We start from the raw sequence: 71,585 nt of genomic DNA on the forward strand, positions 1-71,585 counted from the left end.
CCCATGATAGAATCTAAAATAGAATTTGAATTTGTCAGAAAATTAGTAAACTAAATGTACTGTATATACAGAACATGCCTTCAAAAGCACAAACAAGGGTGTGCAAAGTAACACACCTTATCATGTAAAACTGTAAAAAATGTAAATGCTATTTCCATAGCTAAAACATTTTGAAACCTTTCTGAACAACTAAGGAAAAATAACGCAATCTGACAAACTTACTCTGGCTCTGTGCCTGGGAGCAGAGTGCCACAACAAGGACAGCAACAGCCACAACACAGCAGAGTTTCATCTTCAAGTCTTCAGATATCTTCAGGTGCAGAGCAGGTGTTCAGAAGCTCGTCAAAGGCTGACTGACTGTCAGTGGCCTTTGCTGTCAGATCTGACTATAGGAGGCTACTGCTTAGGACAGCCCACTTTCCACTGCGCAAAGACTGCGTTTTCCTGTCCATCAAAGAAGACATGACACCAATGTGTGGAGGAGGAGGGGTTTGTGGTGGGTTGGGGTTTGGAGGAGGGGGAGGGGGTGCTCAGGGGGCAAAATGTTGTGTGTGTGTGTGTGTGTTTGTGACCAAGCTTCCTGTGCTTCAAATTCATCTTCTGCCACATCCTTGCATTTTAACTTGCTTGTCATGCAATAATGTATCATGTTTAGTCCAAAGTGACTGAAAATGCCCATATCAGACCACTTATGTTGCCTTAATGACACAGCACAGCTCCCAGATAGGATCTGACACACTGAGACAGATCAGGTCATATCTATCCCACAGATGGCTGCTATCAGATTTAAGTACCAAATGAAGACTGCATTGGGATATGAATTTAACTCTTTGGTTATTATCAAATAGTGCTACAAAATGTTATATTATATATATATGTTGTACAGTATACATCATACATACCATTTATGGGTTTTATGTAAGTGTAAACTCATCTTTAAAGCGCAACAGGAAGTGGTTTGGTGACCTACATATGTCTTTCATAAAAACGTCCTTTCAGGGTTATTTTTCTGCTAACACTCACAGATGATTTTGAGTGTGGTATGACGAACTTGATAGTTTGTATTAGTACATACTACCAGGTAATAGTATGAGTTTTGAGCGTTGAGTGACTTTTGTCTGCAAAAGTCTTTACTTAATATGCTTTTGTAGTCCAGAAGAATGTGAGACTTGTATGTCATGAGTTACATTAAGGACATAATATTTCAGTCTGTTTCTGAGGATGCATTGCATTAAGTTCAAACTATTTAGCTTCTCATTGGAAATAAATTGCACCACAAATATATAAGAGATCAATGCAAAAACCTTCTACACCTGAACCACACATTATATTCATATCACAATATTAAAACTTACGCCAACTGTGAAATAGCTTACAGCAAGAAGACAAACAATAACTAAATTGATTTAAGTTATCAGTTAACTATTACTAAGTTGAAACAGAGCGGTGCTCACCAAGGACAATGGGTTAAATACCCATGCTAAATGGCGGAAAATGGGAGAAGCTTCCCGAAAATGGGAAAAACAAGCTGAAATAACTGCTCTGAACGAACCAAACTAAATTAAGTTAGGCAAACAATACAGTTGGAGGAATCCTTACAAAATGCTGCTCTTGTCTAACACGTTTGTGTGTTAATAAAGGTTGTGAGGAAACACAGTGTTGGTCATCTTGTATTTATTGAAAGAAATTGTGGTTACAAATGTTACAATAACATAAAGAAAGAAAGAAAGAAAGAAAGAAAGAATAATGAACAAAAGGCAAAAAATAATTCCACTTATGACTGGTCAAAAACCATAACGTACATTTCCTGAGTATATCCCCAGAAGAAGCTTAGTAACACTATTTGTTAGGCGGATGGATTGAGCTGATTTTATTTCAAGAGCTGAAAGCTTAGACGAGGTAGAATTTGCTAATCAGTTTGACGACCTCCGGCCTGCCTGGTTGGACACACAGGGATGCTCCTCGTTTCTTTGTTATGACCCTTGAATGAAACATTGTAAAAAGGAAACATTAACAATAAACCTGAAACCCAAAAGAGCTGAATGACTGGTGTTATGAATGCAGATGCCAGACGGATGAAGAAATGGTTAAATACTTACAGATAACCTGGGTTGATGCATTCTGGGGAAGTCCGCACAATTTTTCTAACACGGCCCACAGGTATAGGTTTGTTGTAGTAACGGAAACAACATTTTTTGGGAAAGTAACCATCTACAACGACAAAATAATAATGTAAAACACCACAAACCTTATACAGAAGAAGAGACATACATCCATAAAGCTAGCTTTAGCATGTAATGGTATAGATGAGGTTTAAGAGAACTATGAGTTAAAACAGATGTGCAGAATCATGGAATCGTAGCAAATGTTGTATGTTGTATGAAGTGGCTAGCAAATATCTTGCGGTTAATGTGACTTGATCAACAAGTGCGTAGATAAAATCAGTGGATACACTCACATTGACTCATCACCGCGGTGCAAAGTGTGAAGAGAAGGATGCAGGTGACGGTAAGCTTGTAGTTCTTCATGGCTGAGTCTCGGAGTGGACAGGCGAAATGAAGACTTTGAGAGTGACAATGTCCACCTTCACAGAATGTGCTATTTATATCTGTTACTTAGATCTGTGTCCTATAAAATATATCAGGAAATGACTTCAGATGCGTCCGCTTGTTGCTAACAGCCTTTGTCCGCTGACAAAAAAAGAAAAAAAAAACTATGGTCTGGGTTGTGGTCTCCCTTCTGTGACTTCCTGTACATCAACCCCTACCCAGCCTTGCATGTTACAAACTTTGCAGAGTTATTGACATGACTGTGTAGGCTGCAGAGTCTACTAGACTGTGTTTGACTGACTAGTTGTTATCTTTTTGTTTTATAGTTCTTATTTTTGTGCAAAAAAAGAGAGATCCTGGGCTATTCAGAGCTGTAGGCCCGGATGCCCAGGCCTAAAGACACTTTTACATGACAGGTGGACTAGGTACAAACTCTTGTTTTGTAAGTCTTAGGTCTAGAGGGACATGTTGATTTTCAATGACAAACTATCTGGTCTAATGTTCACAAAAAAGTTTGCTTCCAAAACAATTCTGGAATAGTGCAGGTGACATCCTCACATGCAGGGCATTCGCATATCATCTCTTTCTGAATTACATTTACCCTAAAAACCACATATGAACAGTTGAGGTGCTTTTTCCATGAGGTTCAATACTATGTGAACCCAATGGAGGACACCTTTTGGTTTGATGCCTTTTCAGAAAGCACACATTGCTCACACAAAGTCCACAACACGCACTCAACTATGGGAGAAAACAAAAGATCACGTGAGGCCAGAGCGCTGGCACAGGAAGGGCACAGGAAGGCGCCAGAGAACAGAATAGGAAACAAAGAAGGCCAGCCTAACCATTTCACTAAAACCATACGTCTTCCCCCCACTTTTTTTCTTTCTAAAATATTCTCCATCTTAAATGGTTTATTTCTATCAACATGTATTTTCTGTAATTCCGTTTCATAAAATGAGCCGTCTAATGTATCACCATCATAGTCTTTTAACACATAGACCGGGGGTGTTCGAGGTACGCGCTCTGCTATGGTGAAAAACTCATGAGTGTAGGTTTGTTCATACCCCTTGGTGAACACACCTCTCACTTTTGAGACCCTGACAACATCCCCTATTTTGTATTTAAACACAATTTTGTCATCTCTATCCTTTAGGCCGTACAATGTTTTAAACACCGTATTCCTCGTTCTCTCTGGACACCTCTGTAGGCCTCATCTTGATACTCCGATGATGACTGTTATTGTAAGAGGTGACCAGCTCTTGTATGGTATCAACATAGCGTTTAGAATTAACAGATGTTGAATATCTCCACATTCTAGTTTTAATAGTTCTATTGAAACGCTCAACCACACTAGCTTTTAATTCACCCCCTGTGGCGAAATGATGAATGTTGTGTTTACTCAACACCTTCTGAAAATCCTTGTTGAAAAATTCTTTACCACGATCTGTCTGTATTTTCTGAGGCACACGGCCCTCTTTTAAAATGGAATCAAAGGCCCTGGCCACTTCAGTTCCGGTCTTGGTTTTTAAAACACGTATCCATGCATATTTGCTAAAAACGTCTATACATGTTAACATGTATTTGACATTGTCATTTTCCTTCGAGTAGCTGGACATATCCACCAGATCTGCATGAAATTGTTTGTCTACCCCATATACGATGACCCTGTTTCTCTTGTAATTTACACGCGCTGTTTTGTGTAAGGTGTAAGATTCTTCACCAGCTAGCCATTCTGACACTTGTCGATCCGGCACCTTTACCCCTGTGGTATTAAAAACACCCTCTTTTAACCGTGTTTTCCCACCGAAAGATCCCTCGTTGGAGGGATCATAGTATGCAGCTTTTAGAAGATCTGACATGCTGAACGTCCAAGAAATAATGACACAACATCATATGGTATCACAGTTTTTTTATTAGATATTGAAGGGACCAGCATAGGTCATAAGAATATGCCATAGTCAATAAGTCAATGATATTATACCTAGTTCTAATTGTTACTTTTATTTGGACTTAACTAGCATGTAAACAGTTCCAGGGTGAATATACTTGATTTTGACCAGGGGAGTGAGGTGCGACATTGGTCTCACCTCCCCCCCCAGGTCGAGACAAAGAACCCTGCATGCATGGTCCATTTGAATAGACGGTAACACCCCTTAATGTCAGTGTATTTAACAGACTGTTCCCCAAGGAACAAGTCAGATATGCTGAGGTGAAGTTCTGTGAGGGAGGATGGATCTGAAAGTCTCTGTCTCACAAATGGTCGGCCGCCATTCTTCAAGAATAAACCTGAATCCTGACTGATCAAACCTAAGACTGAATCTTCAATATATGGTATAAAACTAATTACCATCAATATCCAGTGTTACAGACATGAATGTTCAAGCATCCAAATAGTTTAAAAATTGAACACATGTCTCAAATCTCCTTTCAACCAACACATCTACCAAAGTTTCTACTACTACACAGATATCCACACTTTTATTTCTACTGAGATTCATGTTACATGTATCAGACATATAGGCACATAAAACAATAAGATGCCCCAACTTAAAATAACCCGGCTGATGTTTCACTGTTTCCTCTACAATTAAATGTAACGTTACATGCCATGGTTTGTCTATATTATTAACCCTATACAAAATATTAGACCACTTTGGAGAGAAATTTGTTTTTGGAGAGAAATCAAACGTCGTTCAGATCCTGGGCAGGCTGTGGTGACACGACTTAAATCATTAACTATTGTATGACATAGCAATGTAGAAAGTTCATATTTCACAAGTTGCTTAACATGCTCAGCGGGGCTCTTGTTTCGACCTAAATAACTCCCCATCATATAGCACAACTCAAATGTGTTTTGTTATTAAATTTGTTGAAAAGACGTTTCGGCACAACTGCCTTTACCGACAGGTCTCAAGCGCTGCTGTAATGATCGCAGCAGTGTCAGTGTCAATGGATTTATATGGATCGTCCATCTGATCATCAGCCTCTTCATTCTCTTCTCGTTCCAACATGAACATATCCACGGACCCCATCATTCTGAAAGGGTTCGGTTTGATACCCTTGGCTTCACAGACATATTCCAGGACACGCAACAACCCCAGACAGTAAAGTCTCTTTTTTACAGCAGCTTTGTTACTCACATAGTAATCTGATGGTGATTCAAAAAGACAGGGGTGTTGCCGTTGACTAGGGTGGTTTATCATGCAACCATTGCAGTCCTCCCGCAACATCTTGTTGATGATATGACTCTGGATCTGCAATCATATTAGCCGGTAGCAGTGTGGTCATCTTGCTGGGGGTGTTTTCAGGCCTTATGCAGTCCGTGGTATCACTGTCGGATACGGCTTCGCCAGTCACATATACACACTCGGTGATGACTTGGGGTGGTGTCTCCATGGTTACAAGGCTATCTTTATGTACCCTGAAAGTCATCTTGATGGGGGTGGAATCAGGGCTTGTAGAGTCTGTGGTATCGTCGTCTGTTTCGTCTTCGGAAGTCACATATATACACTCTTTGCTGTTTTTGGGTATTAGCCAAGGTGTCTGCGTGGAACTCGCCTTGGTGGTGGTTGTGGGGCCCCCCACGATGATGGATTCCCTGGGATCACTGTCTGCTTCGGTATTGATATCCATAGTTGGCGCTGTGTGTTCATCTGTAAGAGGTTCGCCTCCCTTTTCAAGGTTTGAAAAGAGAAAAAAAAGGAAAAAAAAAGGGGTTGTGCCGTTGTTTCCATACATGCATTGACCAAGCCTATTAGTTTAAAATAGTCTTACTTTAATCGCATTGCAGCGGTCTTCAAGCTGGCCCATCTTGAATAATATTTCAATCTTCCTGACAACGTGCTCACCATCCTGTCTTGATACACCCAGGTCTTTCCAGAAGTTGTTCTTGGACATCATCCATTCTTCGGTATTGTATGAGATGTGTTGCATGGCATCTGTAAAACGTGTACCGGGGGTATCCAATGTGTATAGTTTCACACTTCGTTCATCTTCTTCTTTGTCGAAAATGTATCCACCTATACGACCATCAGCCAAAGGCCATTTATATCTTAGAGGCGGATTTATAGTGCTAAGACAACCTACCGCACCATCTCTTTTTGCTCTTTTGGGTGCATATGTCATTTCAGGGTCTACGGTAGCAACCCTAACTGGTGTGGTAGTGGTAGTATCCTTAGTTGTTGAAGCCATTCTGATGTTTTCAGCTGTGTTTCAAGTCTTAGTTTGTAGCTCTACACATAGGCTATCTACCCTCTTTATACTTGTGCAAGAAAGAGAAAGAACCGCCTATTGGTTGGTTTGACAGGCCATGTGCAACCTTGGACCAACTGGACCTATACACAAACCTACATATCAGACCATCCTCTGTCAAACTTTAACTGCACCTTTGAACCTCCTCACCCTAACAGCTTGGTTGTTAGATAAAAACCTAACCGTCAATCACTCACACTAACCAGAGACATCAATAAATCAAACTTTTGATGAGCTATCAATCATGTTCAATTAAATAATCACATTTTGACAGATAGTGCATTATAAGAACTACTCACATTGCTCACACAAAGTCCACCATCGAGAAAGGTACATGATTGCAAGCAGGAAGCATGACATTTGCCTGCAGTGGCTGTCGTGGGTATTATAGTTCACCTTTAGCTGGACCAAGTTTCATATTTACCTGTGCATATCTAATGTTACCCGTTACTTTATACGAACCACTATGTCTCTATTTCAGGTATGATCCCTTCTGCACCCATGGCACTCTCCCCTTTTTCCTTTTATCATGATCCCCCTATAACCGTAAAACAACCTACAGCTGTAATCTGGTGGACTGCAAAGTGACTTTGCTTAATGTATTCAACAACCTTAATACAAGCATGATTTTATTGAATTAAAAACTTTGCGATGTTGACATACATTACGCACCAGGTCATCAGCAATTTTTTCACGTGAGGTTTTTGTGTTTGAGTTGTGTTCAAAGTGTTCACAGCTAAAGGTGTTTTTATCAGATGTGGTGCACGATTGCACGTTTGCGGACAAACTGATGCTGGTGAGATGCAACGCTGACTTCCTGTTTGATATTTAGTTGACTGCTGTGGTTATCTGTAGGAGTTTTTTTTCACACAGTGACAGAAAAGTTTATACCTGATGACTATGGCAGTTATTTTCCTTTAAAGTCCCTCAGGTTTCTGATGAGAAACTTTTATTTATGATTTTATTTAGCTGTCAGGATAAATTGCATTATTTCACGTATTTCAAAGATTGTTTATTTTTAAACCTGTTGAATGAATGGATGAAAGCCCATTTATATTTCATATAATTAATCAATTTGTAGCATGCAACAATAATTTTTACATTAACATTTGAGTACTATGTTTGAAAGTCAAAAATGAGTGTACTTGAGAATTAAGTTAATGCATCACATTTGTTCAAAATACTTTCATAGCAACTCCGTGACCCCATACTGCAATAGCACATGTTATTTAACAAACCACAGGCATATCATATGCCCTTATTACCTACATTACACAAAAAGTGAATTATAGGAGTATAAGAGTTGCCACATGATGGCAGTATTATATGAACCTCATTTTTGAAATGACTATGCAAATACTACACAGTGTAAAACACTTTTTCATGTCTGAAGTGTATAAATGTAATCATAAATACAGTATGTTTTTGATACTTCAGATGTCAGTTACACACACTTTCCTGGGCATATTCCTAATTATCGAACTATTAGAGAGATTACCATTATGTACACTTGAAAAGGATGGACATCCTGTTTCACACATAGGCACTTAGCTGAGTGAAAAGATAGACTGAAATTCTAGTGAAATGTCGTCATCATCGCTAAGGGAAGGGGTTGCATTCTGAAACTGGCAAATGGAAAGTAACACCTAAATAAAGGCCTACAAAAGCTCGCTGGGTCAGGTGTACATATAGAAAAAGTGGTACACACGGATCTCTCAGAAGAAACCAAGATGTAGATGTAATAACAGTTTATTTGGAGAGCCAACGCCGAGGGGAACAGGGAAATAACTGGGTTTAAACAAAGGAAACCTTATACTAAAACAAAAAATCTAAGCACAAATGATAATGTACAAAACTGGTAAAGCACAGAAGATAATGTCCTCAAAACGGGAAGACGCACAGAAGTTATAGTTTTCAACTATGAAAGGAAACAAAAGATCACCTAAGGCCGGAGAGCTGCACGGAGTATAAGGGCACAGGAAAGCTTCAGAGAACAGAACAGAAAGCACAATAGCAAAACGACCTTGAAGTGACTTCAGATGCATCTGCGGGTGGCTCACGGCCTCTCCGCTGACAAAAAAAACCCCTACCCAATCTTGCATGTTACAAACTTTGCAGAGTTATTGACATGACTGTGTAGGCTGCAGAGTCTACAAGGCTGTGTTTGACGGTCATCTTTGTTTTATAGTTCTTATTTTTGTGCAAAAAAAGAGAGATCCTGGGCTATTCATAACATTCGGAGCTGTAGGCCCGGATGCCCAGGCCTAACGACACTTTTACATGACAGGTGGACTAGGTACAAACTCTTGTTTTGTAAGTCTTAGGTCTAGAGGGACATGTTGATTTTCAATGACAAACTATCTGGACTAATGTTCACAAAAAAGTTTGCTTCCAAAACAATTCTGGAATAGTGCAGGTGACATCCTCACATGCAGGGCATTCGCATATCATCTCTTTCTGAATTACATTTACCCTAAAAACCACATATGAACAGTTGAGGTGCATATGTACAGTAAGCTGAAGCCCTTTAATTCAGGCCTGATGAGCATATGTACAGTAAGCTGAAGCCCTTGCCGAAGAGCCAAGGTGGGTACACATAGAGAGGTAAATTAGATGGGCCAGGAATTCTGCATTTCGTGAGACAGAGCAGAGGTAGACCTGTGGGACATACACACACACACACACACACACACACACACACACACACACACACACACACACACACACACACACACACACACACACACACAGTGTGTGTCAGATTCTGTTTGATTGAACGGCATCTGCCCTGCAGGTTTATATCAGTGGAGAAACAGGCACTCACATACATTATTTTTTTGCCCAGTTCTGCTTCACTGCAAGGTTATGTGGAGGCACTGGTGCATGAGTGTATCCTAATGAGCACCATCAGTGCAAGCTTGTTCATGATTGGTCAGTCTTGTCTTAGGGGTGAGAGGTCAGTAAAGTGTCCGGTCAGCCGTGGATTATTAATCTGTTATTGACTCCTTCCAATGCTCCATGTGGAATCCCACCATCCTCCACAGGAATGAGTGGAGGATGGTGGAATGTCAGGTGGTGTGTGTGTGTGTGTGTGTGTGTGTGTGTGTGTGTGTGTGTGTGTGTGTGTGTGTGTGTGTTAGACTGTTGCAGGTCAGACAGGGTAAGAATTAGCCTTCCCACCTTAATTCAAAGCCCTGCATGGCCTGCATCCCTGCTTTCACCCAAACAACATGGCCTGACTCGTGCGTGCGTGCGTGCGTGAGCATAGTGTGTGTGTGTGCATAATTCTATGCTTGTGGCTCTTGCTGCATGTCTTAATCCGAAACAACACAGCCTAGTTCTTCCAAGTGCTAACAGCTCATTTGACAGTATGCTCCTTTTGCTGTAGGCCCATGCAACGGCGAAAAACAATAACATTTAATTCAGTTTTATTTATATAGCGCCAAAACAATTAAACTGTCTCAAGGCTATTTGCTGAGCCCAGGGCCTAAACCGCCTTAGAGTAAGCACAAATGCAACAGGGGCAAGGAAACACTCCCTGTTAACAGGAAGAAACCTTGAGCAGAACCTCGGCATGTGCCATGTGCTTTGCGTGTGTACTTAGACAGGACTAGGCTTTTAGGAGAAATGATCAATACGTCTAAACAGAGGCTGTCTCATTGGCTTGCAGAGGCAGGTAAATTGATGCATGCATTTACAATCACACAGATATATTTACTAGTGATACTACTACTATATTAACGCTAATATATGACAAAACAAAACCATGTGTTTTTGGGCTTAGCCTGCTTCAGGCAGCTGAAGAGGAACATTCATCATGATCACACACCATTGTTTTCATGACCTGAAAATGACTGACTAATTTGAGGATGAGCATGTCACAGTATCAAAATCATGGATTCAGTTCATAATGATATGTCTTTGCGGTATTCATAATCATATACAATTTAAATAAGAATAACTGCACTGCATGCTGTGCTCAGAGTGGTAACGTGCACCTCACCATTTGCAGTGATCCCTTTTTGCAGTGCCTGTGCCTAGGTGTGTTGTGTGTGTGTGTGTGTGTGTGTGTGTGTGGACGTGTGAGTACGCACCAGAATCAAGAGCATGGGTGGCGTGGCGGTCTCACTCCTTTTCCAGGACAGGTAACCTCCTGCAACAGCTGCTCCTTATAAACCCCTTCAGTGTCCCCTACCATTCTGGTGGCAGCCATTACCCTCCCTCTTGCCGTATTCCGTATTGTATTGTCATTTAGCCATTTAGTATTGTCATTTAGCCATGTATAAATAAATATTTATTTTTCTATTCAAATACCACGTCTGTTATTACTGGAGCGTATCTATGTGAGAGCCATCTTGTCTCTTAAATGTACATTTAAAACAATTCTGTATATCTTGGTGTGAAAGGCACCAGGTGGCGTAGTCGAGCATTTCAGAACCAAGACTTTACAACCAGTAGGTTACACATGACTAGAAAAAATTGTCTTTAAGGGCTTACTGAGTGAAAATATGCACACATAATTAATGACAGTGTGTTAAAGCATGTAAGGATTTTGTGACTTGTATGCGATGGAGGCCCATTTGAGATTTGCAAACCAAACAGTTAGCAATGATTGCTTTTTCAACTTCAGCACTGGAATTGCAAGAATTTCAGAGATACTGGTCCTCCTCTCTATTCTGACTTTCCACAGAAGGCCTCACTCTTTCACTCTTTCAGAATCCCACGGACTGTACAGTTTCTCCATAATGACCTGGATCTGCTGGACCTCTGGGTTGGCACACACCTTTTTGTCCTTCAAAAAATCATCAAGACGGGTGTGAGGGCAAATAGATTTGAACAAAATCAACAAAATTCAAAAGGTAACTTAAGTGGGAAGTGCTGTTTGCAAGATGAGAGAAACTCAAATCACCCCATTTGTGGTGCAGTTGGGGTTGGTGGTTTTATAGGATTTAATTTGATTCATATGGATTGGCTTCGTGTAATATCCATAACAGCATTCATCCGGTCCCATGATGTCTAAAATAGAATTTGAGTTTGTTAGAAAATTAGTAAACTAAATGTATATACAGTACATGCATACAAAAGCACAAACAAGGGTGTGCACAGTAACACACACACACACACACACACACACACACACATACGCACACACTCATCAAGCAACGGTGGGTCTACTACTTGGTGCAATTTGGATTATTTAGCTACTGCTTTCAGAAATCATGAATCACACCAGCACATTTCCATAATTCAAAAAATATATAACATATTGTGATGTAGACATAGTTTGACATGGGACACCTTAACATGTAAAACACTATTTTAGATGCTTTTTCCAAAGCTAAAACATTTTGAAACCATGCTGAACAACATGACTGAAAAATAACGCAACCAGACAAACTTACTCTGGCTCTGTGCATGGGAGCAGAGTGCCACAACAAAGACGAGTGACCTGCAAAATGCTCCTCTAACAGGAAATGTAGCTGAGCAGAAGTGACACCTAATGACTTTGCCAGTACAGACAAAGAGGTGACTGGTTCAAACTCTGATAACATGCAATGGAAAAATACATGACATAGTCTATTGCCATGTTTTTGATACTTATATGTTAGATATGTAACTAATATGACAGCAGGGGACACTGTGGTTATTGTTGAACTGTGTATTGTACAGAAAAACAAACAGCAAAAAATGATCAAGTTGCGCTGAAGCTTTAGTATTTCTTAACAACTGCTGTCTGCTATTGCTGACGTGTACTCCTACTTGATTCCACTATTTTCAGGAACTTACAAGTGGAAACAGGTTCCTTTCAGTGCCCTAACATCTACAGTATGTGCTACATCACCTTTGACCCCTAAGTGTGCATCGCCACCGGTGGGAAATAGACCGTTAAGGGTTAAATACATATGCTCAAGGTCAAGCTGAATATGGCATGCTAATGTACAGAACATTGGGTTTCATGAGGTCATAGAGGTTAATTTTGTTCGTCTTCCATTTAATTTTGAATATTCTTAGGCCTTAGTTCAAATGTCAAAATGTTTCAATGAAAACTTGAAGAGCACAGGAAGTGGAATTAGTGTTTGGCTGTCGCTCACCCCTGTTGTCCACTTGCTACACACACAGTCTGAATGGGTTCAGCAACTGGACACATACAGTAACTCAGCCCTATTCATTGTGGTGAAGCTTGAAAATGGAATCAAGAAGAACTAGAGAAAAATTCAACATAAACCTTGAGTTGGAGGAGGGCTTTGTGGTTGGTTGGGGTGTGGAGGGGGGAATCTCAGAGAGCAAAATGTGGTGTGTGTGTGTGTGTGTGTGTGTGTGTGTGACCCAGCTTCCTGTTTCTACCCCCTCCTCACCTTTTATGCATCACAGGAAGGAACCCAGTTGCGCTCGAAAGTCATCATCATCATTTTTAACTTGTTTGTCACGTATCGTGGCTGATTTGTACGCTTTTGATTAAGTAAAACTCTTTTTTTTCAGATCTGGATAAAAATCTTTGTTCTTGGCTTTCAAGAAAAATCTTCAAAAACTTCAGAAGTCCGGCAGAGTGTGGAGCAAAAAAAGGTTTATTTTGCCAGTACAATACCAATAGCATAAACCTGAGCAAGACCAATATATCATTCAGAATATGGTCATAGCAAGCCTTTCAATACTATCATGTAACAGATCTTGTACCAAACATGACGGCTTCTGGTTCCTTGCACGTGGGGCTAGTCCCTGCAGCATAGAAGTGGTCTACTTGGCTGTCTACTCTATCAGTCAACATTCATCTTGAGGAAATAACATTACACTGTGAACACACTGGATACTTTTAGTAATATGATGTGAATACATATCATGATTACAATCAAACTCTCGTGAGGTTTCATTCAATATATTGATTATGCAAATAAGTGCACTACCCCCTTTTACACACCCATGCAGATACGAACAGACACACACGTCTTGTTTGCACGTGCCTGTCCATGCATACCCACACATCTATGTTATCAACTCACCTAATTTGTTCTGTTTTCATGTAGAAAAAAATATCAATTTTGTGACTTATTTTTTTGTATATTGACCCATCAATGAGCAGGGTGAGAGATCATGCAAGAGAGGAGAGAGGAGACGCTGGGGCATATATTAAACTGAAGGATATCAATCACCTCTGAAATACTGCTTGGTCATTATTCCTTCTTTTCAAGTGGATTTGAACATTCTGTCAAGCTAGGCAGGCAGAGGCAGGTAAATTGATGCACTCATTCACATTCATACAGATATATTTACTAGCATATTTACGTGATATATGACAAAACAAAACCATGTGTTTTTGGGCTTAGGCAGCTGAAGAGGAACATTCATCATGATCACACACCATTTGAGGATGAGTTTGTCACAGTATCAAAATCATGCATTCAGTTCTTGACAATGGTATTCATTGTTCCTCATTCAACAACATCAACACATGATACGTCTTTGCAGTATTCATAATCATATACATAAACAAATATGGACCTGATTTTTGAACAAATAGCTTTATTTTTTACAAAGCAAGTTAATTCAAACAAAAGTGATCTGTATGAGAATAAGCTATATATTTCTGAAGGGCATGTGTGCTAATACAACACAATCACAACAAGCTAATGCTAAAAGAATAACAGACAGTTCACAGCGATATGCAGATGATTGAGAGAGAAAGTTAGGCTACATCCCTGGGAAGGTTTAAACACCTAAAGTAACAGAACACTCCTCTCCCACCTCTCACTGTCATCATTGTAGTCCAGGGTTCCAGGAGGAAGTGAGTGTAGAAATATTACTACCCTGTGAATTGGCAGAGCGACTGGTTGAAAGCTGCTAACAACACCAAGATCATGGGGTTGATTCTCAGGGAGCACACACAGGCTACTAAGGAGACTGCATTGACTGTAAATGGTAATAGTAACTCACTTTGGATGAGAGCATCTGCTAAAGGAACAGAGGCAAATGTAGAAGCCCCACGTAACACATGGTCATATACATGTGTGCAGTAAAGTATGTGGCAATGCACCAGTGGGTGAAAATGCAGGCAAGGGACTGACTGTGTATGTCATTTACACCGTAGGGTTTGTAAAGGCAGTGTGGGATTTCAGTTGGTCAATTGCAGGCTGGTGATGTGTGTGTGTGATTTTGTAAAAACCTACACGCCTTTACAACCTGGAAAGAAGACAGAAGTCATTGGGATGGAGTTCGAGAGAGAGAGTGAGTACATCATGTGTCAACCCCCGAGCCTAATGACTTCCTGCTAAGACGTAACCTTCCTTCAAAACCCCCTTGCCAGGATGCTGTTTTGGACAAAGTAGCTATATGAGGACATTTCTGTTGGGTATGTCATGCTGCAGTAGAAGAAGTTGTGTTTTAGGGGATCTTTGAGAGTTTTTTCCCCCACATTCTGCATATATTTGTTGTTCAAATGTCAAACTTTTGCAACACAAAATTGAGTTGGCGAACTGTAACGAGTCTTGTTGAAATAATCCACTTCCTCCATCACAGTCTGAATGTGTTCAGCATCTGGGTTTGCACACAACTCAGTCCCATTTGTAGTGGTGAAGCTTGAAAATAGAAACAATGAGAACCCAAGTGTTACTAGATCATTTAGCACAGAGTAAATTTCAACACAAAATGTTTAGGTACGTGACAAAGGTGCTTACATAATACTCTTTTGGGAGCACTCAGTGCTGGTTCTTCTATAGCTTTCAATCTGGTTCGAAAAGATTGCATCATTCTGGTACTGAAAACAGCAGTGATCCGGGCTATCACCATAATTAGTGGAATCTGTCACAAAGATGAATTTAACACTGACATAGGATTCAAAGCTTAATAAAAATGTAAGGGGTGATTAAGCAACAAAAACAAAATACAAGTATTTGGTCACGCACTGATCTCAAGCTTCAAGTCCACTTCCCCCATTAGGTTTTGGATCTTCCATATATCTGGATTTGTACAACGCCTAGTTCCATTTACTGTAGTGAACCTTCAAAGCAGAATGGAAAGAAGACAGTAACAGTGTTAAAACCAAGAGTTAGGAAAAAAATCAAGTGAAAAAAGTAAGACAATCAAATAATTTACAGATATGATTTTCTCCTTCACTCATCATTTCTACCCAAACTAAGCAATAGTTGCTTATACTGCTTATGTTTGCATATACAATAAGTACTCTACCACTATGCTTGTGAATAACACTAACCCACCAAAAACTTTGAACATGGCTATCATGTTTGCTTTGTAAGATTAAGTCAAGTAAGAAAGAGATACTCACACAACACCTTTCTTGGGGCAGATGGTATCGGTCAGAACATACGTCTCAATTTGGTCTATAAGAGGAATCTTGCTGTAATAAGCAAAACAGCACTCAACTGGTGCAATGGGACCTGCATTGGCAATTGCTGTGGGAAGGTCAAATATGCAGTATATGTTAAAGAAAAAACACATAATCAGCAAAAATAGGCACCCTAAATGTTTTTTTGACTTAACATGAACAAATGGATAACTGTGGGAGCATTTATTGACCATTGTTTTTTAATGTAAAATACAAAAATAGACTCATTTGTAAGTCAGACGTAGTCGTGCTGGGGAACCTTCTTTGAATGCATAGCTTTGAAAGTTACCAGTTACTTACCACTAGAAGTCAGGTTGAACTACAGCAATGCTACTCTAAGGAGAAATGTAGTTTAATTAACTAAAGCTACTTAAAAAAACTACTTTAAAAAAAAAAAGATAAAATTGACCATGTACATGTAAAATTGTAAATTGACAATTAATGCTCAACAATGAAAGCAATCGCTGCTTGAACCTTCGTATGACTTTTGAATAGACACTGGCACAGAATATTTGTTTATGATGTCAAGGACATTTCTACCCACAATGTGAAACACTTCTTTTAAAAGGCGAGAGGATATGCACTCTGTATAAGGAAAAAGGTCCGTTACACTTGGTGTCCCATTGTTCCATGACTAAAAGTCCATGACTAAAAGTCTATAAGGGCTTACTGAGTGAAAATATGCACACATAATTAATGACTAATTAATGTGTTAAAGCCTGACAGGATTGTGTGACTTGTATGCCATGGAGGCCCATTTGAGATCTGCAAACCAAACAGTTAGCAATAATGTTTTTTTCAACTTCAGCAATTGTAAGAATTGCAGACATACTCGTCTCATTTGTGGCTTCCGGATCCCACAGACTGTCCAGCTTCTCCATAATGACCTGGATCTGCTGGACCTCTGGGTTGGCACACACCTTTTTGTCCTTCAAAGTGATGAAGCTTTAAAAAAATCATCAAGACGGGTGTGAGGGCAAATAGATTTGAACAAAATCAACAAAATTCAAAAGGTAACTAGTGGGAAGTGCTGTTAGCAAGATGAGGAAAACTCACATCACCCCCTTTTTAGGGCAGTTGGGGTTGGTGGTTCTATAGGATTTAATTTTCTTAATAGGGATCAGCTTCGTGTAATATCTATAACAGCATTCATCCGGTCCCATGATGTCTAAAATAGAATTCGTGTTTGTCAGAAAATTAGTATAAGGTATATACAGTACATGCCTTCAAAAGCACAAACAAGGGTGTGCACAGTAACACATCTTACCATGTAAAACTGTAAAATATTTAAATACTATTTCCATAGCTAAAACATTTTGAAACCATAATGAACAACCGAGGAAAAATAACGCAGTCTGACAAACATACTCTGGCTCTGTGCCTGGGAGCAGAGTGTCAAGCAGAATATGGCATGCTAATGTACAGAACATTGGGTTTCATGAGGTCGTAGAGGTTCGTTTCATCTTACTTTAATTAGCTAGCTGTTTTTTAATTTTTAATTTATTTAGCCAGCTGGTAGACAACCCCATAAAGTTACAAATAGCTTACTGTAGGGGCTAGTAGGCCAGCTAGCTAATGTTAGCAGTAGTAGGCTACTGTACATGACAAGGACCTCATGTTGACTCATGTGACAAGTACAGAAACACCTTTCCCCACCTTGCTCTTTTGATGCCTCTGCATGTCTGTCTTGTTTTAGCCATGTGCTCCCTTGTAATCCTTTTTTCCCCCTATTTTCTTTTTGCTTAAGAGCGTCAGATCGGTGAGTTGACATTTTGACGGCTTGATTTTGACAAATAAGTGGTGTGGACAAATTAATATGTTTAGGCTACATATTGTGGCATGAAGATAAATGAATCAACGGCAAGCATGTAGGCCTATTCAAAACACTTCACTATAACACTATTCAAAAATCAATGGCCAACATTTATGAGTGAGGATCGCTCTCTCTCCCGACCACTCCTGACTCCTGCTGCACAACTAATATCACTATTACTAAAACCAACTCTGTAAATAGTTGCATGGGCGATTTCAATGGGCCAAAAGCTGGGTAATTTAAGTGACATCCCACAAACCAGCAATTTAATAGAGATCCTCACGGATAACATCGCAGTCATTTAATTCATCCTTAATGTTGCTAAAATTACACTGTTTAGAGAAATTGCACTGTTTTTTATGTGTGTGTTTTAATGTTTCAGAAAAACAAACGAGTGGATGGCAATCATACTGTTTGGAGAGGTATAACCACTAGATGGTGACCAAGCTTTGCAGATGTTGGGGATTGGGAATCTTTGCAAGTTGGATTTAATACCATTAAATCACCAAACTGAATTAAACACATCATTTGAATTGAGGATGTTTTTTGTCAGTAAACAAAAACAATAAAAACAAAAAAAGAAAGAAAGCATAACGTAAACCCTATTTCCCCTGCTGTCTGTGTTGGCAGGTGTAATCAATGCCCTCAGTGCTGATGGACGTTGTTTGACATGTATAGCAAGAGTAATCTCATCATTCTCTCTCTCTGCTCTCATACTGAAGACCTCTCTCAGCTCTCATACTGAAGATCTCTCTCAGCTCTCATACTGAAGATCTCAGCTGTCGACTAAAATGGTGTGATTGTGTGACATCAGGGCTGCAGTGATGCTTTCAAGAGAATTTTTAGAGATGATTGTGTAACTTGCCAAGGATTCTGTTCCCCTGTGCTCTAAACTAAGCCCTAACCCTAAAACAAACAAATAAAAACACCCACACATTCTTACAAGGTCTGTAAGAAACAGAACAGCTGACTCTGTAAGACAGGATGTTTGGGCTGGGCTGGATCTGGCCCACATCCGGCTCAAGTCCATTCAAAGGTAACACTCTTTACTTGAAGGGTACCTACATAAGGATGTTATAACACATTCATAAGCTCCGAATAACATGTTTATAAGCACATGTGTGTTTATAAAGAGCATCTGTAATATTCTCCAGAAGACGTAGCATCTTTTGTAAGATAAATAACATTGCATGGGTAAACGGTGTGAGATTCTGTGTTCTGTGTTTGATGATATACCCATAACATGAAAAGTTCATACACTCACATACATTCAGTTAATATCAATGTCAGTGTGATGTATTCCATTGTACAGCTTGTGTGTTTGATTTTGCGAGTTTATGAACACCGTACTTAAGAATCTATGTGCATGTTAATGAGCGCCTTATATCAGTAGCTTCTTAAATCATGTTATTCATTGCTTATCAAGGTGTTATAAAATCAGTATGTAGATACCCTTCAACTACAACAACTCTTCAAGTGTTACCCATGTCAAGACTGTGGTGACATCTGCCATTAGATAACAGATGCATTTCTTAGGGTGGGTTGAAGGGAAAGAAGACCCTACTTAGCTTTTTAGTAGGGCTGCTAACTTACTAGCGTCCCTCATCATTGTGTTGTTCTTTCTGAGTTGGGAAAAGTAATTTGAGTGTGGGTAGACCTCTTCAGATGACTTCATGAACTTCCCACAGGCAAATGTATTGAAATGTTTTGCAGATCTTAACAAAAATGAAGTCAAGGTACAAGACATTGCCATGGATGGGCCATGGTAATATCACAATATAAGAAAATCAGAAGAGGTGATTTTATATCTTAATAATGAATAGGTTATGATGACTTACTGTATAAAGTGGATAATGCCTTTCTGACAAGAGCACATGGTGTTTCCATGTCCAACAGCACTAGAATTATTAACATCCCAAACTACAAAAAAATGACAGTAAAATTTTCACTTCATATTTCTTAGTCATCATGCCTTTACTGGGGTTCTGTCATGGCAGTTGGCATATGTTTGTGCCATAGAGATTGGTAGAGGTGACTCTTAGTCTTATATTCTGCTGCACAGCTTGTGTTGACCTCCCGAATCCCCCCCAACCACCACCACCACCCTCCTCCTCCTCATTCCAGCCCTCAAGTTCTGGGGCGGAACCCATCAGCTGTCTGATGCAGACACAAAGCTATGGGGGACGCATCCATTACGTAAATGAAAAACAGGCAGGGGGTTGACTGATGTTGATTCATGCGTGTGTTTGTTTGTGTGTGTGTGTGTGTGTGTGTGTGTGTGTGTGTGTGTGTGTGTGTGTGTGTGTGTGTGTTTGTGTGTGTTTGTGTTTGTTTGAAGATGTCTGAATCGGGTTGGCAACTCTCCCACCAACCCCCAACCCAGATGAACAGAATCAGAAGTCATCACCGTCAGCGATGACATTGCCACCATCAATATCAATATCTTTCCCCTACTTCTCCCTTTCCTCCTCCTCTTCCTCCTCCCTGTCTTCAACCTCATTCTCTGTGCGCACACGCTGCATTCAATATAGATGCCTGGAGGCAATACTGCCGAGATTGAATTTCTCAAGTGGCCGCATCTAAGGACTTGCGCGCACGTCTCATATCAAGTTCATGTCGCTCTACCACTCCTCCCAGACACTCTTTAGTGTGGGGTGTCCTTAATCCTTTGCATCCAAAAAACAAAACAAACAAAGGAACCAAAAACAAACATGAGAGTGACGTAACAGCGTACGCAGCTGCAATACTAGTTCACTGAGATGCAGGCATAAAAATGCCTGCTGTCTTCCTTTGATGTGTTTCTGGTCAATTATTCAGGGATCCAGCTGTAAGCTAAAATGTCATAAGCCAGAGAGGGAGAAAGAGTTATACACAGGAAAAGATGTGAAATTCTTTGTGTCATTGGTTGGGTACTTCCCACTGCAGCCAAACCTCTCACTGTCCCATGCAAGTACTCCAACAAACTAACCTCAGTATTTTTAACACAACAGGGTGCACTAAAACCATCATACTGATACTTACCAATACTTAACAACAACAACAACAGCCTTAAAGACTTGTCAAGTGGCTACTTTCCTTCGTCTTTGTTTTGTTGAATTAGGTCCACGACTACTCCAGAAGGCTCAACAGTGGTGTCTGGCATCCCAGACCAAGCCCCTCCATACTCACGATGGGTTAGGACACATGTCGTTACCACAGACAAACACACCTCAAGATACCCTCAAGCATGACTGAGAGACTTCCCCACAACAACCATGCCCGAATGCCAGTCCATCCAGGTTCTTCATCTATACTTAGGTCCATTTTCTAGTTGCTCTAAGTAGGCCATCTTCAGCCATACCTACGCCCTGTAGATTAAGGTGACTTTAAGTAGAGACCTGTGTTCACTTGCGAGCAGTGCCCTGCAGGTAACATGAATGCTGTTACCTTTTTTTCAGAGAGTAAATGCTCATGCCCAATTAAACCCAAATAATGCTCTTAGATAGCAGAATGTGTCACTGCCAGGGCCCTGACAATAGACCACTGTGGTTTCTGTTTTGCGTCTGTGTTTTTGCCTGATGATGGCTTTCAGTTTAATAGGATCTCTCTTAAAGTGGTTGCAAACTACACCCCTGCTCTTGTGTAAACGATTTCACTCGGCTTTGAAGGTTCCTGGAAACTGCAACAGCAATGACAACAGATCCAGGAGGAATTGAGTGTTGTCTGAGCAAAAAATACAGAAGATGAAGTGACCGAGCCGTAACCCGCTTTCAAGCTCAGAAAGAGAGAGAGAGAGAGAGAGAGAGAGAGAGAGAAAGAGAGAGAGAGAGAGAGAGAGATGAGCAGCGCAAGCGCGAGGGTGATGTGGATGTGTGTTCTGTTCAGAAGCTCATGGTGGTGTCCCAGCGGGTCTCGGCGAGACATGCGGAGTGTGAATGGGGCACGTGGCTCGGCCCATTAAGAAGTCGCCAAGTGGGAGGACAGCCACGATACATCCAGCTGGCCCTGTGAATGAAGTTATCACACCTTCAATGCACCATCCACCACAACTTAAAATGAAAAACAGGCCAGCACAGGAGATTTAATGGTCAGCACAGAACGAGAATTAACCAGTTTACTGTGTGACACTTATTAAAAAAAAACATAATTTACATTATTTAGCAAACGATACAAAGGCCTGTGAGGTCCCACACATCAATATTCAAATCTCTCTAAATAGTTTATGTTGGGAACAATGACAAAAACCATCCATTAGTAAATGTTGTTTATAAAAGGTCCACAGAAGACATTTGGTGTTGAGAAAATGTGGCAGTGCTAAAGCCGCCAACATTGGGTTGACCTGGGCAAGAACTCTCTACTTTCAGTGCCCTATTCAATGCAACGCAGCAAATGTGCCAATGGTCCACTGGTTCACAACCTCTCTGTTTCTAACTGTGCCAATGGTCCATTTACACTGGTTCCTGGTTCCAATGGTTCCATTTACACTGGTTCCAATGGTTCCATTTACACTAGTTCACACCCTCTCTGTTTCTAACTGTGAGAGAAGTAAAGCTGTTACTGTCTGGTTGCATGCAATGAGGTTTTTAAGCCATGTATGAAAAACATGACTGAGGGTCATGAACAGAAGAAGGAGATCTAGTAGGAGAGAAGGCTACAAGTAGCTCCAGCCTCTATAGTACATTTATAGCAACATCCTATTAACATATTGGGGGATGCTTCCCTTAGCTGATACTCCACAAACAGTGAGTAAATCAAATAAATAATGCTAAAATATCAAACTAAGCAATACCTGTTAACTCAACCCAATTCTACTTTACTTGTCAACTAACCCTATTCATATCCTAGTCCCAATCATCATCTTAAAAAAAAACCTCTAACTAATTAGTGGCTCCCCCTGAGCTAAATCTAAGTAACACTATCTAAAGCCATTAGTCAATTACAAACAATACACAATGCAGCAGCACAAGTCTTGAACAAGACGGAGGGCGCACATCACCCCAGTAATAAAATCACTGTACTGGTTACCTGTTAGTTTCAGAATAGATTTAAAGATTATCTTACTAGTCTATACATCGCTCCATAGTCATGCACCTGAATATATAACAGACATGCTCTCAAGGTACACACCCAGTAGATCCCTGAGGTCTTCTGGCACTGAACACCTAAGCCAGGACAAAGAGACATGGAGAAGAAGCTTTTATTTTCTATGCCCCCAGCCTTTGGAATACTCTACCAGAATACCTAAGAATGGCTGAAACGGTGGAAACCTTTAAACGTGCACTTAAGACATACCTGTGTCTCTTTACAAGTGTTTGTAACCCCCCCCCCTCATTTTTCCTTCTGTGCGGCGCATTGTGCTACCTCATGGTATGAAATGCGTCGTACAAATAAAGTATGATTTGATCTGTATGCTTCGCAGCAGACAGCGGTATGGGCTGTAAAAGTAGGATGATGCAATGAAGCTGAAATTGCACCATTTCTTTGGAGCCTTTCAAGGAAAATTACTTGAATGTGCTTGTTTAGGTTGCTGATGTCAAACAGAAAGAAAATGGCGGGCAGGCGATTTTCCTAAACTAAATGCACTAAAAGTGGTCCTGAGTGCATTGCCTCAGTCCACAGTTAGAGATGTACGTTGTTGAGAATATTTCAAGGGGTTAATTGCACTCAGAGTGTGAGGCATCTAAAAAATGGGCATTTACAGAGAGCTATGGAGTGTTTATGAAGACATTAACTTTGCCCTTTAAGCTGAGTTGTGCCAGAGATGAGGCATCATTAGACATGTTCGGAGCTTTTGACTAGACCTTCGGAGAGGTTTTTGTATGTCAATCATACTTCATACGTCAACAACACAATTGCGGTCCTAAAGCAACATCATGTTAAGTGCACAACACATTTATACAAGCTAGGGGCAAATGGGTTGGGTGAGGTGAGATATAGGTGGGTGTTAAAGTTATTTGTTACATAACCATGTACCAATCACATTGAAGAAACATGAGCTCCAACATGCGCTTTACTCAGCAAGCAAATAGCAGAATTTAAATGGTAGATGAAAATAATTTTGTTTGTGTAGACAGAAGCATATTAGGCAAATATTATGGCATTAATATTACAAGTAAATAAAACATGTCATTGGTGGGATTAAGAAGAGACCAGGATGTCCAACGGATGGAGACAAATACAACAGTATGATTTTAATTGTCACCTTTCGTAAACAATGAAAACAAAACCAATACATATGGCAAAGATAATATCACATTCCATAATATTTTTAATTTTTGTTATGCACTAATGAATGTTAAAATAGTACAGTGAATTGAGCTTAATTGTTTGTCCATCCATCGTTTGTTCAGACTCTCTGTCCCATGGGATGGGACGGGATGGGATGTTATCTGTAAAATTGGTAGGGGGGCTGTGGCGCAAGCAGCAGCCCCGTACCATGGATGGGCCTGAACGCCCATGGGGACCCGGGTCCGAGTCCGACTCGGGGTCATGTTCCGATCCCACTACCAATCTCTCTCCAGCTCACTTCCTTTCTCTTCACTTTCCTATCGAATTAAAGGCAAAAAGCCCAAAAATAAATCTTAAATTATTAGAATTTTTTTTGAATCTGTTAGTTTATTACACTTTCAGCAATTCTGCTCTACACTGCTCACCAACAGCATTCTCGTTTATCAATGGCTGTCCTATAAATTGCTAGGATGCGGATATTAATTTGTGTGCAAAACACTTTCCTTTGGCCATTGTGGGAGCTTTAATTTGCAACTTTAATGTGGAAATTATAATTCTTCAGTCTGGAACTACAGCGTAAACAAACAAACAAAATGATAAGCGATGTATTTTCGTGTACTTGGGCATGTAGTCAAAAGGAATATTTCTGGTAGTAAGCCATGAAAAACTGCTGCATTGATAAGATTGTGAAGAAGACTGTGACGTCAGCACGCACACACACACACACACACACACACACACATACACACACACACACACACACACACACACACACACACACACACACACACACATACACACTCACAATTCAAGACATCATTAAAATGCACATTTCCATCACAATAGAGCTTCAATGACATGTTGTTGTACACGGCTGTACAGACACAAACTGACATACACATACACTGTGCACACATTCAGTACAAAAATATTCATATCTATATATCCAAATAGGTGCGACACAAATCCTGTCTTCAGAGCATGTGTGTGTGTGCGTGTACGTACACGTGAGTGTTTGTGTGTGTGTGTGTGTGTGTGTGTCTGCAGTAGTCTATTCTAGCTCCATCCCATCAGTCAGCCGGAGCTCATCTGTTCCCTGTCGGGTAGTCTGGGTGGCGGGGGGTTGAGTGGGACACCAGTGTTGTTGCGCTCCGGATGTTCCGGCCAGTGTTATGCGCCGTGGAGCTCTGCCACCGGAGGTTGTCATCATAAGTGTCACCGTTGTCGTCGTGGGTCAAGTCGGTCCGCAGGCAGCGCGGGCAACACAGCTCTCGGAACTCGCGGCGAAAAGACTTGCGGAAGACGTAGTAGATGAGCGGGTTGTAGGCGGTGGCGCCCTTGGCGAACAGGCACGGCAGCAGGCTGACGAGCGGCGTCACGCTGTCCTTGCCCCCGGCGTGGAACATGGTCCAGAGACTGACCGCCACGTAGGGTGTCCAGGACACCATGAAGCCAGCGCTGACCAAGATAGCCATCTGGGAGAGAAAGAGAGAGAGAGAAAGAGAGAGAGAGAGAGAGAAGCATAGAGAGAAACAAAAACATAGAGGCTTAGAGAACTACAGGGATAGAGAGAATGAGAGGGTGGCTTAGAGAAATAGAGGGAGAGAGAGAGAGAGAGAGAAGTGGAGAGAGAGAGGGCCAGGGAAAGAGACAGAGAAAGACCAAGAGAGAGAGACACAGAAAGACAGAAAAACAGATAGGGAAAAGAGAAAAATAAAGCTAGTTTGATGGAGAGAAAAGAGCATGGACTGTGTGATTGACACTAGCAGACCATGACCAGAGCTCTAGGGAATTGGTGGAAGGTGGAAGGTGCCAATTGACCAGTTGCAGAGGGGCTTCTGTCTCAAGTCCATGTGATCTAGATTAATCACTTTAGACTCACTGCTGTTCACCTACTGGCACTCAATTATAACAAGTCTTGATCTGGACGTCAAAGTCCATTACGCTTAACCAGGAAGAGTGGCCAGAGCCGAGATGTGGAAACAGCATCTGTGGTCCATCAAAGACAGACATTTACTTACAAGGGAGTCAATCCTGCCATGTTCAAGCACCTAGAAATGTGCTTCAGCGTGAATAAACTTTACGTGCAGCTGAACAGAGGTCAGCGGAAATCAAATAGTTCACCATGGGATTTTATTCTACGCTTTAATAAGCTTAGGCAGCCTTCAACCTAATGCCAACCTATGGATATGATATGATGTGAAGTTAAGCCACAGGCCTATCGGTCAAAGTGCTTGGGCCAGAAGATAAGTAAATCCATTAGATGGTGCTCTCTTAAAAGCCAGTTAAATGTTTAATTCAGCTTGAAAGCAGTATAGGGTTGCCACCTGTCCCTGGAAATGCATAAAATGCTGTGTCCTGCTGTGTATTGAATCAATTAGCGATTTGTCCCGCATTTTCGTTTCTGGAGTTTATTTCGGCGTGGAGACCCCCTCTCAGCTGGTGCTCAGAGAAAGGACTACATGTTTGTAGACTAGTTGGTATTTATCCCTCTTGCCTTAGTCAGTCAACCACATAAGACACAGCAAAGCTACTAGACTATGATGTCCCAGACACGAAACACAAAGAGCGGCGAGGTAGGACACCAAACTGGGCTCACCAGCATGACCTTCTTCTCCACGTTGCCAAAGGTGGGCAAGCGGTCGTTGTTCTGGATGGTCTGGTAGGCCTTGTGCAGCTTCCAAGTGATGCCTAAGTAAGATGAGACGATGGCCACGCACGGCAGGATGGTGCAGAGCACCGCCAAGGCCATGATGAAGGTGGAGTCGTTGAGCGAGTTCTGGTAGCCGGCCCAGTCCACCGAGCAGGCCATACCGTACGGCTCAGGGCCATATCCACCCCAGCCCAGCAGGGGGCAGGCCGCCCATAGCAGGGCATAGAGCCAGATGAGGGTGATGAACATGCCGATGGTGCTGCGTTGGAACCTATTACCTGCGAACGAGCAAAACAAACACTGCTTGTGATTGTCAGTTATCAAAAGGCCCTGCTGTATATGTTTTATGACTTTGCAGTGGGATCGAGAAATTATCTTTTTTTGAGATTGAGTTGTATGAGATAAATATGCTCTGAGGGAGTGTAACATGGCTTTGTTAGACGACTATGTTCTGTATGGTTTTTTTACTCTTTGTTTTGCATGTTCAGAGATATGGGAAGAGATTCTCTGATTCTGGGCATGGGAATGATTTCATATCTCACTGCTGAGCCAGAATAATTGTTTGCCTGCAGATTTTCAAATACAGGAAAAGAGAACTGTGACAAACACGTTCAAATGCAAAAAATGCAATCTCCAGAGATAAAACGCATGCACACACACACACACACACACACACACACACACACACAAATTATTGAACGGGTAAAGCAACTGATTAATTAGCCAGTGTCAAAACCTCTTGGATGGTCTGCATTCATAATGAACCAAACAATGTGTTATGCTGCACGACGAAACGTTGCCTTTGGATTAGATGATCAATGTTATCTGAGCGTTGACAGCCAGATGCTTTCATCAACCCGTACGTTAATGCGCTGTACAATGCACATGCAAATATCACTAGGTGTTCCTGTCTGGTCTGGTCACCCGGAGAGAAACACGGCACTTCTTACAACAGACTTCCTCCCCAATCAGCTGTTGTTGTGGGTGATTGTGAGAGTGGAATTTGAATGCAAATGATGTCTTCATGTTTAGCACTTTAAACAGGAACCATGCTGGGAAGTTGCACTGGCATCTTGAGAGTTTGTACCTTTTCTTATTATTATGCATTATGATCTTCTTCTTCTTCCTCTGGCTAGGGTGTCTATGGCAGACCCTAGAACCGTACGGTAGAATGTTGTGAAATTTGCCACACTGATTTGGGCTGCTACCCTGATTCTATTCAGCAAGTTTGATGAGCGTGACTTTAGAGTTCTAGCGATCACCAATGGTTCAATGATGGAGTTCCATTCACACACATAACTTTTGAACCATATGAGTCAAATTCGAAAATTAGGTGTTGCTGAGTTCAACGCACCCTGATATCAATATCCACTGCGCTGGCTTTTTCCGTCATTTCGGATTTTACTAGAAAGTGTGTATTTAGCTACTCCTCGGACAACCTTTTACACTAGAGCGCTTTTAATTTATTATAATGTATTATTATCAAAGGGATTGACTAATTAAGCTAATTTTGATTGTCCTCGCTCCATGAGCGCATATAAGAGTGGCATGGAGTATTTTTTGAGGAGTTCTGCACACTGAGATAAGGCATGGGTAGGCTAGTCTGCAGTGTAGTCTATGCTTTAGCAATGTGTAGCACTGTGGATATGGAGTGTTTGCAGAAAGAATCCCCTTGAGTATACTTCACAGCAGTAGAGGGAGGTTATTGAAGAATATCTGCAGTAATGAACACACTGCCAAACTAATTACAAGCCATCAAGCCACTCAGTGACCCATCTAATAATTTTCAGGTGTCTCTATATGGGGGTCGGGGGAGACGTTGCTTGAAATGTAAAAGCTGACTCCCTGGCTGGTTGCTTATGAATATGGCAGAGCTTGAGTGTCCCCAGAGGGCCTCCTTCATCCATAGTCAGAGTACTTTTGACGAGCCACTAAACCATTCCTGTCACGCAGACTCTGGGGACTTTGATTAGCCTCCGCCAACTTCAGCGTTAAATGCGGAAATAATGAAAGTTTGTCTTCTCGTGTTTTGACAAACACGTTGACAGGAGGTCCGTTTGTGTGTCGTACTGTTGAGGTAATTGGGCTTAATGGAAGGCCAAAAATAGAATTTAGCATCATTTACTTACTTATTTATCTAATTGGGCTGCCAGAATATCTGTCTTGAAAGCCTGTGTGTATTTTTCTTAGAAAGAATTGAAAATTCGAAAATGAGCTAGAATGTGAACAAATACTGTTTTGATGTTATGTCAAAAAATGCCTATGCACTGTGTTGCCAAGACATCTACTGAAGATAGCATGCTAACCACTACCTCAAGAGCCACTAGTGAGTCACTGTAGCGGAAACACAAGGCAAAGCAATGGCCTGTTACAGGCATAAGCCCACACTGTCAGGAATGGTGTTATTAATAGCTAAAACACAATTTTAATACAAATGTAATGACAGTTCAAGTGTTTGTAATGGATAATCACACTGCAGAGTCCATCCATTTTCATGCTTCAAGTAAGACAAACTTTTTTTTGCCAAAGTTGACTGCTTGTAGTTCATAGCAACAAGTAGCTTAGTAGGAGAGTATGGGTGGGGAATATGAAATCATTAAGCCCACTAGCTGACATCTAGTCAGGTTTACATATAGCCCCTTTAAGGGTGGAGTTGGAAGATTACATTTTTTTTTTTTTTTTTAAACATATTATTGTTTATAGCTGTTAGCAAAATATCTGTAGGATATTAGTTATTAGCTCCACAAAATACATCTGTTTGGTGTTACAAACTTTTGCATATGGAGCTTAAATAATCATTAAGAAATAATTAAAAACCCTAGGATAATATGTTTCTGGGAGGAAATTTGTTTTAACTGAGGCAGTGATTGGTATCGAATGCCAAAACAGGATTATTTGACGATGGAAAAAACATTCCATCCCCGAAGTGTTCAGTGTGTGTGAACAAGTGAGCGTCATGAATTTTAATCTTGCCATGTGTGGAACTCTCAATGAAAGTCTGTCTAATAGATAGGCAGACAGACACACAGACAGACGGAGCTGGAGAAGTTTCTAGTTTAGCCTGTGGCAGATCACGCACTGGGATTTATCAAAACTCCACAGACCCATAATCTGCCTTCTTTGGGACGACCTGATGTGTATGCATCTAAACTCATTTGGGACGTGTCTTCACTGTTGGCACATGTTGCGTTTGAAGTTCAAGTGAAGAACGAAACATGAAGATGGAGAACAGTCATGAGCAATGTAACTTTATGATTTTGAGCCTCCACCACCATCAATCAGCAATGTGGAGAGCGAAACAAGCCGACTCAATTTCAAGGACATTTGTTCGCTGTTTGAACTCACACTCACAACTCCTTCCCCAGTGTTGTGTGTTGTTCCTTACTAGCAGGCACCTGCAGATGAGATGAGTGATTCTATAACCAAGACAGCTATCTGCCCCACAGAAAATGCCCACACACATTGGCATCAGCCTAAATGGTTATACTTGATTGTCAGCGGCATGTAGTCTGTGAGCTTCAGTCAAGAATACTGTGGTGTTCCCGATTTTCACTAGTTTCACCAGACGATGAGCAAAAGCGGTGTGTGACCTTTAAACTGAGGAAGCCCCAACATGAATTTGGACGTGGGTGTATTATATGACACAGAGGATTGACTAATTTACAGTGGTGGTGTCTTGGATGTATTAATCTGCTCAGTTTAAATACAAATTTCAGGTATATCACAGATACCTTTACTCACAATAAAAGAGAGAAACCATTTCAAAATACTATCCCAGGTTTCTTACTTAGCTAGGTATGTTGCACATCAGCAGTATTTGTCTGTAAAACGTTAGCACGGCTAGCAGAGCAACAAAATCAGTTTAGCTGTAGCCTAGCCTAGAAGATTGTTTGCAACTAAGCAGCACCATTAAAAGACAGATCGATAAAATGATCAACCAGTGGACTTTTTTTTCTCACGTTCATTAACTTACCTGGACAAAACTTCACTGCCTAGCTCGAATACTATTAACCCAACGGATATCCCACAGATAGTCCTTAGACCACAGCAAAGTGGGGAATTGTTGGGCTATCACAGTGCAACCTGTGGATGTGCCTGTGGATATGCATTACCTGATTCGGGGGTGGCACCAGCCACCAGGTATCTGACCAGTCCCATGACGGCCAGAGTCATGATGCTGGCCACACTGAAGATCATTCCCATCAGGCCGTAGTAGAGGCAGGTGGGGTCGCCGCCGATCCAGGCATGGTTGAAGGCTGACGAGATGGACAGCGGGTACATGCTCAGGGCCATCCCTATGTCGGTCACAGCCAGGTTGATGGAGAGCAGCTCGGGGGCTTTGAGTCGCTTCTTGCGCTGGGCGGCAGTAATGAGCACAGCAGCATTGCCCAGGATAGACAGCACAGCTGGATAGACAACAGCACAGACATTAGTGCTACATCTGTGTGTGTGTGCTTTTGTTGTGTGTATGTGTGTGTGTTGTGTGTCTTTATGACCACCTGAGCGAGGCCTCCCAGCAGGGACCTTTCTGCTTTTCTCTGTGACATTTGGAAATGTTTATCGCTACCACCAGTGAGATTGATTGTACATTTTGGGAAAAAAGGACAAAGTTTAAAAAAAGCAATTTTTTTCCCCCGCCAGGCCCATTGTAATCAAACAGCACAATCATACTGCATCATTGACCTGAAATAGGGCCAGCAAATTCTTTTCATGTCCAGATGATATGGTCACCATTCCCAGAGGTAGATTCATATGAGAATAGAAAACAACACAAAAGTCACATTTGCTATGGTCTTGAAAGTTATTTCAAGAAAGTGACAATTTTTTTAATAATGCTTAGATACAGTATATCTCTTAAAAAAACAAGAGGTACCCAAAGACTATGCTGTACTTAAAATGTTTACATATTACATCACAATGTTTGTTACAGCAGGCATGAATGGACATATTTGTTGTTCTTTCAACGTTAAAATGTTTACTTATTCCCAAGTCGGATAGGATCAGAGCAAATGGGTTTATCTTTCTTTTCAGGAATGTTTTGACGTTTGAATGAGTAACTCCTTATGCACAGGTGGTAAGATTATTTAAAAAAGAAAGTAAAACGAACACTTAAAACCTGGAACAATGGCATCTCCAAAGTGAGGGACATTATAATGAAAAATAACTTATTTGAATGTGAGACCTGTTGACATTAGTGTGCTTTGTTGATATAAGATATAAGATTTCTTGATTAAAAAAGACAATCTCTGCCTTGATTTTTGAACACTTGTAAAGTTTGTCAGTCCTCAGAAACTCAGAAATAGGCTTAAGAAACAAACATGCTGTCGTAAACCACTCTTTGATTCTGTAATCAATATTTGATGTGGGCAGATATGAGTGTAAACAGCCTCATGTCTTTTGGGGTACATTTTTAATAATTTGGACTGGAGTTACAGGACGTTTTATGTCCCAGATTTTCATCAAATAAACACATAAGCAGACACTTCTGCAATTTTTTGACTGTTTCAAGTTTCAACTAACCACTCAAAGAAAAACTTGGCTTTGAGCCTTCAAGCAGACATCAGTTGTTCACAGTTCCAGGAAAAATAGCTGTTCTGTCCAATCAAACTTTCAAGAAACTTTCAAGAGAACACTTTCTAGGACAGTTACAATTGCCTGAAAAGTCTGCGCCATGTGAGCCATTACTACCGTCAGTGTGACGGCCTGTAGACGACTACACCCCCACCCATATCATGTGAGATCTAAGCAGCCACTTAAAGGTCCTCTGAATATATCAGCTGTGGGCTGTTGACTTGAGTGACTTGTTCAAGGAAGACAGTCCTTCAGAAACCTGCCAGGTGGAAAAGTCTGATGCAAGGTAAGGAAGGAAGGAATGAAAGTTGGGCTTTGAAGACAGTGGTGACATCATCCTGAACTCGACAGGGGGGGAATCCTGTCTGCAATAAAACTGAGATGTGTTGGGGTATGGATGGTGGGTGGCATTTCCCATATCTAGTTAAACAGGTCATGTTGATTAAACAATCAGAAGACTGAAAGGATTGTTTAACTGAACTTAATTGAATCAGGTTGACGGTGCATGACATATTTGTTGTCTCCAAATCTTCAAATGCATCTTACAAACTGACATCTACTGTAGGTATGGCAACACAGAAAGGCCAAATTTAATATCACAGCATGGCTATCCACAGGTGTTTAATTACACAACACTCTCATATACGTTATCAGCATGGCTCCAGTATCTGACATGTATGGAGTCTGAAAGACAGACTGCATGATACATTTTCATATCCTCTCAGGATTTGAGAAATATGCCTGCCACATTTTGATCTGCGTCATACTCAAACACTGCCTGATACACTGCCCACTCTTCACCCATTCCCCTGCATTAGGCGTGGGAGCAATTAAGCGAAATTACTGTAAGCTGATTTAACCTCTGACATCCGAGGCACACCGATCAAATCTCTTTAATGGGAGCTGTTAATGGAGCACAGTATGTCGTCCCCACTTTCATAATGAACTTTTTCCCTTCACAGAACAACCAACATCAAACCAATCTGCAAGAGTGTGTGTCATATCCAATGCCTTGCTGATCAAATATTACAGTTCTTGCTTTTTTTGCCATTACAGCACTCATAATGATAGATTGATGCCTGAAAATATACATTGGTGAAAAGTTATTTCTTAGTTTGTTTTAAGTACTTCACAGTCCAGCAACAAGGAAGATATTTCCACCACTTGCATGTACTGTACATAGAGTGCAATAGCCAAAATCCTGGTGAAACGCTCCCTCTGCTTTGTCCCATATTCATTCAGTCCACGTTCACCCATCCTGTGAAGACTAGTAACAAAACACTTGTGTTTGAGGATCCAAATATATAATTCAATATAGGTTTTATCTTTTTTTTGCTCTTACAGGTACCCGCAAACTTGACCCAAGCACCGGTTGGCAGTGACCTTCAGTGACCTTGGTGACCATCAGCAGCAATTGACTGGCTGCCTGTATCCAAAGACTCAAACTAATCTTCAAGCACACCAACCCTGTGTCCTCCTGAACTTGCTGTGTGAGGTCAGTAAAGGTGCAGTCCGCGATTCTAATCCACAGCACAATCATACTGCATCATTGACCTGAAAAAGGGCCAGCAATTTCTTTTCATGTCCAGATGATAGACTCCCGGAGGTAGATTCATATGAGAAGAGATGTATTGATTCTAATCCAATACATGTTTTGTCAAATTCAGCTAATTGCTCCTCATGTCCAGATGATACGGTTAAGACTGTGTGTCTCTGTGTGTGTGTGTGTGTGTGTGTGTGTGTGTGTGTGTGTGTGTGTGTGTGTGTGTGTGTGTGTGTGTGTGCTCAAAAGAACTCTGTAAATGTGAAACAAATGTACTGACTTGGACCAAGCCATGAACAATTCCAGCCAATCAACACGTAGCTTCAGGAGCATGTAAGGGAGGGGTGTAAAGTGATTGGCTGCTGAGCTCAAACACCGACAACCTTTTGCGATGCTGAAATACATGCAGACTCTTCCTTTAAGTAAGGATTTCTTTCTTTTTTTCTTATTGAATCTCGTGGCCTCCTTATCAGGGAGGTCTTCTATCTGACCCTCAGAAATGAGAGAGTATGGTAACTGTTTTCTTTCAGATCTCTGTCATGGGCACAACTTCCGTTATCTTTAGCCAGCAGAAGGAGAGGGCCAGAGCAGTGCCTGTTTAGTGTCACCATGTATAAAAGTCACAACTATGTTCTCTCTCTCTCTCTCTCCCTCTCTGAAATACATGTCAAAAAATGACTGCAGTGAGTTCCTAGTAATGTTTCCATGTTGATGTCTACATTTACACTTAATTAACCGCAGCCACCACACACAAACTACATTTTCTTTTTACATATTTCACTCAAGGGGTTACAAAGCTGTTAAAAGCTTAATTCTCCTTAAATTAATTGTAATGATGTTACACTATTTCTGCACACTGTCCTGTGTCCATGCTTAGTATAGATGCTATATATATATATATATATATGTCTGTATGTATATGTTTACTAGCAGACACTAGCACAGGGACCAGTGTCATTGCATACAATTATCACTTCATGTCATGTGTAGGTAGCTACCAAGGATCTATAGTGGGTCTGGTCAAATTGAGACCAAATCTGATCCAGAAACAGCAGGGCTTCAGGTAGGGACTACAGGGATCGTGGAAGACTACATTGGCATACAGTATGCGTGATTAGGCAGTCAGTCCTCCGCAACGCCTCCTCTAATGTGACACCCAGTCTGCCTGCGAGACACTCAGCCTCTGGTGAGAGAGCGGCCGGATCACAGGGCGGGCCTGGCTGTTGATGGTGACGCTGTGTGGCGTGCAGTAGCATGTAGTGGCGTTATGTTTGCCTTTGTGAACCTAGGACTGTGAGAGTTGGATCCCCCACGTGATATACATGAGAGATTAAGCCAGAGGGCAATTTAAGGATGTGTGTGGATGCCGTGAAAGCCATGGCATTTTGAAACTTCGATCCATGTATATATATATATATTAGTGCTGTCAAACGATTAAAATATTTTATCGCGATTAATCACGATTAATCGCAAATTTTTATCTATTCTAAATGTCCCTTCATTTATTTATTTTTTCCATCATTTTATTTTTATTTTAATGCCCTTATCAACATGGAAAAGTGGATTGGCTTGCTTTATGCAAATGTTTTATTTGATTGAAAACCAACATTGCCAGGGCGGTAATAAACAAAATTATAAAGTGCACATTTCAGGTAAATAAGGACTCAGCCTATAGAGCAGTTAAATGATGGCTTAATATTTTCTTTTTTTCAAGTTTGCTGGGAACATAGCAGTCAGGCCTCTTATTTCAGAAACAATGAACCGTAACAGTTAGGTTACCAATAAAAGGTAAGCCTACTACTTCTTTTCTTTCAGCCAGCTGCCTGTTGACATTTTCAGACAACAGTGAAGCTTGCTTCTTTTGCACAACAAAACTTTTAAAAGTAAACTTTCCATTCAGAAGCTTTTTATCATCCATTTTGCCTTATCGCGCTCACCATTCACTCAAACCGTAACGTTAGCCTACTACACAGTTTGCGAGGCCAAAAAGAACGTTCATCTAAAAAAATTAAAATAATTCGCGTTAATCTCGCGATAAAAAAATGAACGGCGTTAAAATGGGTTTGCGTTAACGCCGTTAATAACGCGTTAAACTGACAGCACTAATATATATATATATATGAATAAAGCACATTGAGAACTGCTATTGAACAGTAGTGATATCACAGCCTAAAATGTCAAAAAGATAATAATAATATTTTTCTGGTTTCCAAACTACAGGGGTGTCCACCTCTACACCCACCCGACTTCTGACTACACCCATCATCGTCCTTTCTGGTCATTTCTACCACATTTCCACCAACGTCCTGAGAGAATACTGGGATGGATTGGACTCCGATGGGATGGATCGGTTCTGCTCAGTGTATACCCTTGTAGCCCAGAGAGACAGCAACTTCATCTTGGATCTGACATTCAATTCAAAGCCTGCTCCTCCGAATGCCTCAAAACCTTTTTTTTACAGGCTGTCCTTATACCCATTGATCTTCATTGCATTGCAACAGGCTTGGTCACAATGCCTGATAGTGTTCATTATTCCCAACAAATAGCACTAAATGCCTTTTAATGTGGCAACCAGGACAATGGCCTGGACTACATTCTTCAATGCACAGTGATTGACATACCTGGATTTAAATGGGTACTTTAGGTGTAAATGGCACCTATCAGATCCAACACAGTAGGCTACTGCTAGTGACAAATTGATTCTCTGAACATTCTAGATAATTGCATCCTTCTTGTGCAAGAGGATTACACTCCCCTGTTAACCTATTATTGAAGATTGAGTTTAAATCACTGGCTTCCAACACTTTTGAGCATCCTTTAAACTTCAATATATATATGCATATTGATCGTTCTTTCCAATGATTGTTTACCCCATGTCTGGGGATCTATAGGAACCTGGAATTGACTGAAGGTTCAGGCTAAAAAGACATCTCCACCATTTTGTATCATTTTATTTAATAGTCTAAGCAGGTCTCAGGTTGATTAACAAACCAGTAGCACTAAACTGGACCTGGTGATGAAACACATGAGGATCTTCATAGTAAAGAAGGTGTTCATAGTAAAGTAATTAAAACATTGTTGCGTTGTGGCTGCCTTTTCACTATTTCTCTCTCTCTCTAGCTCTCTCCAGTCAATTATTCCTCAGGCTAGACTGCAGGCCCTGCACTATGCATAAATACTATCTGCCTGAGATCTATTTTAGTGCATTGCACTTGCCATCATTTCCAAGTAAAGGTATTTCATGAAATAACTCATTTTCATGTCTTCTTCTTTTTCTGGTATGCTTTTAACAATGTTTCTCCCCTGGGAGCATGAATACTTGACAGATCTGTCACATTCTGACTTGAAGGGAAATCATTGACTCAAATGTCTGTCAAAGAGCCCTATGGAAAAATGAGAGAGGTAAACCAGGTGACTTCTTCTGATTGCACGGTGGTAAATATTTGTAAATCTATCCACAACAAACACACATGGTTTATGAGAATCAGTTCTCGTCGAGTATTTCAGCTCATGCCATGCTGCTAAAATTCTAATGAAAGATAACTCCAATAAGAAAAGAAAATCGAAAAAAAAGAGATCTCTGTGGTATCTCTTTATTATCTCCACTGGGTGCTAAAGAAGAGATCCCAACGGTGTCACAAATCATACTCAGTTTTTCTCAAGACAACCTTGGTGTTTGGGGATGAGAAAGAACATTTCACAATAAAGCACCTTAACTAGCCTATGACAAGACTAGACTCGTTCAAAGCTGTTGTGGAGAGGGGTAGCTAGGAAATGTTTTTATTTTTGTCAATCATGGTAGAGTTTAACAATGAAGTACCTCATCTGATTTCTGTCTGAAACTGTTTCTCCTAAGGAATTGTAGGAGGTATATCTGTGATTAAATAGATATAATTGAAACAATAATGAGATCACTGAGCTATCAAAGAGCCATTTTTATGGACTAAAATGTTCCCATGGGCTCGCACCCCCCCCCCCCCCACACACACACACTCTTACAAAATACTGAAGTACAATATGAATTATGCCATTTGGTGTTCAGATATGCTTTTTTCTCACTAAATCATTGAGCATAATTAATCGTATAAAAAAAATTGCATAAAATGTTACTGTTACTGACTTGTGTGTTTTGTTCATTTAAAGAAATATCCGTTTGAAACATCCTTTTAAAAGTTGACAACTGGAGCACAGTTTTATGGTTTTGTTTACTGTACTGCTGATTCTGTGTCCCACTGACACAAAAGTGACATTGCAATAGTCTTGAGAGAGAATAGTTCTTACAGTCTCTTACACAGCAATCTCACCTATATACACCTAGTGTAAAAATTAAAGACTAGTTGTTTTAAAAAGCGTACAATTGATAGGACCATTCAATAAACATTAAGTAAGTTAATTAAGTATTGACAAAGAACCGAAAATGAATAAAGAAATAAAGAATTGCATCAAGAAGAAAAAAAACACTCACCTATAATCACGAGGTATACACCTGCAGCATAGTCAACAGCAGGGGATAATTTAGAGGTATACTTGTCATCCATTCTTGCCTCTGAACCTTGCCTCTTGAGTCCTCTCACATGGTAAAAAAGATCCCACTTTCAAAAACACCCATGCAGCCAGGAGACACTCTCCTTTCCCCCCCAAACACCTCTGACCAGACGCTCGCGACAATGCATGATCACTCGGTCAATACTGCCACTGCCCATGCACGGTGAGAGTGAGAGCGAGAGAGGGAGTGTGAGAGAGTGAGAGAGATAGAGAGAGAGAGACAGAGAGAGAGAGAGTGAGTGAGAGAGAGAGTGAGAAAGAAGACTGCCTCCTGAAATGCTGGTGCCTATCATCGGAGTCAGAGATCTACTGAGCGGAGAGGAGCGCTGGAATCCCAACCCGCATCCTTTAAAGGCACCAGAGTCTGTCCTCCTTTTTTCTCTCTCTCTCTCTCTCTCTCTCTCTTTCTCTCTCTCTCTCAGAGTCTGTCCTCCTTGGTGAAATGACGTAGCTGCCAGGACCAGTGTGGAAGGTACACAGAGAGATGAGAGAACTGAGAAGGAGAGGGAGAGGGAGAGGGAGAGGGAGAGGGAGAGAGAGAGAGAGAGGGAGAGGGAGAGGGAGAGGGAGAGGGAGAGAGTGGAAAAAAAATGAGAGTAGACAAGAGAGAGAAATTGGGAGAGCGATATAGAGGAAGAGGAAAAGAGATAGAGAGAGAGAAAACGAGAGCTTGTTGGAAGTAACAGTAGTATTGGTGGTGGTGGTGGTGTGGCTGCATTGCTGCGTGTGGTTTCCACTGGCTGAGATTATGGCTGCCTAACACCTTCTGGCAGTGTGTGGTCTGACCTGCATTAAACGGTCCGATGTAAGTGCACAAAGGACCCACAGCTTGTCGTTCTGGTGCAAGTTCATCCTGGAGGGACCCTCGCACAGCTGCTACTGTGTGTTGGCCTCCGCAAAGGATGTCAAGCGTGAAACAGGAAGTCACTCTCTGAAGAAATCTTATGAATGTTTTATCTAGTCTGCCACCGTCCCTTAGTCTAACCTCTGATTTTTTTTGTATCCTTTGCCTGGCCGTTATGTAAAAGGCAAGTACTCAACTGGTCAGAGCAGAGCAGGTGGGAATTGCTGGACTTGCCTGCCCATATTTCGCAACAGGAAACTGTAATAAGCCCATCAGGCTATTCCATTAAGTCAGCAATTGTTATTGCACGAGAAGAAATGGTTGGACCAGGGATGAATATGCAGACTGAAGTTAATATTTGTGCTTTTTTTTTTTTTTTTCATCATCATTCATTAATTAGCATAATCTGAATACTTAAGTTTAATATTGTAATGTGTAGGGGGTTAGACACGCTTCCCTATTGCTGAGGTAAGAGACTCTAAGTGATCCCAGCATGCCAGGCGGTAGAAGGGTAGAAGGGAACTGAAAGTGCTCCAGGTTAGAACTACGTGTTTTACGCCTCCCATTTGTGTCCAATGTTAGCATGTGTGGATGTTAGTTATGCTGTCCGTGTCTCACTCAGTGTGTATCAGTGTACCTGTTGCTTCGAAATAAAAAGCTTGCAGCCAAAAGATGTGACAATCGCAGGTTGTCTCCTTCGAAAAATCCACAGACATACAGTATGATGTAGATGTAGCATAAGAAATGTAAAACAGCTTATTTCTTGGCACATTGAAATAAATACATTTCAACATTTTCAAGAAAAGATTAATTGAAATGCATATATTCTCTATGGTTCAAACGATGAACATTGCAAGTGCTGTTTGCAATACTGGATCAGAATAGTCACTACTTCTCTGGAGATATGTTAATATTCGGAGAAGACCTGAAGGAGTTGAGGACTGTCAATTGCCCCGCCACTTGAGAACTGTTAATTGCCCCATGTAAGAATTTAAATATGTCAAAGGGTGTGACCCTCTTGCAATGCAAAAGCCTCCTATGACACATTTTCCACCTCAAGTCAGATTGCAGTCAGCCAGAATGAAAATGATACAATTGCAAAACTGCCCTGAACTTAAAACCAATACAGTGCCTATGAGAAACCCAAGGTTTAAGTTGATCCTAATTACAGTTGAATTCTTTGTGTGGCACAGACCTCATGGACCCATATTAATTAATCACATATGGACTGATTCTAAACATGTAGGCTTTACTCGTTTACGTAAACGTTTACACAACTGTAATATTTCTCCCGAAAGAAATGATATAAAAGTGACGATACAATGTATCACAGCACCATTACACAATATTACAAGTGATGACACAGTGTAGAGTGGTGATACCGTATGATACAATGTGTCACTGTACCTTTACACTACATGACAAGTTATTTACCGATAGTACAAGGGGACACATCTACCCTTCCTGTGATACCCACGTATGAGAAGCTGCACAAATGTATGCTTAAACATCACAAGGAGAGATGACGAGAGCGCAAGGTATGCATAATCCTCTTACACAACCAGCGTCACTTTCCCCAGGTTTGTCTAATTGCTTTCATATACGTCCTGTCCCTTTGATGCACACAATGATCCCGTCATGCTCCCGTTGGGTCCCAGCAGAGCTCGCTGGTAAACAACAACAAACAAACCAGACTTGGTAAATTTGCATCACAGATGGCCTAAGATATGAGAGTGGGGTGGGGGGTGGGGGGCTGTTACAGCACTCACAGGTCCATTCAGTGCCTCACGTTGGAGGTCCAGGTTTGGATTTGTGCCCCATGGTGGGCATGATTTATTCATCGTGGCCTGCACAGCACTTTGTAGGGTCTGCTGCTGGAGTCCTGTTTGTGTGTGTGTGTCTTTCAGTCATGTGTGTGTGTGTGTGTGTGTGTGTGTTTGTGTGTGTGTTTATATGTGTGTGTGTGTGTGTGTGTGTGTGTGTGTGTGTGTGTGTGTGTGTGTGTGTGTGTGTGTGTGTGTGTGTGTGTGTGTGTGTGTGTTTGTATGTACATGTGTGTTTATGTGTGTCTCTCTTTGTGGAACTGTAAGTGTGTGTGTATACTTAGCTAAGTGTGTGTTTGTGTGTGTGTGTGTGTGTGTCTGTGTGTGTGTCTGTGTGTGTGTCTGTGTGTGTGTGTGTGTGTGTGTGTGTGTGTGTGTGTGTGTGTGTGTGTGTGTGTGTGTGTGTGTGTGTGTGTGTAGCAAGGGGAGGGCTGGTTTGAGTGCACAAGGTGTTTTCTGTGCCCTTGTTTGCTGCGAGGCATCCGGGCAGAAACCGCAGGTCAGTGGTCCTGCCCAGTGAGTCGTGAGCCATAAGGTTCAAGACAGTGACTGCCTCCCCAAGACCCCCAGGATCACAGAGTGTCCTCAACCCCTACCACACGCCCAACCCACAACACTGTCCAAAATATTCCTCGACTTGTTTATGTAAACAATAAATCGGTAATGTGGATTTTTTTAAAAAGTGAAGTAAAGTGCTGACAAGGACTTCTTTCTAGATTTCATGATCTAGCTTGATTTATTTTCAAAATTCTCTTTTTCACACAGGATCCTGACACACTGAACATCTATGTGACTCTAAGAATAATAATAAAAAAAGCAAGAAAACACAGTCGGGCATGTTAAACAAAAGAAAAGGTCAAGAATCTCCAGTGACCTATACAATTGCAACAAACAGCCTGTTTTGGTTCATTTCAGGGCCATGAATGTTCTCATCCTCTCAGATTGTTTCCAAGCAACGGTTTCCCTTACCCATGAAGATGCCACAGAACCCTAACCTTTAAGCTAACTCTTACTGTAATGTGGATTCCTGAAGTCAACTGATGTTGACATTAATTGAGCCAAGGGAACAGTTTGCACAGATATGCAATTCTCAGTGGTGTGAGAGTTTAATTCACTTGCTCGCTCTTGTCTAAAGGCCTTATCAAAACTACTGGGTTGCAAACTCGATGCGCATAATGCAAGCGCTTTATTTTTAACAGGTCAGGATTTCGTATTTCAAACAAAGAATCCAAAATGTAGCGCTGCCAGGGAAGTAATCTAATGTATGACTCATTTTCAGGTCGATAACAGGGCTAACAGACAGTTGTTACATGGATTACATGGATTACATTACGTGGTTACATGGATTCGAATAACTGCCTTAGTCGGACTGAAATCGCATTATCCAGTGTTGACAAAAACGTTGACTGCGACTGTTTGGACAGAACGCGCTAATTCACCGAACAAATACTTTCATATTAATTTCCCACCACTTGTTAGTCATGTCATCCATTCATATTGATGTGAATCAATCAATACTAATACATCTTTAACTGTGATGTGTTTTTGTTTCATTTCACAACGTATTTACTGTATAATCAACGATAGCAGGTGCCCGCTTGTAAACAGTCCACATTTTATTTGCTTAAAACACACAGCAGTACTGTCAAATCAGAAAGCAAATCAGCTGTCAAAGGGCTGTTACCTGACCAAATACCTTTCAAACTCGGTGATAGTATTCACAACTAATTTGTTCTTCATTCTATCAAATATGATGAAGTGTGGTCCGCGACGGCCACAAGTAAATTATTGCGACATTTCTAACATACAAACTCAGAACGAAGAGAACACAGCCAGTAGTAGCCTAATCTAATAAAGAGTTGCCTAATCTATTAACAAGGTCATGGATTGGTGGCTTAAGACAGGAACTATGAAAAGAAAATGAAATGAGAAAGCCTCTAACATAGACAAGGAGAAAGTGGTTCAGCCTCATTGGGAATTATCTCGCCGCGGAGTTGCATTCAAAACACTGTGTTTTTCTCCCGCTGAGACAGCAAGATGATAACTAGGCTATATTCTGTGTTGTGTGACGTTGGATAATGACAGCTCTTAATTATGAAAAATTGACTACTAGGATGGCTGTATTAATGCCAGTGGGCTAGCCTACTGTTGGTAGTGAAATACTGCGGTCAGTATGCGCATCGTTGTGTTTTGTGATGTCTGTCTGAGTGTGTGATGGGAGTATGAGGCTGTGAGCGAACTATAGTTTGTAACATAACCAAGTCACGCATGGAGCAGGGTTCCAGATGCTTTGCCTTGCGCATTGTCATATCTATAACTAGCCTACTGGTACGTACAAAAGGAGAGCCCACCCGCGAAAATCATGTGTGCGCTAACAATTGTCTGGCGCCAGGTCTTGGGTAGGAGGCATGTTGTTCCGGGGATATTTAGTTAAATGGTCCGCAAATTTTTTTTTATTGGCTAAGTGGTCCTTGGTCTGAAAAAGTTTGAGAAACACTGCTTTATAGACAATAACGATCATACACTCCCATTGCACTCAAACAACCACACTCAAACGAGGAGATATTGTATCAATTAGCCTATTAAGTACTGTATTTATTGATTGCAAAGAGTTCAACGTTACAGCAACATAACTTAGCTCCGGTCGCTAAATCTGATATATCCGTGTGCATCATCGCTCTCCCTCTCTCTCTCTGCCACACCCACCCTGTAACCTACGTGTTTATACATTATAGAAGCAAGACCATTATATTGTAACAAATCACGGAAGCGTGGTATATTTGTTATGGCTTTTTATTAAACACTAAAACACAACACACTGTCACAATGGCACGGGCTTTATGCCCTGGTGCAAGTTACCACGAACAGACTGTGCTACCGTCACCCACCTGTATAAGCTCTGTCCCAACACAGAACAACGACATGTAATTAGAACGGTAAGGAACATATAGGGAACGTCGTTGAGCTAGTGCATCACATAGAGTATAACAGTATGCGCCCGCTGCACGGCATTACGGGGCGACTATGCCGGCACGTTAAAATATTCTGGTTTAAAGTTAATGCTTGTGAAATCAGCTGTCACTCGGCTATTACCTGACCAATACCTGTCAAACTCGGTCATAGTATTCACAACTAATTTGTCCTTCATTCTATCAAATATGATGAAATTTGGTATTGTACCCGTGAGGCAAGCCTGAGTTAAGTTCTGTTCGGTTATCTGGCGCTGAAAAAACCCACGAATAAGTACTGTCAAATCAGAAAGCAAATCAGCTGTCACTCGGCTATTACCTGACCAATACCTGTCAAACTCGGTCATAGAAAAATATCATGAATGCATATTTATTACAATGGGGAAACTATAAAATCGGAGTACGGACAACTAATGCCCAGCGTTGACGATGCAGATATAGAGCTGGAAACAGCTAAATGAGCTACAGCCCAAATGCAGTGAGCTTTATCAAGCCCTGGAAAGTTCGGCACATTTGCCCGTTTCCACAGCGTCTGCTGAGCGGTCATTCAGTACAATGGGGCGTCTTAAGACATATCTTACGAAGTACGATGACTGACAAAAGACTGACTGGACTTGCTCTCATGAATATTCACACAGATTTGGAAATCGACAGCGAAGAAGTACTAAAACAATTTGATGCAACTGGCAGAAGGGCAATGCGTTTTGGCTGTAACCCATTATTTGCGCGCGTGTGTGTGTGTGTGAATGTGCATGCGTTTCTCTCGCCTTTTATCTTTCACCTTTGAATAATGTAACTTATAAACACGTTGGCCCAGCAGAAACTAACAAACAACGCGATGGACAACCCAAGAGGCAACACGCATTTCTGGACCGATGAACAGACGCGATTCATGCTCAATCAACTGTTGTTGTTGGTAGTGGTGAAGAGGTCAAGCGGAAATGGCTGTATCACCACTAGTTGTAATGAAAACAGCGCCACCTATCGTATCGGATATGACATGCTTTCGGCCAATGATTCGATTTATTCACTGCCATGTATATTGGGATAATAGCACCTACCCTCGAAAGAAAGCATAGTCCGACTAAGCAAAGATTCGAATTATACCATCATGTTACATGGATTCGAATAACTGCCTTAGTCGGACTGAAATCGCATTATCCGTTTCATGTAAGCACCTTAGTCGGATCGTAGTCGGACCGCACATAGTCGGACTAACACCCCTGGATAACTCGATCCGATCCAGTTGATAGTTCGACTATTGCGGCATGTAACGGTGAATTGGATAAGGAACTGGACTTTGCGTCTTTGCGCATGCTCCCTCTCTCCCTGCCAGGTCGTGACCCGGAAGATGAAAGAGGGATAAGTTGTCTCAACTGTTCATACTAATGACACGGTTTTTTATGAATATCCTGCAGACTATCCTGCATTTGCTTAAAACAACAGCAGTACTGTCAAATCAGCTGTCACTCGGCTATTACCTGACCAAGGTTCCATGGCAATGTTCCGAAAGCCCATTTTTCCGACAGCCCGCTGTTCCGAAATTGTGAGTACAGCAACGTGAACCACTATTGCCCACATGCACATCCCAATGAATCACACAATCATAAACATATAAATGCCTTTATTTCACAAGCATTAACTTGAATTCAGAATATTATTATACACACATGCATTTGCATCGCGATGATACAAAAATATTTGTATGATTGCCAACGCATGCATGCTTTGTCAGTGCTTGACAAGATCTGCGTAATGTCCTGCGACAATCTGCCGGTGATTTCCTTCGCATGAGTGGTAGCCTACCCCATATTCAAAACCAGAGTAGGCTAAGTTAACAAATATTGCCTAGGAAAAGTTATATGCGTTACATGCGTTATATGCGAGGCACGCGTGAGTTTAGTTGTGTTCAGTTATCTGGCGCTGAAAAAAACCACGAATAAGTACTGTTAAATCAGAAAGCAAATCAGCTGTCACTCGGCTATTACCTGACCAATACCTACCAAACTCGGTGATACTATTCACAACTAATATGTCCTTCATTCTATCAAATATGATGAAATTTGGTATTGTGCCCGCGAGGCACGCGTGACTTTAGTTGTGTTCAGTTATCTGGCGCTGAAAAAAACCACGAATTAGTACTGTCAAATCAGAAAGCAAATCAGCTGTCACTCGGCTATTACCTGACCAATACCTATCAAACTCGGTGATACTATTCACAACTAATATGTCCTTCATTCTATCAAATATGATGAAATTTGGTATTGTGCCCGCGAGGCACGCGTGACTTTAGTTGTGTTCAGTTATCTGGCGCTGAAAAAAACCACGAATTAGTACTGTCAAATCAGAAAGCAAATCAGCTGTCACTCGGCTATTACCTGACCAATACCTATCAAACTCGGTGATACTATTCACAACTAATATGTCCTTCATTCTATCAAATATGATGAAATTTGGTATTGTGGCCGCGAGGCACGCGTGAGTTTAGTTGTGTTCAGTTATTTGGCGCTGCCCTCTAAAGACAGAGACGTGACAGGTGGATCGAGATATTTTCCCGTAAATACCTTTACCTAAATACCTTTATAGACAACATCGATCATACACTCCCATTGCACTCAAACAACCACACTCAAACGAGGAGATATTGTATCAATTAGCCTATTATGTATTGTATTAATTGCACAGAGTTCCAGTGGCGCATGCAGCCGTACGCACTGTGCGTACCTTCTGCTACGCGAGAAGAAGAAAAATATATCATGAACGCATATTTATTAAAATGGGGAAACTATAAAATCGGAGTACAGACAACTAATGCCCAGCGTTGACGATGCAGATACAGAGCTGGAAACAGCTAAATGAGTTACGCAGTGAACTTTATCAAGCCCTGGAAAGTTCGGCAAATTTCTAGCCAAACATTCATTGCGTCCTGAAGGTTTGTATCTATCTACGAAAAGACTGACTGGACTTGCTCTCATGAATATTCACACAGATTTGGAAATCGACAGCGAAGAAGTACTAAAACAATTTGATGCAACTGGCAGAAGGGCAATGCGTTTAGGCTGTAACCCATTATTTGCGCGCGTGTGTGAATGTGCGTGCGTTTCTCTCGCCTTTTATCTTTCACCTTTGAATAATGTAACTTATAAACACATCGGCCTGGCAGAAACAAACAAACAAACAAACAAACAACCCAAGAGGCAACACGCATTTCTGGACCGATGAACAGACGCGATTCATGCTCAATCAACTGTTGTTGTTATAGGTAGTGGTGAAGAGGTCAAGCGGAAAGGGCTGTATCACCACTAGTTGTAATGAAAACAGCGCCACCTATCGTATCGGATATGACATGCTTTCGGCCAATGATTCGATTTATTCATAATATACTGAATAATTACTTGAACAAATCGTTTTTTTTAAATATTTTTTTTTAAATGTTTCTGCGTTTACATTTCTGTGTTTACCCAGAGCTGAAGCCACTAAGAGCACACTCCCTGATCCAAGCCATCAGCAGCGATGTGTGTGCTACTTCCATTATCACTTCAATTGAGCAAAAGGTCAAAAAGGGCCTTCATGGTCTCTTCCGATAGCAGAGCCCCGAGACGTCACTGACGAAGAGAGAGAGAGAGTGCTTCAGAAGTGCCCTCGTTCCCTCTACATTATCAACAGCGCTGATTTTTCTATCTGGGAGAAAAAAAAAGGTCTATACGCTCCAGCTCTTGGCTGCCTGAAGTGTTGAAGTAATGATGTGGTCCATTTCGGTGCTTTTATGTGGAAAAACGCCACCTGTCCCCCCCACTTTATCACGCCTACTCTGCGTCTAATCTCTCCAAGGGTCTGTCATCTTCACACTATCTTGGAGAAGAGTCGCTCAGATGGGCAATCGGTGAGCATACAAACACAAAAGATGTGGACGCAACCTCTCATATCTCTCAAGCTGAGCGCTTTGAAGGCTCTGTCCAAAAGCACAGGGCCTGTTACAGACGCAGAGAAGAGCTGGCATTTCCTCTAGGAGTTGAATTGTTGTCGGAAATCACTGAGGAAGGAATATAAACCACTGTTCCCTTGGCTCCACTAGGTAAAAAAAAAAAAAACAGAATCTCCCTTAAACCTATAAACCTACATGGAGCACTCTGCAAAAGCTTGCGAGACAACAAAGAGTTTGCCCGTCCCTGCTTTTCTCAAAATGTTACCGACCCTTTTCTCTTTTCACAGTCAGGCACCCTCTTCCACCATATTTATCATTAGAAGAATACCCCCAGGCAATGACAGCAGAGCCAACAAGTTCTACTGCTGAAAGCAGGTATTGATCCTGTGTGTCATGGTGCATAAAACAGTATTTGCAAGGGTATGGAGAAGAACAAACCTGAGTTTAAAAGAGACTACAGGTAAAAGCATCTTTAAATATGTTTGTATTTACGTATTGTACACCCAAGGCATTAAGCTTTCCAGTAGAACTGAAGACTTATTTTATATCATACTTCCATTCATTTGTTGCTCTATCCCTTTCTGTGTCTTTCTGCTACATTGCTCTTCTGTTGTAATTGCTACGTTTTCCTTTCCTGTTAGAAATATTTATGCACTGAATGTGATGTGCAGTGACTCATAAGGTGTAAGTGATTAAGACTGATGTAGATCTAAATATTAAGGATACGCACATATTTACACAGTCTTTTCTAAAGCTGACAAAGAATACTAATGTCTGTAACATATGTGAGAAACAAATTTGGGAGAAATTTCAGTCATACTTTGTTTGGATGGTTCTCTTATAGACTATCTACAGATGCTCAGATTATAAACACACTTTATTTGGATGGTCCCCTATAGACTGTCTACAGATGCTCACATTATAAACACTATCTGTTGAAGCTCTGTTTATCAACAATTCATGGTTATGGTTAGGGTTATGGGTTAGGTTTGTTTAAGATGATGTTCGGTGAACAATTAGGAAGAATTAATTTGAATTTCAACAAACCATTTGTGAAGTCTCTGTAGGCAGACTATCCAAATAAAGTCTTACCGAAATTTGAAATGCACACGACTGCACAGAAACAGTCTTAACGACTTCTGTTTGATATTACAACTATTAGTTGTGATGAGAATACAAATAAGATGGAGGATTGGAGGATTCAATTGTCTCTACATTGCCCTCTAGTGTCAGGGCAGAACCCAGAAACACGTCTGTGTCAGGGCAGAACCCAGAAACACGTCTGTGTCAGAGGCCCAAAGGAAAGTCCAAAGAGAGATCTCCTTTTTTGTAGACAACAATGAGTTAAAAAGTGAGATTTAGACTTAAATCTCCTGCTTCTGAAATGTCTCTATTTCTTCTATGGTGTTAAAGGAGGGGTCACAAATCATGCTCAGTTTGTTAATATGTCAATATTACATTCTCTCAAGACAACCACCTTTGACCTTTGGTTTTCAGCTGCCAATTTAACCCCATAGCTTCTAACCATCTTTCCCATAGACATATATCCATATATATATATGTCTATGATCTTTCCCCTCCCCTTTCCATGCAGGAAACAACATTCCAGGAATGGCACACAATAGGCACAACATTCTTTAAAGATGTATTAATTGACAGCTGTTTTGCCCTATTTGACTAGCTGTCTAAGAGGTTTAACCTCTCTCTCTCTCTCTCCCTAATTTTGTTTTGCAGATGCCCTTGCTCCAATGGCCATCAACACAATTTCTATGCTGAAATTGAAAGGGGAGGCTGAAATGGACAAGGGGAACTTTCCAAATCAATGTACTGGTCATTTAAGTGAATGTTCTGCCATTGTTAAAATGACATTGTATCCTGTTGTATTTACTGTCAGAGTACTCCTTTGTTTTCAAAAGTTCATAATGCCTTATCCTATCTTATAATAATCTTATATCTGTTCATAAAAGCACTATCCCTTTGTCACTTTACTTAAAGCTGACAAAGTCCACTTATAAAATCATATGGAAGTTTATAATATTCTATGACTTTATAGCATTCATTAAATCATATAAGTGTAAGGGCCGAAAAGGCCTATACTAAGAATTACCACTGGGGAATAGTGAAGTAGCCGACTACGCCAGCCCAGAAGGGCAGTAATTATAATTACTTAAGTTTAGAACAGGTTCGTTCAAGCTTGTGGCTGGTTAAAACACACACAATAGGCAAGAGTACAATACATTGCAATTTAATGTCACAATAGTAAAAACAGATACAGAAATACCAACAAGGGACAGTGGGCAGTCCACTAATCCCCAATAAATAGGTACAGGCAATAAATAGTATGAATAACAACAGGTGTTCTAAATAGCAGCTAAAACACAATGTCTGGCAACCATTGGTAAACTGCCAATGTGACTAACGAGGATCGGTCACAAAACTGGCAACCACACAAGCTACTCACGGAAACCGGCAGCGTCAATGACGCCCGAATAGCAATAGCTAGGCCGGTTCCGATGCTCAGTTACACATACAAAGTACCTACGGAGGTCGAAGCCTGAAACAGGCAAGGAAGCACAGGAACCTTGCGTGCCTGGTGGAGAAACTCTCCAGGCGGAATACAAGCCTTTAGCAGAGCTGGCTTGGGAGGCGCAATGCCAGAGTCACACGCCAGATGTGTCCACCTCGCCCTAGAACGCTCGAAATTGAACGATTAGAAAGTTCAGAGAACGTTGACCAGAACGTTATGGTGTGACGGGGCCTTTACGTTTGTACACACAATAACAGCACTCTTATATTATGCCACTACAACTGTTTACATCCACAACACTCGTGATTACTGCACACTCTTAAGTTTACAAAGGCTACCTATTACATAAGCAAAGTTAATTTAAATCTTTTAACTTAAAGTTCTGCCATTGTTGAAATTACAATAAAATGGGCTTTTCATCTGTATCCTGTTGTATTTACTGTCAGAGTACTCATTTGTTTTAACAAGTTCATAATGCCTTATCCTATCTTATAATAATCTTATATCTGTTCATAACAACACTATCCTTTTGTCCCTTTACTTAAAGCTGACAAAGTCCACTTATAATGCCTTATCCTATCTTATAATAATCTTATATCTGTTCATAACAACACTATCCTTTTGTCATTTTACTTAAAGCTGACAGTCCACTTATAAAATCGTATGGCAGTTTATAATATTCTATGTCTGTTTAGCAGCATAGTCACCATGCTAATAACCGTAAATGAATATGAATATTATATCATAAAAGGTGGTTATGGGGTGCTGTGAAGACTTACATACATAGTTATAATTAGTGCTACAATGACTTTTAGCTACTTTCTAAAGGCATTAATAATGCCCTCATAGGGCCTTATAAAGGCAGGCTTCATAGAAAGTGTTACTGACACACAGCCTGATGATCACATATTTATAATGCATTATTCCGTCTTAAATTATAACCATTCATAATTAACTGATATAATGTTTCATAAAGGTGGTTATGAGTCATTGTGAAGACCTTATACATAGTTATAATGATTGCTATAATGACTTATAGCTACTTTATAAGTCATTATTAAGGCCCCTATAATGCCCTTATAGGCCCCTATAAACCTAGGCTTAATAGAAAGTGTTACCAAATATTCCAATGACAGGACATATGCCTACCTGTATCTGATGATGTATGGGATGCCATCCTTAAACAGGTACACTCCTCTTCTGTCTGTGCTCAGTATTCCTTGCTTCAAGTCAGAGTACATAGAGGCCTTATGTCCAAAATGAAACATATCTGGACCTTAGTCCCAAGTGTGAGAAATGCAGAAGCCCCTATGCATCACTGATGCAAATGTTCTGGATCTGATTCTCTCAGCCTGTTTCAAACCCTCTCCCAGACTCCCGGGGGGCACAGAGGATGAGAGGAACAACCTTGTCTCAGCATCCAAGTTTGACAGCCAAAAGCAATTGACTTCTGACGCTTAACAGTATTGGACTCTTGGGTCAAACCTTCCACTGAACCGCCCCACCCCCCATTACAAACACTTATTTCTGCTCTACAAGAACATTATGCAGCGGTTCTAAATTTACACAACTTCTTTGACATCTAGTAGCCTCATTCACATAACATTCCTTTTCTCCTCACCACCTCGGGCGCAAGTCACCAGGACCGCAGGCTTTTCTCAGACATCATGGAGAGAGTGGGCGGTTTATTTGCAGAGCTCCTTGCTAATGCATGACTCACGAGTACAGCTGCCTCAATGCATTTCATGCGGGAGCAAGATTAAGAGAGTTCCCCAGCACATTAAAATACATGTAGAAAATATCTAAAAAATATGAGAAAAAAACCTTAACAGTGCTCATTTTTTAACATGTTTACTAACAAAACAACTGATGGATCTCAACGTCTGCCAGCTACCTAATTGCAAACAACAATAGCAACAACAACAACAACATAACAACAACAAAGAAAAACACTGGGACCCTAAGGAATTCATTTCTTTCTTATCTGCTTGACACTGATATGAATCACTTGGTTATGTAAAACATGTGGAACATATCCCTCCATGCACAGGATTATAACACATGTCTGAGCTAAGGATGAAAGCAATCAATCAGAGCAAGTCATTTAAAAAAAAAAAAAAATACAAAGCTCTGGTCGAAATTCTGAACTGTGTAGGGGATTAAATAATTACTTTGTGATTATCAGTTATTAGATTGCCTATACAGTGGGTTCACGGACGAAGACTCTGAAAGCACATCCAATGATTCCTCATCCCCACTGGCTGTCTGACATCAATGTTTTTTTTTTCTCAGATTTTATTCACTGTACATTTTTTTAAAACACTCCTTGGCACATATGACACATGGCGACATCATTTTCTCTTTTAAATGTGCATCTTACAGTATCTGTTGTCAAAAACTACCATGGTCATATATATATGTATATATATATATAACTATTGTAACTATAGCTATTGTGGAACTGTAACATGGTATGGCTTGCAGTGGTTGGCTTGCAGTGGTCCACAGTACGTTTTGGGTGACTTGTTGTGTTTAACAGTGATCGTAGTGGTAATTGGCACACTCTTAATGAGCACTTGACACAAACCTTTTTTGCCGCACGCGTGTAGCATAATCACTAATTGGTCACAGGTGCGTAGTACTATGCCACTCCTCTCTCTAGGTTGTTCCTCTCACGTTGTTCCTATTTATACCCGTGTTCACAAGCTGACGGCAGTGCTGTCTAACGCCGGGTGTCCGTGTATTAAGGTTGGTCCAGTATGAGAGGGTTGCTTGGTGACTGCAGGCCATTGACCCCAGGGCTGTAGTGGTAAAATTAGAGGTGGGTAAACTATGAATTTTGTGATCAGACAGACTTCGACGCGAAGCAACGCAACACAAAGCGTCGCCTCTGTAAGGTTGTCCTGGCTATATTCCATTATGTTCAGTTAATGTATCAGTTAAAGTCATATTAAATCAATGACAGTGAATAAATGCGTTTGTAGTTTATTCAATTTCAAGAAAACAGTAAAGAAAAGTATGTGTAGGCCTCACAACAATGAAGGGACCTTTATACTATATATAGAGTCTATAGGACCTACAAAAAAATGTAAGGCCTCTGGAAACAGGCCCTGAGTGTTACAGCTGAAAAGTATAATATAAAAAGAAACCATGCTGCAATTAAACACTTCCCCTGTTCTTTAACAATTGGAGAAACCTTCAATGTCAACACAACACAACAACACAATTGCTATATTAAGACGTACGGGCAGGGGAGGCTGTGCCTCATCTCAGATTGTGCAATCCCTCACAAACTGGGTTGAGCGCATGCGTAGAACCTTCTTAGTATTGCTGATCTGACATAAAAAAATAAAAAAAATCACAGAGGGGAGGCAAACAGTACCTCTGCCTCACCGGTCGGGTTTATGCTTGTTCTGCTGTTTCTTTTCTGCTACACTTATATTTGACCTTGACCGCGAAAATGGAAGATTCTATAGCTAAGTTAAAACATTTCACTTAGCAATTCACTTAGCTATGTCTAACTGGTTTGCAAAGAATCTGTCTACAATTGTCAATGAATTAGCCTAATCTACAGCGATATGCGTGATGATAATTACTCATGCATCTTCAATTGCTGAAATAATTGACGTTTTATTAGGCCTATTTAGATGGCACCGGGAAGGCTGGCTTGTTACCTGCATCATCGTATTTGCAAGCACGTTATTAAAGCAGCAATACGGAGTTCTGTTCCAAAACTATTAAGCTAACTACCTAAAAGGCATGCAAAAACCTTGCAAACACCACCAACAGCCCAGCTGACACTGATATAAGCTTGCCAACACACTAACTGGTGTCTTTTGGCAGTTTAGCTGGAAATGTCATGGGTGTGAAAGCTTTTCTTCCTTTTTGCAGAGTGTACCAGCCCGTTACACAGAACTACATAGGGCATATCCTGGATGGCTAGTGGGGAAGACACATGTGTTTATCTGTCCTTCACATGACCATATGCTATCAAAATGAATTTGAGGATGGTTGCCTAAACTAGTTGCCTATAAAACCATATCTCAAAAAGTGTCAAATTGTTGCATAGTGTTACTTTAATAGAGTTCGTCCCTGTCTTAATGCGATGTTGTCCGAACCAAAACAACGTTTAAAAACGTGAATTGATCTTCTTCAGTCTTACTTTGAACTTGAGGCCTTTTGCGGGCATCTGTGGGAGTGGGAGCACTGATGGTCTCTTAAAAAATCGCCTGATATCCATGGCTAATTAATCCATTCCGAACAGGTAGGTAGGCAGGCAGGCTAATCCACAACGTGTATGTGTTTACATACTTCCTGGATCCTGATTGGTGTCGCCGCCGTAGCCAAGGCACCGATTGGAGGGTCACAGACCATAATACAGCGCAGATGAAAATGATTCAGACTACAGCGTTTATATGTTCAACAATTTGAAATTTAGGTGTTTTAAAATGACACCAAATTTATTTCTGATTATTCCGACGGCACAATACAAGGCCCAGGGAACTTTTAGGTGCGTAAACGGCACTTACAGTTGTGTAAACGATATTTAGAGGTGCGTAAACGCTATTTCCAAAATTCCAGAGGTGCGTAAACGGTGTTTACGTGCGTTTACCCTCCACTACAGCCCTGATTGACCCTGACCAAGCTGTGCCGTGGGTGACTGACCAGAAAGGCAGAAGAGCACCCTGCCTGTCCGTGTCTCGAGGGAACGGGACTGACGCACACAGCGCTTAAACATTACGGACCTACCTTGACACCCCAGACAGACTCTTGAATTGTTGAGTACTTTTATATCAACTTAAGCGCATTTTAATAAATATATTTTCTTGATAAACACGGTGTTGTGCAGGGCGGAGATACCATTTCGTTGTAGGGGGGACAATACACGGTAACATTTCAGAGAGTAATTCCTGGGGGGGGGGGGGGACACAGGAAAATTGCAGATGACCCCACCCCCTCCCCCCCGCGACGGAGTTTTGCCATCTTTTTCACATGCAGGTGACCCCGCCCCCTCCGACAAAGTGTTTTTCAAGCTACAGAGGAGCCAGTCCCTTCTTCACGCCCTGATGGTGTTGCAGCAAGGCCAATACCTCTTGAACGCTTGGTGTGTGTGCCACGGGAGAGAAAATGTCCCAGAGTTTCTGGAACGATGGCAGTAGATAATATTTCAGTAGAGGACTGGATTGAGGAGGCCTGTCCGATGCCTTTATTAGAACAGGCCTTGTATTTGTATGACTTGTTGGAGGCCAAGAGGGAAATAAAATGTAGTCCTGATAGAAATAACCCAGAACGAATTTTTGACGTCTTAAAGAAAATGTTTTGTTGCTCTAAGTCCCGTAATGTGCTTATTGTTCTCATTGTTCTCACCGCCGACATAGACAAACCAAACGTGCTGCGTTTGCCGCTTGAATCGCATTTAAAACAAGTAGGAAGTGCCGGTCTTTGTGAGCTACCGGGTAACGTCACGTGAGCCAGGCACAATCAGGTGACTGTCTGCTAAGTGCAACCCCTTCCACCCGTCACATTGACACTGTCTATGTCAGTGGTTCCCAACCTTTTTTGACTTGTGACCCCACTTCGACATCACAAAGCTGTAGTGACCCCAGATTTTTTGCAAAAAAATATTTATTTTCAATCAAGTAGGCCTAATAGAATTACAAACTAGGTTGCAAGTAAACGTTAATTTTAGACCACATTAAGTGAGGATTTTATGGGCTGCAAATTAATTAATTCTGAACAAACAATGGCAAGGCTAAGTAGGCTACAAATATGAGCTAAATATGGGCTTACCATATTTAACACTTCCAACCCTAAGGCCTGTTTTTGACTTTGTTAGGTAGTCTGCCATGCCTGATATTTTTGTATATTTCACCTAACTAAAAACAATGAGGCAAAAGTGGCATTTATTATTATATTCTAGAATACCTCAGCAATAATGAAATGAGAGTAAACTGAATGTAATCAAACAAGTTTTTATTCAAATTAAATCTAAACATACTCTTACAAAACACTAGTTTCAGAGGTGCTCAGACTTTGTACAAAGACACATTGTAAATATTTGGGAAGTTTTCTTTTGTACTCTGAACCTTGAAAACATATGTGTTATCTCCACATAGGTGAGTTTAGCATTCAGAAAGTGTTTCTGGTTTCTATACTAATTCTAAGGAAGCAGAGAAGGCAAGTTTTTGGCTTTGGTTAAGGAGGCGGGACAAGGCATGGGGAGCGAGCAACTCCTGAGAAAGGCTAGCTGCGGGGGGTGACTGGGAGACGTCCCTGTTCACTGCCCCGCCACCAGGAGATGTTCCGGGATAAGGGGCGAAACATCTGTGAAAGGTGGTCCCCGGCTGACGACCCCGCAGCTAGCCCAAAGGGCACCGGTGGAGGTGCGGCAGGCCTAGAGCCTAGCAGGTTTTTACCATCTACCTGTCCACACTAATTGCAATTCTGGAGACAGTGACTACTGTGAATAGGGCAGTTGGAGTCCAGGGAAGACTGGAGGGCAACCAGGAAAGACTGGTGACGGCAGGATAGACTGCACCGGGGGTGGCGGGCTAGTAACCCTACCCACCAGTTTTCCAAGCGGAAACACCCAAAAACTACTACGAAGACAACAAAGAAAAAACAGCCCGAGGGCCCTCCGAGAGGCGGGATGGAAGAAGGGCCCACCAGGACGGATACACCGGTAACGAATGCAAGGACAACGACCAATGATGTGAGGACTCTTAGGAAGTGCGGGTGCGGATGGGAGAAGGTAACAACACTCAGGGGGCTGCACATCCACATGGGGAAGATGAAGTGTGCAGGCAGGAGCCAGAAGCAAACTTGCGCTGCTCAGGCAGGTCAGACAAGTGGGATCCAAGGCCGGGTAAAAAACCACAGTGCCATCGGGCCCAATGTTGCAGAGGCAGGAGAGAGGGAGACGAGGGATGCGGATGACCCCCAGGAGGTGACCCCTGAACCACCCCCGAGCAACCCAAGGACCGAGTCAAGCCAAAAGGCCAAAAGTCTGAACGAGCCGAGAAGGAAGATCAAATGGCCAAAGGCCAGCGAGACGGTGGAGTGGAAGAGGCTGGATGAGTCACTCAGTGATCTGCTGCAGAAGGCACTGCGTGGGACAGTGGAGGCCAAGCTTAACCTGTTTGGAGAGATTCTCTACGAGGAGTGTAGCGGCAGGTATGGCAAGGTGACGGGCAGGAAAGCAGCCGAAAAATCTAAGGGAAGAAGGGAAAAGGAGATTGACGACCTAGTAGCAGGCAGAAGACAGCTTCGCAGACGCTGGAGGAAAGCAGAGGAATCAGAAAGAGAGGGTCTGAAAGCCCTTTGGGATGACATCAGAAGGAGGCTGGCCAACCTGAGGAGGGCAGAGCGCATTAGGCGGCGAAGGAAGAGGAAGGAAAAGGAGAGGGCAAACTTCTTTAAGAACCCCTTTCGCTTTGCACGAGGACTCCTTGAGGAGAAGACCAGTGGATCGCTTGAGATCTCCAAGGAAGATCTGGAGGATCACATCCATGGTCAATATAGCGATCCCGCAAGGAATGAGCCCCTGGGCCCACCAGGCTATGTGCCAAAGCCGGGAGAACCATCAGTGCTTTTTGATGCTTCACCACCCAAGCTCTGTGAGATCAAGCGGGTAGTTTGGCGGGCAAGATCGGCATCTGCTCCAGGGCCAAATGGGATACCATACAAGCTGTATAAAAACTGCCCAAGTGTGCTGAAGCTTCTATGGACCCTGATGAAAACAGCTTGGACCAAGCAGACCATTCCATCACAGTGGCAGAGGGCAGTGGCAGTTTTCATCCCTAAAGAACAGAACTCCAAGACCATCGAACAGTTCAGGAGCATAGCCCTGCTGAATGTTGAGGGGAAGATCTTCTTCTCAGTCATGGCAAGAAGAATGACTTCCTACCTGATGGAGAATGGCTATATTGACACCAGCTGCCAGAAGGCCGGGATTCCAGGTTTCCCGGGGTGTGTGGAACATGCCACCATGATCTGGGAGCAGATCCAGATTGCCAAGAGGGAGAAGAAAGACCTGCATGTGGTTTGGCTAGATTTAGCCAACGCATATGGGTCAGTGCCACACAACCTCATAGCATTTGCCCTGGACTTCTTTTACATCCCACAGAGCATCAGGGCCATGGTGATGAGCTACTTCCAGGACTTGCACATGTGCTTCATGTTGCCAAATTCCACCACCATCTGGCAACAGCTGGAAGTGGGGATCGCGATGGGATGCTCCATCTCCCCCATCCTCTTCATCACAGCTTTTGAAGTGATCTTGATTGGAGCAAGACAGGTGGTGGGAGGAGCCCGTCTGCCTACTGGACGGAAGCTCCCCCCACTAAGGAGTTACATGGATGACATCACATGCTTGCTCCAAACTGCTCCATGCACGTCCAGGCTCATGAAGAGGCTGGATGAGTTGATCATTTGGGCCAGGATGAAGTTCAAGGCAAAAAAGTCAAGGAGCCTTTCCTTGCGGAAAGGGGTACTGAATGACAGGGTCACCTTTATAATCGGCGGAGAAAACATCCCACGCATTGCAGACCAGCCCATCCGAAGTCTTGGGAGGCAATATACAGCCAGCCTCTCAGACAAGGAAATAGGAAAGACCACCTTGCAGCAGCTCTCAGCAGGCCTGGCCAAAATCGACTCAAGCCAGTTACCTGGAAAGTACAAGGTGTGGTGTTTCAATTTCACACTGTACCCAAGGGTAATGTGGCCGCTGAAGCTGTGCGAAGTCACCTCGTCAGCCGTGAGCAAGATGGATGCAAAGACCAGCTCGTTCATCCGCAAATGGCTAGGACTCCCAAGGGGCCACTCATCGGCCAGCCTGTATGGAAAGAACACACTTCAGCTTCCCCTGAAATCTATCACCATAGGTTACAGGCAGGAGAAGGCAAGGCTGGTGATGGAGCTGAGGGAATCTACAGATGAGACCGTGAGGGACATGGAAGCCCGGGTGTTGACTGGGAGGAAGTGGAGGGCCGAGGAGGAGGTGCAGAAGGCAGTGGGCAGGTTGCAGCACCAGGAGATGGTGGGCAGAGTCCAGACAGGGCGCGCTGGCCTTGGGTGGGGAGATCCGCCTATTCTGTGGTCCAGAGCTAGCAGGAAGGAGAGGAAGGATCTTGTTGTCTCGGAGGTGACAAAGATGGCAGAGGAAGAGTACAGGGTCAAGGCAGTGGCGCAGGGGCAGCAGGGACGCTGGACGACGTGGGAGGGGGTTGCGGGTCGGGTGGTGAGCTGGGCAGACTTCTGGAAACTGCCACAGGCTCGACTCAGTTTCCTCATCAGGGCAACCTACGACACTCTGCCCTCCCCCCGAAACCTCCAGCAGTGGCTGGGCACGGAGCAGGCCTGTGACCTCTGTGGGACCATCAATGCTTCCCTACAACACACTCTGTCAGGTTGCAAGACCGCGCTATCCCAGGGCAGGTATGGATGGCGGCACGATCAGGTGCTGAGGAAACTGGCAGAGGTAGTGGAGAGGAAAAGGCAAGAGGCAAGCGCTGGGAGGCAGCCGGGGAGCCAGCAGAGGACCCATTTCCTTAGGGAAGGGGAAAAGGGGGACACTGTCAGAAGGAGACCAGCATCCACCCTTTTGTTGCCAGGAGTGGAATGGAGAATGGAGGTGGACTTGGGCAGGCAGCTCCACTTCCCAGGGGAGATCTGCAGCACCACACTGAGGCCAGATGTGGTGCTGTGGGCCAGGACGGAGAGATCTGCGCTGCTTGTGGAGCTGACGGTGCCATGGGAGGAGGGGATGGAGGGAGCCCACGAAAGGAAGAGGGCAAAGTACTCTGACCTGGTTGCGGAGTGCAGGGAGAGCGGTTGGAGTACACGACTCTTTCCAGTGGAGGTTGGCACGAGGGGGTTTGTGGGAAGCTCAATGACTCGCCTACTTAAAGAGCTAGGGCTGAGGGGCAAGGAGCTACACAAAGCCACCAGAGAGCTGTCTGAGGAAGCAGAGAAGGCAAGTTTTTGGCTTTGGTTAAGGAGGCGGGACAAGGCATGGGGAGCGAGCAACTCCTGAGAAAGGCTAGCTGCGGGGGGTGACTGGGAGACGTCCCTGTTCACTGCCCCGCCACCAGGAGATGTTCCAGTATAAGGGGCGAAACATCTGTGAAAGGTGGTCCCCGGCTGACGACCCCGCAGCTAGCCCAAAGGGCACCGGTGGAGGTGCGGCAGGCCTAGAGCCTAGCAGGTTTTTACCATCTACCTGTCCACACTAATAAGTAATTTAGCAAGTGACACCTGCTTCACCTAAACCACAATGAATATTGATGGGTAAGGTCTGAATGTATTTGCGATTGCCACCCCCCCATTATCATGTCCTATGGCCCGTCTGTCAGAACAATGGCTTGTGAACATGGATGACGTTCTTTACGGGAGCGTAATTACTTCACGGGAGCCTAATACTAAATTCTGTGCAGACAACAAACTCCAAACACCGACGTTTGTAGCCTAATAAAATTAAGTATGCGTATGATATGTTTTTTTTTTTACTGTAGAATAGTCTTAGAGACATGAAGTAATTTATATGATTCAAAATCGCCTTGCCGAATTGACGGTATTCGCCTACACTCAGAACTCCATAATATGACATGCGTTTTACTCCCTATAAGTTAATCAACAGCATGTATTACAAGAGCTAGTCAAACGAAGACAACTTACTCATCACAAATATCCTCGGCTTGGTCAAGGCGAAGCTCAAAGTGGATACATTTTCCCTCATCGTGTTCAGCTGTATATATGAGGTAAACGTGGACTTGTTTACAGGCGAAATGGGGTGTTTTCAAAGTAGTTGTGGCCACGTCACAACCCAATAGCGATCGCCGATTTACCATGCATTTATCATATGAATAGCCGTAATTTGAGGGGTTGTTTTCAATTGTGTCTGGTGTTTTTATTTTTATAATAAAAAAAATTATTTATATGTTTTTGTATTGATCACTTACTATTTCAGGCGACCCCATTTCAATTCCATGCGACCCCACTAGGGGTCGCGACCCCAAGGTTGGGAACCACTGGTCTATGTAATATCAGTGCAGTGCATGGCAATTGTGACACAATGTGAATGTGAATAGGACTAGCCTCCCACTGTGCAACACAATCAGAGCAAAAGTGCTTCCTTCAAACTGCCAAAATGATTGATGTATAGGTAGTGGAGAGGAAAAGGCAAGAGGCAAGCGCTGGGAGGCAGCCGGGGAGCCAGCAGAGGACCCATTTCCTTAGGGAAGGGGAAAAGGGGGACACTGTCAGAAGGAGACCAGCATCCACCCTTTTGTTGCCAGGAGTGGAATGGAGAATGGAGGTGGACTTGGGCAGGCAGCTCCACTTCCCAGGGGAGATCTGCAGCACCACACTGAGGCCAGATGTGGTGCTGTGGGCCAGGACGGAGAGATCTGCGCTGCTTGTGGAGCTGACGGTGCCATGGGAGGAGGGGATGGAGGGAGCCCACGAAAGGAAGAGGGCAAAGTACTCTGACCTGGTTGCGGAGTGCAGGGAGAGCGGTTGGAGTACACGACTCTTTCCAGTGGAGGTTGGCACGAGGGGGTTTGTGGGAAGCTCAATGACTCGCCTACTTAAAGAGCTAGGGCTGAGGGGCAAGGAGCTACACAAAGCCACCAGAGAGCTGTCTGAGGAAGCAGAGAAGGCAAGTTTTTGGCTTTGGTTAAGGAGGCGGGACAAGGCATGGGGAGCGAGCAACTCCTGAGAAAGGCTAGCTGCGGGGGGTGACTGGGAGACGTCCCTGTTCACTGCCCCGCCACCAGGAGATGTTCCAGTATAAGGGGCGAAACATCTGTGAAAGGTGGTCCCCGGCTGACGACCCCGCAGCTAGCCCAAAGGGCACCGGTGGAGGTGCGGCAGGCCTAGAGCCTAGCAGGTTTTTACCATCTACCTGTCCACACTAATAAGTAATTTAGCAAGTGACACCTGCTTCACCTAAACCACAATGAATATTGATGGGTAAGGTCTGAATGTATTTGCGATTGCCACCCCCCCATTATCATGTCCTATGGCCCGTCTGTCAGAACAATGGCTTGTGAACATGGATGACGTTCTTTACGGGAGCGTAATTACTTCACGGGAGCCTAATACTAAATTCTGTGCAGACAACAAACTCCAAACACCGACGTTTGTAGCCTAATAAAATTAAGTATGCGTATGATATGTTTTTTTTTTTACTGTAGAATAGTCTTAGAGACATGAAGTAATTTATATGATTCAAAATCGCCTTGCCGAATTGACGGTATTCGCCTACACTCAGAACTCCATAATATGACATGCGTTTTACTCCCTATAAGTTAATCAACAGCATGTATTACAAGAGCTAGTCAAACGAAGACAACTTACTCATCACAAATATCCTCGGCTTGGTCAAGGCGAAGCTCAAAGTGGATACATTTTCCCTCATCGTGTTCAGCTGTATATATGAGGTAAACGTGGACTTGTTTACAGGCGAAATGGGGTGTTTTCAAAGTAGTTGTGGCCACGTCACAACCCAATAGCGATCGCCGATTTACCATGCATTTATCATATGAATAGCCGTAATTTGAGGGGTTGTTTTCAATTGTGTCTGGTGTTTTTATTTTTATAATAAAAAAAATTATTTATATGTTTTTGTATTGATCACTTACTATTTCAGGCGACCCCATTTCAATTCCATGCGACCCCACTAGGGGTCGCGACCCCAAGGTTGGGAACCACTGGTCTATGTAATATCAGTGCAGTGCATGGCAATTGTGACACAATGTGAATGTGAATAGGACTAGCCTCCCACTGTGCAACACAATCAGAGCAAAAGTGCTTCCTTCAAACTGCCAAAATGATTGATGTATACAGCGTCTGCTTTTCCGTGAATGCTTCAGGCAATTTCCCCCCCATCGTTTTTGGAAGTCCGCTTCACTTAATGCATGGAACTGAGTAGTATGCAGCACTCTGAAATCTCTCAACGCCAGAGACAGCGAGTGGACAGGTAGAGAGAGACAGAGAAGGAGAGAGAGAGAGAAAGAAATATTTTTTATTGCAATATACAAGGTATATATGCTACAATGTCTTAAAATAACAAATCATGTATAAGTAAACATGAGATATGAAACAGGAATGGCATATATAACTCTCTAAACACAAATCCCAAAACCACACACACAAAATGCAAAACCCTACATATCTCCTGCAAAATGCTACTTTGCCTTACAAAACAATGTTATGTCTCCTCAAAATGGTATTTTGTGTTCAAATGACACACACAGACCATCATATGAGTAGACACTTCTAAGCACCTATTGAACACTGATGTGCTAAATGGAAAACACTACTATGAATGGGAAAACACCAGTATGAAGGCCTTATCAGGAGCATTATGTTATGTATTATGTTCAGTGTTACTGTACGCTTACTCCTGTTAACTGTATAATATTCTTACTCAAATATAAAACAACACAGAAATGTACAGTAACAACAAAAATATTTCTTTATTTTTACCAAAAGGGCTGTAGCCTTTACATCACAGCAAACACAACTGAATGTGTAAATTATTTGCACAGAACAAACAATAGGATATAGGCAAGTACAGTCAACAAAAAAAGAAAGAAAAATGGAAAAGAAAAAAGGACAAAAAAACTAGGCTGCATCCTGTTCTAGCTCAAGAACTCTCTGAAACAAACATGACAATATTGTATCAGAAATATACCTACACAGTGTTGTGAAACACTTGAAAATAACATTGGATTGTATTACAATACAGTACAGTAATGTGTCAATGCTGATAGGACGCAATCAGTTGTGGAAATGTATATGACTTACTTGCACATAGTCATAGCATAATTGTTTGACTCTGTCGGAGTTTCTGTCAAAAGGCACCCTGTACACCTGCTTCATTCTCAAGGTGTTCCACCTTAGAACATGGCCCACTGTGGCTAGGCTCACTGTATTAATGTTTAGGAATATGTCTTGGTCATCAATGGTTGCACTTTGTATTTGTTTAATTTTACAAATACAGTACATGTAAAATACTCTAAATATAAGAATACTATGCTCCTGATAAGGTATTCAAACTGGTGCTTTCCTGTCGTCATAGTAGTGTTTCTTACCTATTCTCTCTTCTGAATGTCTGGAGAATGGATGCAACTGAAGCGGCTTATGTTTGGTTGAACCCTCTGGCCAGCCTCCTCTGGCCAGCTTTGATTTCAAATTGCACAACAGCTTTGGAAATGGTTTTGCCATTTGAGGGTAATTTGTATAATTGCTGCAGCCTACAAAATTATAGCTTGTGGCTTTTGTCCACCATGAAAGCAATTACAGAAAAGAGTCCCACAATGGTTCTTCATGAGGCCTTTTGAATTCACTGTCTAGTGGTTGCGTATGCCTTGTCGGTAGAGAATGGGTGGTAACCAGAGTAATGGTGGTTAAACAGGAAGTAAAGAAGTAATTCTGGTCTCTGATTGATTACGTAAGACCAATCTCTCTCTCTCTTTCTCTCTCTCCCTCTCTCTCTCTCTTTCTCTCTCTCTGTCAGTATTTGGACTCTGTTTCAGTTTTGACATGTGTTTTTGTTGTGGTAGCCATGTGCCTGTGTTGTGGTAGCCATGTGCTACCATGTGGTAGCCATGTGCTACCATGTGCTCCGCCCCTTGTCCTGTCTTTGTTCTGTTTCCACCTGTTCTGCTCCTCACCTGTGCCCAATGATTACCCTGCCTATTTAAGCCTGTCTTGCCTCATGTTCCCTGTCGGATTGTCGCAACTGTTGTGCTACCCTGTTCCGTGAGTTGTCTGTGTTTTTTGGAAAGTAACTTTGCCTGCTTAAGTCTCCTTGAAGGAATACTTTTTTGAACTGTTAGCTTACAGAAGCTTTTTGTGTTTTTCGGCGTGGAAGCCTACAGTGGTCGTGTGCCCTGTTTTTGTGTTTGCCTTTTTGATCCTCTGCTTTTTGTGGAATAAATCCTACTTTTATTGATCTGCGATTGGGTCCTCTTTTGAAATCCTGACACTCTCTCTCTCAGAAAGACCAATAAATAATCCAAAACAATTTTGTAAAATGTCTCAGTGTAGGCTTACTTTTTTCATAGTCAAACATAAAACAGCACACAAATATGCAGCAAAAAAAGTTTTATTTCTGTACACATAGAGAACAGTACAGTACTGTAAACCGGCCTGCTCAACGGCCTGAATACGGTCCAATGCAGAGAGGCTGACGATCTGGACGTTCCTGAATGTAGCATGGTCAGCCAGGATCTTAGTTTGTATTTGTCGGAATGTGATAGCGTTGTTCTCACGAACCATATTTACAATTTCAGTCTCCTGTTTGGCTGTGAAAGTGTGTGTTCTTCCTCCACTGTGTGGGTCTCTTTCAGTCCTGCAAAATACAAATACTGTGAACGCACTGTATTCTATTGATATGCAGTATTACAGTACACAAGGAAAATAGATTTCATACCTGTTCTCCATTCTGAAGGTTCTAATGATGGCAGCAACTATGAAGCGGCTGGGATTTGGTTGGACCCTCTGGCCAGCCTCCCTCATGTTCAAACCACGGTTGAGCACATGCTCTTCCACAGTGGCCCGAATCTCATTTGAGATGACCATTCTCTTTTTTCTTTCTCCTCCTCCTCCTTCTTCTCATTGTCCTCCTCCTCTTCCTCCTCCTTGTCCTCCTCCTTGTCCTCCTAATCTTCCTTCTCTCTGTCCTCCTACTCCTCTACCTCCTACTTGTTCCCCTCCTTCTTGTCCTCCTCTTCCTCATCCTCCTCCTCCTCTCACTCTTGACCCTCTCTTTCTCTGGTTGTCGATCTCTTCAAAGTTCTCCATTGTTCACCAAACAAAACAGAGGCTCAAGGCACTTTTATGCTGCAGTCCTGTTTGCAAATTGCTCAACAGACCTGAATGTTTTGAATATTTGAATATTTGTATGTTGTAGGTTGATGCTTTGAGATTTTACTTGAGAAGTGTGTGCAACAACTGAACATTGTGTGTAGTGTTTTGACAACAAGGTGATGAGTAATTGACATCAGAGGATAAAGAAGGAAAGTCAGAGTCTAATGCAGATAAGAGAGTGTGAATTAGTGCCAAATTGGATCGAGCGATTGGTACATGAAGTGAAGGTTGTGCAAATTGTGCAGAATTTTCGCTTTTTGTGTGTTAACAACTGAGAAAAACTGTAACACACTTCTCAGAGAAAGACAAGAAAACGTCTCGGTTACTTACGTAACCTCAGTTCCTTAAGCAGGAACCAGATATAACAGTATGGTACATGACGTCAGTCATGGGTACAAATCGAAGCATTTATCTATTCACGCCTGAAAGGCCGCGAGATCTGTCAGCGCGCGCTCCTGGGCCCGCCCCCCAGGAGTCCTATAATCTTATTACGCGCCCTCAGAACTGCCTCGGAAAGAAACTGAGCAAGACAATCAATCCAAGGTAACACTGTACACGCCAACTTTGTTATATCTGGTTCCTGCTTAAGGAACCGAGGTTACGTAAGTAACCGAGATGTTCCTTATCGCAGTTCACTGCGATATAACAGTATGGGACCCTATACATTCCCGCGTGATAATACAGTGGCAGCCAATTACACACACCAGCTTTATTGAAGCCTTTGCCCTCATAGAGGTTCATACGGTCGCTGGCGGTGAACATATTAACAGGGCGAACCTTTATCATAGGCGGCGAGGATCGTGATCCTGCGCCTGTAGGAAAGCACCCTGAAATGTTTCATGTGCAACATAACATGTAGACACCAATGAACACACTTATCATATACATCGTTCTCAGGCCAGGGGATTCAGAGATCGCTTGCCCGCAGAACGCTATGAAGAAAACTAGGTTCAGCCATCTAACATATAGAATCTAATGAAAGTGTGGCGAGAACTCCAGCTTGCAGCTTTGCAAATATCTTCCACTGAGACGCCCTTTAGTAAGGCCCAGGAAGACGAGACCCCCCGCGTAGAGTGCGCTTGCAACTTCTCCGGGGGATCTAAAGACAAGCTCTTATAAGACAACACGATAGCCTCTACTATCCAACGGGAGAGGCTCGGCTTTGAAAGAGGTCTGCCTTTTGCGCGTGCACCAAAGCACACGAATAGCTGATCTGACTGTCTGAACGCTCTAGTGCGCTCTGCGTAATAGCGGAGAGCGCGCACTGGACAGAGCTTATTCAAACGTTCCTCCTCTGCCGACGCAAAAGGAGGAGGCGAGAAAACTGCTAATTCAATCACCTGATTGCGGAATGAGGTTACCACCACTTTAGGTGTGTAAGCAGCATTAGGTCGCATAACCACTCTGTCACCAGCGATCGAAAACTGAAGGCACGATGGACTGACTGAAAGGGCTTGCATGTCACCAACGCGTTTTGCTGACGTTAATGCCAGCAGCAGCGCGGTCTTTGAAGAGACCAACTTTATGTCCACTGTCTCCAGGGGCTCGAGTGCACTCCGCCCTGGCGATTTATATACGCCAAGGTCGCAGTGTTGTCCGTCCTCACTAGTACATGCTGACCACTCAGCCTGGGCAAAAAGTGTTAGAGCTAGGACTACTGTTCGCAGCTCTAACACATTTATGTGAGACGTGGCCTCTGTCACAGACCAGAGACCATTCACGCCTCTCCCTTCGCAGACAGCTCCCCAGCATTTGGTGGAAGCGTCTGTGGTCACCACCACGCAACGTGACACTATGCCCATAGTGCCCGACGCGGCGAGAAACCAGGGGGTTCTCCAGATCACCAGGGCTTTCCTGCATCTGGAGGACACCACTACTCTGCGATGCCTGTCTGTGACTGCGTTGAGCTTCATAGACAGGTACCATATTTGGAATGGCCGCATACGCAACATCCCCAACGGGAGCGCTATAGCGGCCGACGGCATCATTCCTAACAAGCGTTGGCAGCACAGCGACGAGACTGACTGTCCCCGTCGGAACTGGCACACGCATGTTTTTATGGCATTTATCCGTTCTTGAGACAGCCTGACCTCCATGGAGGTGGAGTCTAAAATCATACCTAGAAAATGCGTAACTTGCCTGGGGCAGAGAACGCTTTTTTCTCTGTTTATTACGAAGCCCAGTCGATACAGGTGCGCCACCACTAGATGGCCGTCCTGCACTGCTGCAGCCTCTGAATGAGAAGCAATTAAACAGTCGTCCAAATAATTGTAAACGCGTAAGCCGCGTAGACGTAATGGGGCGATGGCTGCCTCTACGAACTTTGTAAATACCCTCGGCGCTAGGGACAGGCCGAATGGGAGTGCGTTGAATTGGTACGCTATTCCTCCGAACGCAAACCTCAGATATCTCCGATGTCTGTGGTGGATCGGAATGTGGAAATAAGCGTCTTTTAAGTCTATCGTAATAAACCAATCGTTTGGCCTTATAAACTGCACAAGCCTGCGTGGGGTCAACATTCTGAACCGTAGTGGCATGAGTGCTTTGTTTAACACACGTAGATCTAATATTGGCCGATAATTCCCGTCTCTCTTGGGGACGAGGAAGTAAAGGCTGTAGAAGCCTGCATTTTCCCCCTCGGGAGGAACTATGCTCATTGCCTCCTTTCTGAGCAGGGAGACTATCTCTTCCCGTAGGAAGTGAGACTGTTCTCGCTGCACCACAGACTGTATCACTCCGCTGAATGGCGGAGGGGAACGGGCGAATTGCAGCACGTAACCCCTTGTGATCGTCTTTAGCACCCATGGTGACACTGCGCATGCGCGCCAACTCGCCACACAACCAGGGAGGTTGTGCTTTGAGTTGAATTTGTCGGGGACTAACCCGCTCATGGTCAATGAGTCTAAGCCTAGATCTACACCCAAAAAAAAGGAACAAGTCAGATATACTGAGGTGAAGTTCTGTGAGGGAGGATGGATCCTCAGTCTCTGTCTCACAGTGGTCGGCCGCCATTCTTCAAGAATAAACCTGAATCCTGACTGATCAAACCTAAGACTGAATCTTCAATTATAGTATAAAACTAATTACCATTACTAGTCAGAAACTTAGCCAGCCAGGCAGCCAGGAAAGCAGCCACTACTTTCAAAATTATGTTGAGCCAACGAATTTTGTAACGCCCTGAGCTAGTGAGGGTTAAGGAACCCAGATAACTCACCAACCCATAGAGAGCGAAAAGCACACAAAACTCTTTTGACTGTGGTAGAGCGTTTGAGATATGCTCGGAGATGTTCACTCCGTCTTGCGAAATTTCAAAAGAGGCAGTTCTGAGGGCGCGTAATAAGATTATAGGACTCCTGGGGGGCGGGCCCAGGAGCGCGCGCTGACAGATCTCGCGGCCTTTCAGGCGTGAATAGATAAATGCTTCGATTTGTACCCATGACTGACGTCATGTACCATACTGTTATATCGCAGTGAACTGCGATAAGGAACCTAATTGAATAACCATGTCAACATATTGCAGACACTTAGTAGCAGCCTACTGAAACTGCTCTCTATATTCTAAATATCGTCAGCACCTGTGTGAACTCTCTGTGCACAACTCATCAAGGAGTTCTCAACAAACAACCTAGGACGAGGACAAGGAAGAGGCCGTGGTAGAGGTAGAGGGGCCCCTGTCAGGGGACATGGCATTCGTGTAAGATGCTCTAATGAAATTAGGGCAACAGTCATTGATCACGTAGTCAGTCATGACCTCTCCATGAGAGAGGCTGGCCAAAGGGTTCAGCCAAACCTGAGCCGTCATACTGTGGCATCAATTGTTTGTACGTTCGGAAATGACAATGACACTTTGCTGGCCTTTACAGTCAATTTACTGTACTGTGTTTCACTGTATTTGCACTCTTGGCAACAACCATTTCTATACTTTTGTAAAGTGTGTTGCCAAAATACAATGTAGTACTGTAGTTTCACTAAAGTAATTTACAACATATATGGTAGAATTCTGATTACTGTATATTTACAGTATTTACAGCCTATTGCACTATTTGTACAGAATCAACACACTGGCCCAAGACATTTTGACTTCTCACAGTATCTACATGTAATGTGAAATTACTGCAATAAATATTTTTGTGTCAGAATCTTTGCCATTTTGTACACAGTAGAACAAATGTAAATCAATGGTGTTGACTGGTCCTTGTTTAGAATATCTTTTATAGTATTTAGCAATACAAAAACAGAACTACAATATTTTACTGTATGGAAATTTTCAGATTTCAAATACTTTCTGACGTTTTATTCCCTAAGTAAGAGTGCTCAGTACAAAACCCAAATTGTAGTATGTTGTCAGTGGTAAAATAGTCAATTTTGTGAGGGTGTTGCACAAAAGTTGAAGTGATGGTTTCAGAGATTGATATTGATAGCTGTAGTTTGAATTTTGTTATCCATTGTTAAATAAATGAGAAAACAAATTGTAGGTTTTGATGGAAATGTTTGGTTTTGATGGGTGTGTGATAAGTTTTGAGAAGGTGGTGTCATTCTGCAAACATCATATAGTGTTTTGGTAATTTCATCTTCTGTGAAGGGCTGTGTGTGAGCTGTTTTGAAAAAGTAAACAGTGAATGGAAAAATGTGCCAAAGCAATCGAGAAAAACTGCAACAGCATGCCGCCGAGTGAAGGAAACCAATTTCCCTATACCTGAGGCAGCCATGCTCCCAGCACTGAAAGCAGACGCCCAGGTAAGAGAAAAAAAAACAAACACACTACACACACACACTACAAAACGAAAAAATAAATAATTATAATTATAGTTCAAAACCTAAGAGCCACGCACACATCCACACATCCAAACCAACAAACACACACACACACACACACACACAGGCGAACACACACACATATATATATATACCAGGATCGTGCCAGGATCGCTGCTATCTTTTTGATCTTTCATTATATATATATATATATATATATATATATCTTTCATTATATATATATATATATATATATATATATATATATATATAATGAAAGATCAAAAAGATAGCAGCGATCCTGGCACAGCGGCCACACGCATGCATTCACTCACAGCTCTCAGCCTCCGCCCATACACTCAGTCCATTCGCAAACAGGAAAGAGAGAGAGAGA

At 42.3% G+C, this 71,585-nt stretch overlaps 3 protein-coding genes across 3 annotated transcripts in view; all 3 read right to left on the reverse strand.

The window, feature by feature from the left end:
- The window catches only part of LOC105897760 (C-C motif chemokine 4 homolog), a 953-nt gene extending 570 nt beyond the window's left edge, over window positions 1–383 (reverse strand). Inside the window, exons 1-2 of the mRNA XM_012824721.3 lie at window positions 223–383; window positions 1–13 (exon numbers count right to left, since the gene is read on the reverse strand). The exon at window positions 1–13 is cut by the window's left edge and continues 102 nt beyond it. Of these exons, the coding sequence (XP_012680175.1) occupies window positions 1–13; window positions 223–292 (83 nt within the window). The 5' untranslated portion in view covers window positions 293–383. The remainder of the gene's footprint in view (window positions 14–222) is intronic.
- Window positions 384–1,657: 1,274 nt separating this feature from the next.
- LOC105897765 (C-C motif chemokine 18-like) lies at window positions 1,658–2,755 on the reverse strand. The gene is made up of 3 exons (XM_012824723.3): window positions 2,459–2,755; window positions 2,100–2,211; window positions 1,658–1,981 (listed from the first exon to the last, which is right to left on the reverse strand). The coding sequence occupies exons 1-3, from the start codon at window positions 2,526–2,528 to the stop codon at window positions 1,891–1,893; spliced, it is 273 nt and encodes a 90-aa protein (XP_012680177.2). The 5' UTR covers window positions 2,529–2,755; the 3' UTR covers window positions 1,658–1,890.
- A 21,436-nt stretch (window positions 2,756–24,191) lies between these two features.
- Window positions 24,192–38,962, reverse strand: opn8a (opsin 8, group member a). Its single transcript, XM_012824700.3, has 4 exons — window positions 38,393–38,962; window positions 30,926–31,219; window positions 26,760–27,091; window positions 24,192–25,635 (listed from the first exon to the last, which is right to left on the reverse strand). The coding sequence occupies exons 1-4, from the start codon at window positions 38,463–38,465 to the stop codon at window positions 25,246–25,248; spliced, it is 1,089 nt and encodes a 362-aa protein (XP_012680154.1). The 5' UTR covers window positions 38,466–38,962; the 3' UTR covers window positions 24,192–25,245.
- Between the last annotated feature and the right edge of the window lie 32,623 nt (window positions 38,963–71,585).

Source organism: Clupea harengus, chromosome 15 (genome assembly GCF_900700415.2).
Source record: "Clupea harengus chromosome 15, Ch_v2.0.2, whole genome shotgun sequence".
In the NCBI taxonomy this organism is placed as follows: domain Eukaryota; kingdom Metazoa; phylum Chordata; class Actinopteri; order Clupeiformes; family Clupeidae; genus Clupea; species Clupea harengus.

Coding starts and splice junctions, on each gene's coding strand:
- LOC105897765 (XM_012824723.3), bottom strand. CDS start 2,528: ATGAAGAACTACAAGCTTACCGTCACCTGCATCCTTCTCTTCACACTT. Junction 2,212..2,458: donor CACCGCGGTGATGAGTCAAT/GTGAGTGTATCC, acceptor TTGTCGTTGTAG/ATGGTTACTTTCCCAAAAAA. Junction 1,982..2,099: donor TGCATCAACCCAGGTTATCT/GTAAGTATTTAA, acceptor GTTTCATTCAAG/GGTCATAACAAAGAAACGAG.
- opn8a (XM_012824700.3), bottom strand. CDS start 38,465: ATGGATGACAAGTATACCTCTAAATTATCCCCTGCTGTTGACTATGCT. Junction 31,220..38,392: donor TGTATACCTCGTGATTATAG/GTGAGTGTTTTT, acceptor TTGTCTATCCAG/CTGTGCTGTCTATCCTGGGC. Junction 27,092..30,925: donor TGGTGCCACCCCCGAATCAG/GTAATGCATATC, acceptor GCTCGTTCGCAG/GTAATAGGTTCCAACGCAGC.